Consider the following 72,089-nt stretch of genomic DNA (forward strand, 5'->3'; position numbering starts at 1 on the left):
TCTTGCACCATCAACTCAAGATGAAGAGTTAGTGTCGGAGGAGCTGATGATGAGGTTCATTACAAGTCTTGATGATAGATTCCAACAAACAAAGAGGGTACTTGAAAGTCAACAAGCCTTAATTAAGAACATAGAGCATTAAGTAGGCTTGATCTTCAAGTTACTAGCTGAAGAGCAATTGGGAACTCCATCAGACGCTACTGAATCCGAGGAACACTTGAGCGCCATCACTTTACGTTCCGGTGAGAATTTTTCTGGTTTATCTACTATGTTTGACGATGATGCTTCTGTGCAGGACGATTTCTTGAACATGGAGATGGAACCAGAAAAGGAAGAAGCGAACATAATTCCTTTGAAAGACTATCAATAGGAATGTACAATTGATGATGTTGAGTTGTAGTTAGAGGAATTGTTGGTAGATTTTTCACAAGTCCCTTCGATGATGGAAGATGAGCACGAGTTATCCAATGAAGAAGTCTTGGAGGAGCTCGAGTTTCTTCTAGCAAGTGAACCAATCCAAGGACTGAAGAAAACCATCGACACTCCTAAAGAAATTTCCCAACCATCGATCCTTCCAATTGTTGAAACTCCAGCTTTCAAATTGGAAGAGCCCCTACAGCATCATGACTACATTCAATTATATGAGGAGCGAGTTTTGCCCATCATACTGGTAGCTTGTTTGACAGTCCGGAAGAGGAAGTCGACGATTATCCCTTTAAGCGGATACTTGAAGCCATTTGCTTAGAAGAAGGATGGATGGTCGTCAATCCCCACCGTTTGCTTTTCACCATGAGTCCAGCTAAGAAGACTCATCACATCAAAAAGAAGCGCTTTTGGGAGGCACCCCAAACTTTATCTTTAATCTCTAATATTTTAACCTTTTGTTTTGAAACATTTTATTAGTTTTAGTTTTCATATTTTATTTAATTTTTGTTTCAGTTTCGATTTTAATTCCTTATTTTATTATTTGCGACCACTCTTCTACCATGTGACTAGCCATTTCATATCACTAATGATGCACCTCTTTTCACTCCTGGAGCCATAGTTGAAGCAAGATTAGTTCTTTCCTCAGATTTTTATATTTTGTACATCGGGGATAGTGTGTCCTTCATGCTGGTGGGTGAAATTTATCCCATCTTAGTTATTTGTTTATTCTTTATGCAATTTTTTGTAAAATTTTGAAAATTTTTCACTTTGTTTCCATGCTCTTACTGTTGACTTGCTTTTGAAATCCTCGTTTATGTCCATGTGATCTGCAAAACAGATAGTGTTGAGTTTCGCGGAAGAATGTAAGATAATTAGTTTGAGTTTTGCACTAAGTTGCTTTGGTTTATTTAATTCGTTTTGATGATTTTTGTTTGGAACCTACTCAAAAGCGCACTTGTGAGAAATTGAGCCTAAATTGTAAGCATACACTTTATATGCTTGTATTTATTTCTTGGCTGAGAGTGCCAATTCATCGGCTTTTACTTTTAGAACTTGCTCAAGAATACTTATGAGGGCCACAAGGAGAGTTTAACACTTTGGTATGATACAGGCATTTAGGTTTTTCATTCTAGCTAAATAGCCTTCATTCATTTATTGATTCTATAGATAACCCCTTCTTTCACCATTCATATTCCATTACCACTTAGTTTTATTCTACTTTGGGTTATGATTTTGCATATGAGTTATTTTTATTGGGAATTTTTGTCTTGGGAATAGTGTGGAATCTATTAGCAGCTTTCTTCAATCCAAAAGAAATTCACTCTATTATGTGAATGTTCTTCCCTTATTAAAAAAAAGAAAAAAAAAGAAAAAGAAAAAAAATAATAAGAAGAAGAATAAGAGGGAAAGGTGATGAAAAGAAAAAAAGTAAGTGAGCTAAACATTTTGACTTGATTCCTATTTCCCACCTTGGACTACTATCCATTGTTTACCCCTTATGATTATTGTGACTTGTGTGCATGTCATGTATTTCATTGCAGAACACCATAGGTTCAACATCTTACCAAATTTACCTACCCCTACCTAATCCCCATTACAACCCTTATAAAGACCTCTTGACATGGTTGTTGACTCTCTTTAAGTGGTAGGAGTAGGATGTAAGAGCAAGCATATAGTAACTAAGGCAGTAGTTGATGCATTGAGCGATTAAACACTACCCTTTAAACACTTTGAGTGATTTAGAGTGAATCTGGTGAGGAGTTGGTTCTGAATAATTTTGTTGAGACGATTTTTGAATTATTGGCATCTTGGTCATGATACTTGAATTGATTGCTTCGTTTCTTTTTGTTTGACTTATGCTTGTTAAGGATATGTGCGAGCCTCTCACCGTTAGTTTGTGTTGTCCTTATTTTTTTTTTTGATTGCTCGAGGACAAGCAATGAGCTAAGTGTGGGGTTATTTGATGTGCGTAAAATACACACATCTAAATGGGGTTTTTAAGATTGATTTTATGGACATTTGGATGTGAATTGGTCCTAACACTCACCCTATGCGTCTGTTTATGTGCATTAGGTTCAAATGAAGTCAAAGAATGATAAAGGGAAGAATTGGAGCATAATTGACGCCAAAGTCAAACAAGCTAAGCACGAAAGGAAGTGGTATATCGTATCGCTTTCAACATTGGCCGTGTTCCCAACACTAGCACGGCCGTTTTGGGTGCATTAGACATCAAAGAAGAAGAGGCATTAGGGAGCACGACCACAGAGAGTAACACGGCCAGGAACACGGCCGTAGCGGCGACAGGGGGAATTAATTAAAAGAAAGAAGAGAGGAAAGAAAAGGGAGAGCGGGGGAGAACGTCCCAAACCCTAATTTTTCTCTCCCTAAGGGTTTTCTGAGCTGGAACTAAAGGAAAAGGAGACTTAGATCAAGGTTTCAATCGGATTCCCTTCAAAGATTGAAGATTGGGCGAGGTTCGTTGATTGGTTTTCAATCGAGCAAGAGGAACAAGAATCGATTCAATTGGAGCAAAAGGATTTGGGGCTGTTAACTCTCATCCAAGGGTGTAATCGGGTTTTCTCTACCTTTACTCATTGTTGTAATTGAATTCTTGTGTATTTTGATAATGAACATGATCAGCTAGATTGATTAATTCCATTAGGATTTCTTTACTATGTTGGCTTAGTATTATTTTGTTGGATTGTTTGGGTTAGTTTTGTATTCTTCTTGCTTTTAGTATTAATAAGATAATGCATTATTCATGAGACGTTGTGAATTGTGTGTTTAGATTGCTTTGTGTGATTGAGAAGTCCATTTGGCAATTGGAATTTAGAATAGTAAGAACTGGTTAATAATCGCTTAGAAATAAGGATAATTAACTAGCCGGATTAAAAATTAACAAAGCTTAATAGAGGCGGATTAAAGCTTAATGCTAATTTAAGAATCAATCGTTAGGAAGAGATTCCAACTTTAGGTTATTAGATTTAGGAATTCGGTTATCTCGAGAGAGAAACCGAATTCGGTTAAGAATTCATCCACGGGTAGCATAATTAGACTCATCAATCCTTTATCTTTTGTTTGATTGCCAACTAGTTTAGGTTCCCTTTGGGTTTGTGATAAGAATCATACTACACATGTTTTCATGCCCGATTGTTTACATTTTTATGCATGATTATCCCATTTTATGCTAGAATCACCTGTCTTTTGTTTCCTTTCTCGTTTCAGGTCATTTTCGAAGGACACCATCAATAATCGAGGGAAATACGTGTGATTACGGACCAAAATCCATCAAATTGGGTGAGAACTAGCACTCGGTGGTCGAGCACGCCCCGACCAGCGGCTCGAATTACCAAGAGGGTATCCCCAATTGTGCCATTTCAAAGACGACTCAGAGGCCACCACGGCCCCAAGACGGCCTGTGGTGGTTCAAGATCATGGGCATCTACGGAAGGAGTCAAGATATGCACTCCAGCCAATCATCACACCGATCCGCCGCGGTTGAATCATCACACTGACCCTACCATACCGAATCAACTATATAGGCAATTTTGAGTTCTTTTGGAGGGAGACGAATTTTGGACTCAATTCCAAGACACACACTTAATCAATTGTTTCCTATACCTCAATTGTAGACCTTGAGAGATCAAATTCAACAATTGCAGGAGGGATTTCACTTGTTCCAACATCGAATTGAAGATCAAGACAAACTTTGGGAGCATTCAAGAGGCAACTAGGGTTTGAGATTTCGAATTTGCAATTTAGGTTCTCATTCAAATTTGAAGAGAAGGGTGTACATGCCTTTAATTTTCTTTTCCTTATTTTGTTCCCTAATTGTTTTAACCATGAACATGAGTAGCTAGATCTTTTGAACCCATTGGGGTTCACCTTTGTTGATGGATTGTGCTTAATTGTTAGTTTTATAATTGTCATTCTTGTAATCTTCTTGCTATTTAGTAATAAAAGTTTGATTCAGTTAATTTGAGACGTTGAATTAATTGTTTATTAGGCTATTTCTTGACATTGAGAAATGCTTGTTATAACTGGACATTGAATAGTAAGGTCTGGTAGTTAACACTTAGAGATAAGGTTGATTTACTCGCCGGATTAAGAATTAATAACTCTTAATAGTTTTAAATCATACTTAATGCTAATCTGTAGTAATCCGATAGGAAGAGATTGCATTAGGTTAGTGCAGTGTTTAGGAATCCGGTGAAGCTCGAGAGAACCGGATTCAATTCAGGATTTAGGCACGGGTAAGCAAGATCGGCAATCCATAAAATCCATCTTTAGAATTCCATCACTTAGGCTCACTTTTGGGTTTGTTTCTCTCTTTGCAATTGTCTTTTGATTGTTCGTTGTCCTTCATTTACTTAATTGCACTCATAACCATTAACCGGTATGTTAGAACTTTCACACCCTATTTCAAACTAGATAACATAGCAAGCGAGTAACTCTAGGTTCACCCGATCTCCGTGGATACGACCTTGAGCACTACCAGTCAGACGGTAGGTTCACCTTAGTGTAGGTTGCATAAAGAGCACATCGCTTGCTTCCTTGTCTTGGTTATTTTATTATCACACTCGATTCCTTTAGAACTTAGCTTGTATTAGTTAGTTTAGAAATATCCGGCCATTCCTGAAGACGACGTTATTGATCGCACGATCGACATCGCTTGATTGTAGCCAACACAAACAGCACACATCAAACAACCTAGTATAATATTTTACCGATGGGTGCTATCCGTGTTAGCTACAATCCAAGGCAAGGTACCCATCGATGCGCCTAGCACTAATGGCAGTATCAAGGTCGATTCTCGGAAAGTGAAACCCCGAGTTACTCCTTGTTCTTTGTTATATTAACCTAAAATGAGTGATGAATACTTTCTAAACTAACTAATAGCTACAAACTAAGCTCTAAGGGAGATGCAAGAGTAATTGATAACTAAAATAACTAAGGTAAGAGAGCAAACCCAAAGGGAACCTAAACTAGTTGGCAATCAAACAAAAGATAAAGGACTGTTGAGTCTAATTATGCTACCCGTGGACGAATTCTTAACCGAATTCGGTTTCTCTCTCTTGATAACCGAATTCCTAAATCTAATAACCTAAAGTTGGAATCTTTTCCTAACGATTGATTCTTAAATTAGCATTAAGCTTTAATCCGCCTCTATTAAGCTTTGTTAATTCTTAATCCGGCTAGTTAATTATCCTTATCTCTAAGCGATTATTAACCAGTTCTTGCTATTCAAAATTCCAATTGCCAAATGGACTTCTCAATCACACAAAGCAATCTAAACACACAATTCACAACGTCTTATGAATGATGCATTATCTTATTAATATTGAAAGCAAAAAGAATACAAAACTAACCCAAACAATCCAACAATATAATACTAAGCCAACATAGTAAAGAAATCCCAATGGATTTATTCAATCTAGCTAATCATGTTCATTATCAAAATACACAAGAATTTAATTACAACAATGAGTAGAGGTAGAGAAAACCCGATTACACCCTTGGATGAGAGTAAACAGCCCCAATTCCTCTTGCTCAATCTTGAATCAATCCTTGTTCGTCTTACTCGATTTGAAAACCAATCAACGAACCTTGCCCAATCTTCAATCTTCGAAGGGAATCCGATTGAAACCTTGATCCAAGTCTCCTTTTCTCTTGGTTTCAGCTCAGAAAACCCTTAGAGAGAGAAATATTAGGGTTTGGGATGTTCTAACCGTAGCCGCCTTCTCCTTTTCCTCTTTTCGTTCTTTTAATTAATACCCCTTGTCGCCTCCAACACGGCCATGTCCCTGGCCGTGTTGGGGACACGGGCTGGTGTTCCTGGCCATGTTACTCTCTGTGGTTGTGCTCCTCAAAAGCTTCTTTTTCTTTCATGTTTGACGCATCCAACACGGCCGTTGGTGGTCAGTGGTAACACTCATGTTGTGAATCCAACACGGCCGTGTTAACCTTCTGCATGGGCATAGTTAGCTCGTTTCGGCAGCTTTGACGTCCAATTATGCTCCAATTCTTTCCTTTATCATCATTTGGCCTCTTTTGGACCTAATGCACACAAACATACGTGTAGGGTGAGTGTTGAGACCAATTCACATCCAAATGTCCATAAAATCAATCTTAAAAACCCCATTTAGATGTGTGTATTTTACGCACATCATTTACCAAGAGGAATTTTAAGGTTTAAGCACTTTGTTGGCTATAATCTTCATTTATAAAGGTTTTAAAGGTTTATTTGATAAGTATTTTAAGAGTTTTGATTAATTTGAGTTAGGATTGGTGAGCTGGATTCTCGAGTTGGATTTTCTTATTTTTCAGTCTCTATATTTATTTCATATCTTAAGCTAGAAGACTTTAAATTAGACGTGGTTTGATGCGTAGGAAACTTTAGGCAGTCCTCTATAACTTTTTAGTTTTAAGTTTTCGCTAGTTCTTTCACTAGCTTTGTAGAACTAGACCAAATATTTTACTACTTATTATATCAAGATAGTTTGAGCTCGTCATGTTAAAGTATGCTTAACTCCTTTTATAGTTTTCTAATTGAAGTGAGACTTTTTTCTAGGTCTTATACACTTGAATACCTAGAAGTACACAAAAGATGAGCCTCAAATACCTCATATGTAATTCCCAATAAGTTTTCAAATTTGGCCCTAAAATCTACCTTATCATGGTTGTTGAGATAAGAATGTAAGATTGTATTTAAAAGCATAATTTGCATATCATTTTGGAGTTGTATGATAGGAGAAAATAGAGGCTTATTATTTTTTTGAATTATAAGTGGAATTTAGGAATTAGGTGTTGCAAAAGGCAAGAAGAGTGCAAGTGCAAGGTAGATATTTTATGGAGCTGGTTGGATATAACTAAAGGCCACTTTCAGTGAGTAGATATCAAGCCCTTGCAAAGTTAAATTCTTTGATTTGAAATCTGAATATTGAACTTGAAAAAAGAAAACTTAAAGTTGTTATTTTGAGCTTATTAAATTTCATATTGGAACTAATTTCAAAATATATTCAAGTGGTTTTACAAATTTGAAGTATAATTATCAAAAGTAGGTTGTTTGTGTTGGATTTTACAATTCAGATACAAGAATATTTCATTTTACTTAGCCCGATTAATCAATTCATAAAGTTAATTAAAGATCTTGACTTTTCCTTGATGAGCGCAAACATTCATAGCCTTAATCTTTACGATTACTGATAGGCTGTTCATGCAGCTACAATCTAAGGCAGTGAACCTATCGATGCAGTCTAGCACTCATGGCGAGTATCAAGGTCGTATTCCTCGGGAAAGTGAAAGCCTAGAGTTACTTTTTTGTTCTATGTTATATTAGCCTAAAATGAATGATGAATAATTTCTAAATTAACTAATAACTTCGAGCTGAGTTGTAAGTGAGATGCAGGAATGAATGGATAAATGAAACAACCAAGATAAGAAAGCAACCCAAAGGGAACCTAAACTAGTTGGCAATCAAACAAAAGATAAAAGATTGATGAGTCCAATTATGCTACCCATGGAAGAAATCTTAATTGAGTTCGGTTTCTCTCTCGAGATAACCGAATTCCTAAACCCAAGAATCTAATGTTGGAATCTCTTCCTAACGATTGATTCTTAAATTAGCATTAAGCTTTAATCCACCTCTATTAAGCTTTGTTAACTCTTAATTCGGCTAGTTAATTATCCTTATCTCTAAGTGATTATTAACTAGTTCTTGCTATTCAAAATTCTAATTGCCAAATGGACTTCTCAATCATATAAAGCAATCTAAACATCACAATTCACAACGTCTCATGAATAATGCATCATCTTATTAATACTGAAAGCAAGAAGGATACAAAACTAAACTCAAACAATCCAACAATTTATTACTAAGCCAACACAGTACAGAAATCCCAATGGATTTAATCAATCTAGCTAAACATGTTCATCTTTAAAACAATTAGGAAATCAATTACAATGAAAGAATAATGAAAATGAAACATGTAGACCCCTTTCTCTCGAATTGGGTGAACAGCTCCAAATATGAATCTGCATTACGATTGATCTCCCCAATTGCCTCTCGATTTGCTCCACTACTATTTTGCACTCGGAGTCTTGTGATTCCAGGATTCTTACTCATTGTAACTCTCTCCCGAGCTCAGCACTATGCAAAAACCGAACCAGCCGCCGGGGCTCTCTTCTTACTTCTTGCCTAGCCAACCCTAAAAAAAAATAGTTTTCTTTATATATTTATCTTAGCACGGCCGTGGGTCAAGGTTGCACGGTCAAAGACGGCCGAGTACAGCCGCGGTCAAGCCCTGATCTCACCAATTAGGGTTTGTTCATGGTCGTGTCCTCGCCGGTGCTGAGCACCACGGGCCGTGCTGGAGGCCGTGGTGGCTACGGAAACTGTGCCTAAAATGCCATGTTTTGAAGACTAAAAGCTCATGGTTGGTCACGATCGGAGTCCAGGCCGTGCTGATCAGCACGGCCTTGACCTAGGGCGTGCTCAATGTATGCACTGCAAGCTCTTGTTCAATCTTGATGAATTCCCGTCCGTTTTCGCATGTATTGATATATAATTGCTCAAGTACTGATGATAGTCCCATAAATTCTCCTGAAATACAAAAGAACATAAAACATAGATGATCTCGTAATAAAAGCACAATAATTGCTAAGAAAATATACAATAATATGCAAGCAAATATTTGTAAAACTATGCACATCAATTGCACATTAGTTATATTTCACAATTACGGGACAACCTGATATAATTTTGTCTTAATATTAAAAGAGCATTCATCTAATGCCTTCGAGCAAGTGAAAGTGTACTTTTTTTTTTAAGAAATGCCTCCTCACAGTGATGTGTTTGAAATGTGTAGAGATTGATATATGCACATGTGATTTGTTTATGGTTGTTAATGCGCATTAGACAACAGGGCACTTGATTGCAGGCCGGTAATGGGAGAAGGGCCGGACCAATGCTAATGTAGAGGAAGGGTTAACCATCAAGTGTGCCTAGAGTAGATTTTTGAATGATGGTTGGTTGGTGATAATTGTCGTGAGGATGGTTAAAATCTATGTGACTTTTTATACCATTTAAAGTATATGATGTTGATAATTAGTATTGCTATTTTATATAAATGTTAAAGAAATTTATGTAGTAGGGTTTTCTTGCTTAACAAAGATTAATTGCCTCAAGAATTTGATTCACAACGTTATATATTTCGTATAATTATATCGTTTTCTTCTGCTTGTATATCTATTCACTGAGTATTTTTATACTCATTCTACCCTTTTCATAAATTTTATTCAGGAAGCAAGGCTTGATAGTGGGTGGTTGAGCTAGTAAGTGTGATTAAAGGCAAGAGTAAGGTTAGTCAGTATTTCTTGTCTGAGGAGTCCTATACACACTCATTGTAACTTGTACATATATATTTATCCTCGTTTCATACCATGGTGGTTATGTACATGTAAAAGGCTATGTTAGAAAGTTAATGTTCATAAGGCAAACTTTATATATTAACTTATTTAATAATGTTTAATAAAGGTCATTCTAGTTATTATCGTTGAATTGAGACATCACATCCATTAAAATAAATTATTTATTTTTCATAATTATTTCAAATACATTATTAAATATATATTTAAGTATGTTATACTTCAGCTAAACTAAAAGGTTTTAGCAAGTGCTCGGTTCTAAATGTCCATCTCGAATTACGTGAGACGAGGTGTGACAGAGCCAATCGGCTCTAGGGCATCCAATCTAGTTTCTTCGATTTTCTCCACAATCCTCACTTTCTAAAGTCGATTTTAACATGCACAGACTGTAAAAATCAATTAGAATATGAAAGAAATAAAATAAAAAATAAATAACAATTGATTGAGCTAGAAACCTTTAGCCTTAAGCTTTAATCCACCTTTATTAAGCTTTGTTAATTCTTAATTCGGCAAATTAATTGACCTTCTCTCTAAGTGAAAATTAACTTGTATTTACAATAAAACTTCTAAATTCAATTAGAATCTCTCAATTACTAAAAGAATTCTATGAACAATAATCAACACATTCAATGTAAAGAAAACTGGATTTTTATTATTAATTGCAAAAAGAATATAAGAAAAGAAAGCTCAAACAATCTTAACAATTCAGTATAAAAGCCAACATAGCAAGGAACTCTAATGGGTTCAATCAATCCAGCTACAAATGTTCATGTCTAAAACAAATAAAAACTCAATTACAATGAAAAAATAAAGAAATTGAAACATGTACACCCTTTTCCTTAGGATTGGATGAACAGCTCAAAGCCTTAATCTACACTGCAAATGATCTCCAAAATGCTTTTGAATTTCTCCAAAACTCCCCCTCAATCTTCAATTGAATCCCAAGAGTCACGAAACCGACGTCAAAAGGTGGAATCAGTTTCCTGAAAGCCGCCTCGGGATGTCTAAAATGCATCTAGAGAAATTATAGAGCCAGATAAAGACTCAAAATCGCAAAACCTTTTCTTTTTTTGGCTCGTTCAATTTTATATTGCGCGCTAACACGGGCCGTGTTAGTCTCTAAATGACGAAGTGAACTGAATCGAGCAAGGGCGTATTCTGGCCCGTGTTAGCCAATACGGGCCGTGCTCCGGGGTGTGTTTTCCTCATGAACCGTGTTGCTTCAAAGTGCTTAAGCTACACGGGCTGTATTGACTTCCTAAAAGTCAACCCAAAGTCAAACGCTTCTGATTATGTATGTTTTCACCCGGAATTATCTAAAATTGCTTAAACACTGATGATGGACTAATAATATCTCTTGGAATACAAAAGGACATAAAACACGGGTGATCTTGGAATAAAAACACAATAAATGCTAAGAAAATGCATAATAATATGCAAGCAAACATGTGTAAAATTATGCACATCAAATCACCCCACACTCAAGCAATTAACAACTCAACTAACACAAATGCAGTAAGCAAGTCCTCAAAGTTCATGCCCCTAGGCCACAACAAATAGCATTCAACACATCTCAAATGAAACTGAATCGTAAGTCAGGTTGCAAATTATTAACAGAGAATGGCAATAATATCAATGCATGAATAACTTAAACAACAACTCAATAACAAACATAAAAAACGAATTCCTCATAGGGATCATTCAAGTCACTTAAAGTTTGTATAAGGTGAAAAACAAATCCCTCAAAGTAAATGCACAAAACCCACTTACCATAAGCTTGCTCATAAATCCTATCTCCGCTACTGCGAACAGATGAATACCAAAATCAAAGGGTCTTTACAAGGGTTATAATGGGGCTAAGGTAAAGGTATGGAAATTTGGGAAAGAAGTGTGAAAATGCTAGAAATCCCTGTAATAAACAACAATGTATGCTCAAAAGGATTAAATGCCCAAAAATATAAAAGATATTCACTAAATCCTCAATTTGCAGAATAATGCTAAAAAATACTATAAATCCAATAAAGAGATAAAGAAATAAAGAAATAAATAATTTTATTTTATTTTTATTTTTATATTTAATTTTATTTAATTTTATATTTCTTTTAGAGAAAACTGAACTAACAGCTTATAGGAGAACTGCTGTATACAATTAAATAAAGTAAAGAGCAAAAATATAGTTTGGACTGAAGGGAGCATTTAAAATATCAAAAGGACTTACTGAATTTACCAACATAGCAAATGGTATTTTAATCCCAAATAAGAGTGAGCAAATCACAAAAATTCCAGCATAAAGGTAAAAGAAAGATGAAATGAAAAGGCTAAAATGTAAAGTGTGAAATGGTGTAAAAATGAAAAAAGGGGTAAAGGCTCAAACATGGCTAACTATTGGAAATACAAAAGGTAGGCTTTTGGCCAAGTATGGTGAATCCTAATTTGCCCAGATCATCTCATGGTATTCATAAATTCATGTAACCTCAACAAGCATTGCAGAGCAAGTTCTAGATGCAAAGCCAAGTACAATGCACACTCAAATAAGAAATATAAAGAGCATATGTATAATGAATGCTCAAAATGGCTTAAAATCTCACACTTGAGGTGTGGCTGATAGGCTATTTATGCAGCTACAATCTAAGACAGTGAATCTATCGATGCAATCTAGCACTAATGACGAGAATCAAGGTCGTATTCTCGGGAAAGTCAAAACCCAGAGTTACTACTTCGTTCTTTGTTATCTAACCTAAAATATATGATTGATGAGTTCTAAATTTACTAATAACTGGAAACTGAGTTTTAACTAAGATGCAAGAATGAATAAATAAATGAAACAATCAAGACAAGAAATGCAAACCCGAAGAGAACCTAAACTAATTGGCAATCAAACAAAAGATAACAGATTGATGAATCTAATTATACTACCTATGGACGAATTCTTAATTGCATTCGGTCTCCCTCTTGAGATAACCGAATTCCCAAACCTAAAAAAAATAAAAAAATAAAATTTGGGGTGCCTCCCAAAAGCGCTTCTTTTTGTCTCGAGTCATTTAGCTGGACTCGATAACCCCTCCTTTCGTGTGTGGGTTTAGCTTGCTCTACGGTCCAATTACCAGGTTATTGATGTCGTTTATAAGAATGTGGGTTGAGCAATAACTGAGGCTAATCCTTGGAATGTCAGCATTTTTCCAAGCGAAAACCCCTGTAGGTACTCCCTTAGAAAGGGTAAAGGCATCTCCTTCTCCTCAAGTGTCAAATCCGCTGTTAGACTGACAGGCAACCTGATATCCTCATCCAAATATGCATAGTTGAGATGCTTTTGAACATCTTTCAGCTCGAGGACTGGTGGTTCCTCAAGTGATGGTCTCAATTGATGCACACCTACCTTGTCAATCTCACAAAACTCCCTAGTATTGTCGCTTGGCTCGTGTGCTAACCAAAATTCAAGCTGCTCTAACACCTCCTCATTTGATAGCTCATTCCCATCTTCCATTGGCGAAGCAACTTCTAAAAGGTCTACTCGATCAGAATTGGACCTCCTGGTCAAACACTACCTGTAATGAATAAGGTAGTAACAACCCAAACAAATAAATAAATAAATAAAATAATGACAAAAACATAAAAGAAATAGAAAAAAAATATGGCTAAAGTAACAAATAACAAATTTCACTCTAGTTTTCAAACATTCCCCTGCAACGGCGCCAAACACTTGATAGGCTATTTATGCAGCTACAATCTAAGGCAGTGAATCTATCGATGGAATCTAGCACTAGTGGCGAGTATCAAGGTCGTATTCTTGAGAATGTGAAAACCTAGAGTTATGACTTCTTTCTTTATTATCTAACCTAAGATATATGATGGATGAATTCTAAATTTACTAATAACTGGAAACTGAGTTCTAAATGAGATGCAAGAATGAATGAATAAATGAAACTGATAGGCTATTTGTGTAGCTACAATCTAAGGCAGTGAACCTATCAATGCAGTCTAGCACTAATGGCGAGTATCAAGGTCGTATTCTCGGGAAAGTGAAAACCCAGAGTTACTACTTCGTTCTCTGTTATTTAGCCTAAAATGAATGATGAATGATTTCTAAATTTATGAATAACTACAAGCTGAGTTCTAAGTGAGATGCAGGAATGAATGGATAAATGAAACAACCAAGACAAGAAAGCAAACCCAAAGGGAACCTAAACTAGTTGGCACTTAAACAAAAGATAACAGATTGATGAGTCCAATTACACTACTCGTGGATGAATTCTTAACTAAATTCGGTTTCTCTTTCGAGATAACCGAATTTCTAAACTCAAGAACCTAAAGTTGGAATCTCTTCCTAACGATCGATCCTTAAATTAGCATTAATCTTTAATCCGCCTCTATTAAGCTTTGTTAATTCTTAATCTGGCTAGTTAATTATCCTTATCTCTAAGTGATAATTAACCAGTTCTTGCTATTCAAATTTCCAACTGCCAATTGAACTTCTCAATCACATAAAGCAATCTAAACACCACAATTCATAACGTCTCATGAATAATGCATTATCTTATTAATACTGAAAGCAAGAAGGATACAAAACTAAACTCAAACAATCCAACAATTAAATACTAAGCCAACATAGTAAAGAAATCCCAATGGATCTAATCAATCTAGCTACTCATGTTCATGTTTAAAACAACTAGGAAATCAATTATAATGTAAGAATAACAAAAATGAAACATATACACCCTTTTCTCTCGAATTGCATGAACAACTCCAAATCTGAATCAGTACTATGATTGATCTTTCCAATTGCCTCTCGATTTGCTCCACTACTGTTCTGCACTCGGAACCTTGCGATTCTAGGATTCTCCCTCTTTGCAACTGATATGCATAGTTTCACATATTTACTTGCATATTATTGTGTATTTTCTTAGCAATTATTGTGCTTTTATTCCAAGATCACCCGTGTTTTGTGTTCTTTTGCATTTCAGGAGAATTTATAGGACCATCATCAGTATTTGAGCAATTATAGATCAATACATGTGAAAACGGACAGGAATTCATCAAGATCGGATAAGAGCTCGCAGTGCATACATTGAGCACGGCCTAGGTCAAGGCCGTGCTGACCACCACGGCCTAGACTCTGGCCGTGACCAACCATGAGCTTTTAGTCTTCAAAAATGGCATTTTAGGCACGATTTTCGTAGTCACTACGGCCTCCAGCATGGCCCGTGGTGGCTCAGCACCGGTGGGGCACAGCCATGAGGAAACATGAATTGGTGAGATCCGAATGTTCAGCACGGCAGCACGGCCTTGACCACGGCTGTGCTGAAACAAATATATAAGGAAAACTAATTTTTTTTAGGGTTAGCTAAGCAAGGAGTGAGAGAGAGCCTTGGCGGCTGGTTCAGTTTTTGCATAGTGCTGAGTTTGGGAGAGAGTTGCAGAGAGAAAGAACCCCGAAATCACAAGGTTCCGAGTGTAAAACAATAGTAGAGCAATTCAAGATGCAATTTGGGAGATTAATCGTAGTGCAGATCCAGATTTCGAGCTGTTCATCCAATTCAAGAGAAAAGGGTGTACCTGTTTCATTTTCATTATTCTTCCATTGTAATTGATTTCCTAGATTATTTTAAACATGAACATGTTTAGCTAGATTGATAAAATCCATTGAGATTTCTTTACTATGTTGGCTTAATATTACATTGTTGTATTGTTTGCGTTAGTTTTATATTCTTCTTGCTTTCAATATTAATAAGATAATGCATTATTCATGAGACGTTGTGAATTGTGGTGTTTAGATTGCTTTATAAGATTGAGAAGTCCATTTGGCAATTGGAATTTTGAATAACAAGAACTGGCTAATAATCACTTAGACATAAGGATAATTAACTAGTCAGATTAAGAATTAACAAAGCTTAATAGAGGCGGATTAAAGCTTAATGCTAATTTAAGAATTAATCGTTAGGAAGAGATTCCAACTTTAGGTTATTAGGTTTAGGAATTTGGTTATCTCGAGAGAGAAACCGAATTCGGTTAAGAATTCGTCCACGGGTAGCATAATTGGACTCATCAATCCTTTATCTTTTGTTTGATTGCCAATTAGTTTAGGTTCCCTTTGGGTTTGCTTTCTTGTCTTGGTTTTTTCATTTATCCATTTATTCCTGCATCTCCCTTAGAACTTAGCTTGTAGTTATTAGGAAATTTAGAAATTATTCATCATTCATTTTAGGCTAATATAACATAGAACAAAGTAGTAACTCTGGGCTTTCACTTTCCCGAGGGATACGACCTTGATACACGCCATTAATGCTAGACTGCATCGATAGGTTCATTGCCTTAGATTGTAGCTAACACAAATAGCCCATCAACAACTCTCTCCCGAACTCAGTACTCTGCAAAAACTGAACCAGCCGCCAAATCTCTCTCTCTGCTCCTTGCTCACCCTAGCTCAAGAAATTGTTTTCCTTATATAATTGTCCTAGCACGGCCGGAGTCCAAGCCGTGCTGAACCTTCGAATCTTCACAAATTAGGTCTTTTTCCTAGACGTGCTCTCGCCAGTGCTGAGCCACCACGGGCCATGCTAGAGGCCGTGATAGCCTCATAAACTGTGCCAAAACACCACATTTGAGGATCAAAGTTTAATGGGTTGAGCACGGCCTTGACCTAGGACGTGCTCAATGTTTGAAATGAGAGCCCTTGTCCAATTTTGATAAATTCTCTTCCCTTTATCACTCTTTGGCTTCTTTTGGACCTAATGCACACAAACAGATGCATAGGGTGAGTGTTGGGACCAATTCACATCCAAATGTACATAAAATCAGCCTTAAAAACCCCATTTAGATGTGTGTATTTTACGCACATCAATGGACCTATAAATTGTCTTAAAATGCAAAAGAACACAAAACATAGGTGATCTTGGAATAAAAGCATAATAATTGCTAAGAAAATACACAATAATATGCAAGCAAATATGTGTAAAACTATGCACATCAGAAACAATCAAGACAAGAAATTGAAACCCAAAGGGAACATAAACTAGTTGGCAATCAAACAAAAGATAACAGATTGATGAATCCAATTATGCTACCCGTCGACGAATTCTTAACTGAATTCGGTCTCCCTCTCGAGATAACCGAATTCCAAAACCTAAGAACCTAAAGTTGGAATCTATTCCTAACGAACGATTATTAAGTTAGCATTAAGCTTTAATCTGCCTCTATTAAGCTTTGTTAATTCTTAATCCGGCCAGTCAATTACCATTATCTCTAAGTGATCATTAACCAGTTCTTGCTATTCAAAATTCCAATTACTTAATGAATTTCTCAATTACAGAAAGCAATCTAAGGAACACAATTCACAACATCTCATGAATAATGCGATATCTTATTAATATTGAAAGCAAAAAAATACGAAAAGAAACTCAAACAATCCAACAATTTAGTACTAAGCCAACATAGTAAGGAAATCCCAATAGGTTTAATCGATCTAGCTATATATGTTCATGTCTAAAACAACTAGGAATTCAATAACAATAAAAGAATAAAGAAAATGAAATAGATACACCCTTTTCCTTTGAATTGGATGAATAGCTCAAAATCTAAGTCTACACTGCGGTTGATCTCCTAAATTGCCTCTTGATTTGCCTCAATACCCACTCTTGATCTTTAATGTGATGCTTGAACCACTGAAATTCGTCCTTCAATATGCGAAATATGGTCTCCCAAAGTCGAATATCATAGTCTAAAAAGGGGTGGCTCACGCGTGTATGTGAGATATAGAGTTAGAAAATCGAACACTAGCAAAATAATTCGCATTTGCCTATATAAATGTCTCAGCACAGGCGGAGTCCAAGCCGTGTTGGACCTCCGAGTCCCATAAATTAGTGCTTCTTCTTGACCATGCTCTCGCCGGTGCTGATCCACCACGGGCCGTGATGGAGGCCGTGATGGCCTCGGAAATTGTGCCAAAATGGCACTCTTGAGGGTCAAGTGTTGATGGTTCAGCGCGGCCAGAGTCCAGGCCATGCTCAACCTTGAAATGGTAGCCATTTCTCGATTTTGATGGATTTTGGTCCGTTTGCACATATTCCCCTCGACTATTGATAAACCCCATCAATAATCACTTGAAACATAAAAGGAACCAAAACACTGGTGATTCTGGCATAAAACAAGATAACTATGCACAAAAATTAAAGTAATTGGGCATATAAATATGTATAAAATGATGCACATTAGTGGCATTAATTGTAATTAGTTCTCAACATCATTAATTTAGTCATCACTTAAGAGACACATGCGTATGACATAATCAAAATTTTAAGTTAAAATTTGACAACTCGAGAAATAATTAAGTAACACTAGTTTAACCCAGTAAAGTTAATGTATTAAGCACCATTAATTGTTTTCCAAGGACAAGGAACAACAAGGAAAAGTAACTGCAATTCTATAAATCAAATTGTCAATCAACTCAAAAATAGCATAACTCAAGTGCATAAAAACATAGTATCCTAACATCCTAACAATATACATCATTAGCGATAGCCATCTCAAACACATCCAAAAGTCACAAGAAAGAGAAAATAAAATACGGTTTACCCACCCTACACTTGAAGAACACATTGTCCTCAGTGTAAAACGAAGTGGGTACCCCGCATGGGAAGTACAAATAAAAGAAGCAAAAGCAATAATATCCAAGTACATAAAATGTATGAAAAATAAAGTAAATAAACATAGAAAATGAAAGAAAGTCTAGTGGAGACTGCCCTGATCATTCGCCGAGGCTCGTGGAGTGAAAATTGGTGCGTCCTCGGTAGGAGTTGTGCTAGTAGTTGGTGGAGGGTGCTGAGTGGCAGCTGCAGCTGGTGGGGTGAAAATCAGTGCGTCCTCAGTAGGAGCTATGCTAGTAGTCGGTGGAGGGTCCTAAGTGGCAACTGAAGCTGGTGGGGGTTGGGTCGCATCTGGGAAAAAATCGTTGAGGTCCAAGTCGATATTACCTATGTCATCAAAGAACCACTACACTTCATCATCCTTGCTGAAATCAGCCATCCACTGGAGCTGAGCTGCCATCTGATCAGCCTATGTAACCTGTCTCTCGAGGTTCTCCAAAAGCTACTATAGTACCTCGTTAAAACCCTAGAGCTACACTATGGTCTCCGCCTGAATCCGCCTCGAACTCAAGAAAGTGCTACCGTCAAGGTCCAACTCGCCTAAGTAATTTGCAAGACTTATCTCGAGCACCGAAGTGCTGGCAAAGCAATGAAGATGAAGCACCAAGAGAGGGGGCGAAAACACGAGCCGAGTCAGGTATGTTTCGTGGTCTGAGCTATGGTACATCTACAGTGGGGTCCTATGGTGCTCTAGCTCTAGCCTCCCTAGCCTTTTGCAGGATCCGGCTAACCAATCTGTACTCTATGCCTTGGGGCCCCTGAAAAGCTGTCACCATTCACATGTTAATCATCTGGCGAAATCCCACTAGTAACATGTCCTATATCTAGGTCAGCTCACCTAAACAGCCATCCAGAACATCCAACCTCTTAGCTAACCGTGTGATGTAGGGGCCAAAATAGAGATGACAAAGGTCCTAACCTGACTAGCTAGGAGATAGCCCAAATCCAGCTTCCCGCGCTAGTGTAGTGCTTAAAGGATGAAGACATCGGCCTTTGTCACTACCTTAAAGCTCTCCTTTCTACTTGTAATGGTGTATACCATAAATGAATGTAGATATCAGAGCCGATCTGGAATGCTGGACGCCTTCGAGCAGCTCAGATAATAATGCTCTAGGCTAGTCACAATCGCATTCCACATCCTCTCATAAGGGATGGGGTCAATATATAAGCATCCTTGGTAAGCCTCTCTGGTGATCTCCTACTGAGTCCATAGCCCCAAGTGCATCCTAAACTGAGGCACCGTCATAGAAAACTGTCTGCTCCCCGGCCTGAAAGAAATGGCATTTAGCGGATGCCAATCAATGATCTGCTGCTGGAGAAAAAAACTGCTGCAGAACTCTATAATGAGCTCCCGGTAGGTAGGCTCAATGATGTCGAAGAAGCGAGCATAGGGCAGGGTCTCAAAGAGCTCTGTGACCTCCAGGGCTAGTCCGACCCTCTCTAGTGCGATGAAGTCAATACACTGTCCAGTCCCTACTTGCTTCTATTGAAGAGACTGGAAGTGCTGCTCTTGGTCTGCGGACTGAAAAGTTAGAAGTCGCACACGCAGGAGTCGTGGTGTGCAAGCGGTCTCGAGGTCCGCCGGTTGCCGCCGCTATGCTGGTGCCGACCCCGCCGGAAGAAGAGGCATTTGTATTTGTGCAACGTCTCTTGTACTGGGCCTATCGTGGAGGCTACTGTCTGGTACGCTCTGACATTGTACCTGAAAAGGTATTAGTCAGTGACAAAAGAATAGAAAAGAACGCATACATAGCAGCTAAATAATTCAAACAGCATAAAAATAGCCGAAATTTCGGCAGTATAACGGCTGAAAATGGAAAAACAGAAAATTTGAGGAAATAGAAAATGCCTCAAACCTCAAATTCCTGCAAAGAAACAATGCCTAATGGCATTGCAGCACGAAATAGAAAACAACTGAAGATCATAGTCTCAAAATTCAGCAAAACAATGCCTAATGGCAATCCAACATAAATTAATAAGCAACAGTAACCAAAGTTCCACAATTCAACAACGTAGGGCAGATTAAAAAGAATCGGCATAATTAAACAATGGAAATTAAATAACTAAGCTAAAGAATGAAAAGTAAAATTAAACGAAAATGAAGCAACTATTTAAATGCAATTAAATTATGAAAATTGTAATGATAATAACAGTAGCAAAAATTGAAAAATAGAACAGCAAAATTTACATAAAAGATAATGAGAATGGACTAACAATATCAAATAGACAAGCAGAAAAATAAAAACTAAAAAATGAAAATTAAAAGAAATTGGAAAATGAAGAAGAAAACTTACTTGGTTGATGACAAAATGTGAGAAAGATGCACAAGAAGTAAAGAATTATAAAAGAATACCAGAAACGCCCGAAAAAATTGGAAATTTTTTTGAAATGGTCCCGATACACCTGTGTTGTGATTATGCGTATTTATAGTCATTCTCCGCTGACATGCTCGTGTTGTGGACCCTGTTCGAGACACGGGCCGTGTTCAAGCCGTGCTTGCTGTCTAGACCGTGTCCGTGAACGCCTTCTAATCAACATGGTTTTAACATGGGCCGTATTGACCACCACGAGCCATGTTGGAAATCGTGTAACTCTTGGGAACCGTGTAACTCCATTTTCCACATCCAACATGCCCTGGCCAATCAAACATAAGTTGTGTTAACCACCACGGGTCGTGTTGGAAATAGTGCCACGCCCATGTTGATGCCTAGAAAAATGTGCTTTCACTTCATTTTCTACACTAACACCCAGATAGACCAATAATCTACACAACCAAGTAATTTTCAACCAATAATAAAATAATAAAAAATGCTCAAAAGTATAGAAATGCAAAGGATAAGCTCAGGAATGCCTTCCGAGAGCACTTCTTTTGACTGAGTCGTGTAGCTAGACTCATACAAAAGGTCACTATCGCTGGAACAAAACCATAATGACCCGCTCCTCAACCTCAAACGAGTCTCCATGATGATGCTTCAAGCCATGGACATTCACCTTGAAATTTCCCTTCTTGGGGTGATGCAATCAACCGTGCCATATGGGAACACCTGCTGGATCACGAACGGTCCTGACCAACGACTCTTGAGCTTCCTTGGGAAAAAATGGAGACGTGAATTGTAGAGCAAAACTCAATCTCCAACTTGAAACTCCTTGGAGCCCTTCAACCGCTTGTCGTGCCACTTCTTAGTCCACTCCTTGTAGATGAATGAGTTGCCATAAGCTTTCTCGCGCCACTCATCCAACTCATTGAGCTGCCACTGTCTCTGTTTACCTGCAGAATCAACATCAAATTTGCAAGTTCTTAAGGCCCAAAGGGCTCTATGCTCTAATTCAACCGGTAAATGGCAAGCTTTCCCATACACAAGCCTATAAGGTGTAAACCCTATAGAAGTACGGTAGATCTCCTAAATGCCCAAAGTGCATCATCTAACTTATTCGCCCAATCCTTCCTACTCACTCCCACGGTTTTCTCTAAGATGCAAACCCCTATTGGTAATCTCTACTTGCTCACTAGTTTGCAGGTGAAAAGGTGTAGGAAATCTATGGGTCACTCCATATCGATTAAGTACTCTCTCTAGTTGAGCATTATAAAAATGAGTCCCTCTATCACTAATTAGTGCCTTAGGTGTGGCAAACCTAGCAAACAATTGCTTAAGGAACTTAGTAACGACTCTAGCATCATCAGTAGGGAAAGCTTGCGCTTCCGACCACTTAGAGAAATGCTCAACAACAACAATGATATATTTATTGCTAAAAGAAGAAGGAAAGGGCCCCATGAAGTAAATGCCCCAAACATAAAACATCTCAACCGCTTGAATGCTCCTTTGGGGCATCTTATCACGAGCAGAGATGTTACCTGACCTCTGGCATGCATCACAAACCTGCACGAATGCTCTAGCATCTTAAAAGATGGTCAGCCAATAGAATCCAACATCAAGAACCTTCCTACAAGTATGGTTAGCTACTTGATGACCTCCCATCGGTCCCTCATGAAAATGCCTCAAAAGCTGGAGGATCTCCTCCCCATACACGCATCGCTGAATCACTTGGTCTGCACAAACTCAAAACAAAAAAGGGTCTTCCCAAATGTAATACTTTAAATCAGCAAAGAATTTCTTCTTTTGCTGAAATGTCATACCCTTTGGTAGGACCTTTGCAACCAAGTGATTCTCAAAATTAGAAAGCCAAGGGATATTCGAAGATACCTGAATAGAGCACAAGTACTCATCAGGAAAACTGTCATCAATAGCCCTCTCATCAAGTGCATCTAGGCTCGGGTTCTCCAATCTCGAAAGGTGATCTGCGGCCAAGTTCTCTGCACCCTTCTTATCCTGGATCTCAATATCGAACTCCTGTAAAAGCAAAATCCAACAAATGAGTCTCGACTTAATATCATGCTTTCCAAACAAGTACCTCAACGCCGAATGATCCATGTAGACCACGGTCTTGGATAGCACCAAATATGAGCGAAACTTCTCGAAAGCGTATACGATAGTAAGCAACTCCTTCTCAGTAGTGGAATAGTGCTCCTAGACATCTATCAATGTCTTGCTAGCATAATAGATTGGTTGGAACTTCTTATCAAGTCTTTGTCTTAAAACAGCTCCAACTGCAAAATCACTAGCATTACACATTAGCTCGAAAGGCAGCCCCCAATTAGGCGAAACCATAATAGGGGTTGTAGTTAGCTTCTGCTTAAGTAACTCAAAAGCCTGTAAATAGTCATCAGAAAATACAAATGGAACATATTTTACAAGCAACTAAGTCAAAAGTTCTACCAATGTTAGAAAAGTCCTTAATGAACCTTTTATAAAAATCTGCATGACCAAGGAAATTCCTAACAGCATTAACCGAGCTAGGGGGTGGTGACTTAGCAATGGTCTCTAACTTAGCTCTATCTACCTCCATCCCTGCATGTGAAATCTTATGCCCTAGCATAATACCCTCTCTCACGATCAAATGACACTTTTTCCAATTCAGCACAAGATTAGCTTCTACCCAGCGGGCAAGCATATGCTCTAAGTTAACCAAACAATGGGAGAAAAAGTTACCACATACCGAGAAGTCGTCCATTAACACCTCCATAGACTCTTTAATGATATCATGGAAGATCGCCATCATACACCTCTGAAAAGTAGCAGGTGCATTGCACAAACCAAATGGCATCCTCCTATATGCAAACGTACTATAGGGCCAAGTGAAAGTGGTTTTCTCTTGGTTCTCAAGTGCAATGGGAATCTGAAAATAACCTGAAAAATCATCAAGAAAGCAATAAAACATATGCCTTGATAAGCACTCTAACATCTGGTCAATAAAAGGAAGGGGAAAATGGTCCTTCCGAGTTGCATCATTGAGCCTCTTGTAATCAATGCAAACTCGGAAACCAGTTACCGTTCTAGTCGGTATCAGCTCATCCTTCTCATTCTTGACCACCGTTATACCTCCCTTCTTGGGCACAATCTACAGAGGACTAACCCAAGAGCTGTCAGAAATAGGGTAAATCAAAACTACATCCAGAAGTTTAATTACCTCATTTTTTACTACTTCTTTCATATTTGGGTTCAAACATCGATGTGGCTGTACCATTGGCTTGTAATTTTCCTCCATCAGGATCTTATGCGAATAATAGCTGGGGTTGATTCCAGGAATGTTTGCAATCTTGTATGCAAAGGCCTTGGGATACTTCCTAAGGAAAGCCAAAGTCATCTCCCTCTCCTCAGGAGTCAAATCAGCTGCAATGATCACCGGCAGCTTCTCCGCCTCATCCAGATAGGCATAGGTCAAGTGCTTAGGCAACTCCTTCAACTTTAGGGCTAGTGGCTCCTTAAATGAAGGTCACGATTTCTGCACCACTGACCTATCAATATCAACCAAATGGTCAGTAGACTTGCTAGGTTCACTAGCTAATGAACAAGCAAGTTGCTCCAACACACATCCTCGTTGGACAACTCCTCCTCATCATCAGCCTGTAATGCTACCTGCAAAGACATTGAAGATCACTACATACATTATTTCTATCCCTTTTTCTCCTTTTCTTTTACTTGTTTTGATGTTTAGTGTAGTAATTTTTATTTTATTGGTTTTATCCAAGATGTATCAAGGCTAACTTCCTCGTTTATTAGAATTGCAAGGATGAATTGATCTTGTAAACCACTTTTATTTTATTAGTAATGCATGATTGATTTGTGTTCAATTGAGTGCCTAATTGTATTATGTATGCTTGATCACCATATATAATATGTTAATCAAAGATTCACAATAAGAGTTGGGAATTTTTGGTGGAAATGCAATTGAATTCACTTAAAGGTTAGGAAAGTACCTAGAGATAAGAAATCTGCTTCGAGGGGTAAAAGAATTGGCATGGTTCTTAATGGTTTTTGTTTATCTCTACAATGACATGAGAGTGCTTGTAGACTCTAGATGGAAATTCCCTTAATTGATAATGAGAGTTGCTTTTAAGGATTTTAGGTCACATTCTCCAATCAATACATGTGTTGACAATAATTCTTAGTTTCTTGATCATTTCTGAATTGTGGTTCTAGTAAACATATCTTGAAATTTTTGTTAGATTAATTAATTAGTTTTATTAGTAGTTATTAGTTATTGATTAATGTTAGTTTAGTTTTAGAATAATTAAATTAAACTTTACATTAATATTTTGCTTATCCATCTTAGTATCTTTATTAACTAATACAAAATTACTCCAAGTTCCCCAGAGTTTGACACCCTGCTCACTCTATATTTAGTTTGAAAACTAGGGTACAATTCCACCCACATCATTGTAAGATGCGGAGGTCTAGCACGGCCTGGAGCACAGGCTTGACCACGACCGTGCTGAGAGATTTATATAGGCAAATGCGATTTATTGAGTTAGGGTTCGATTTTCTGACTTGAATGTACATATACATGCTTAAGCCATCTTATCCCGGACTTCAATACTCGACTTTAGGAGACTATTTCATCTATTGAAGGAAGGATCACATTTGTTTTAACATCCAATTGAAGATCAATAGGAGATTTGGAGGCATTCAAGAGGCAATTTAGGGTTCATCATTCGGAATTGGGAATTTAGGGTTTTTCATCCATCTTGAAGAAGAAGGGTGCACATGCTTTCAATTTACTTTTCTGAATTTGTTCTTTACTTTGTGTTGCTTATTAGTATGAGTAACTAAATTTGTTAAACCCATTAGGGTTCATATGTTGTTGGATTGTTTTTAATGTTTATGAGACTTTTATTATCAATGCTTGTCTCTTCTTGCTTTCATTATTAATGAGAAATCACATTATTCATAAGACGTTGTGAGTTGTGCTGTTTAGATTGTTTTATGCAATTGAGAAATTCATTTAGTAAGGTTAATGATCACTTAGAGATAAGGGTAATTGACTAGCCAGATTAAGAATTAACAAAGCTTAATAGAGGCGGATTAAAGCTTAATGCCAATTTAATAATCGATCATTAAGAAGAGATTCCAACTTTAGGTTCTTAGGTTTAGGAATTCAGTTATCTCGAGAGGGAAACCGAATTCAGTTAAGAATTCGTCCACCGGTAGTTGCAATTGGTAATTAATATAATCTCTATCTTCACTAAAATCCAACTAGCTTAGGTCCCCTTGGGTTTGCTTTTTCCTTTGATTGTTTCACTAAATCCTTTCAGTCTGTTTGACACTTAGTTAACCACTTGTTTACATGTAATCATAGAATAGCAACTTCATTGATTTTATTAGGGTTAGTTATCATAAGATGCTGTAGTAGTTCTAGGATCATCCTTACCCGAGAATACGATCTTAATACTCACTGTTAGTGCTAGTCTGCATCGATAGGTTCACTGCCTTAGATTGTAGCTACACAACTAGCCTATCAAGTTTTTAGTGCCGTTGCCGAGGACTCTTTTGTGTGAACTAGAGTGAATTTGTGTTTGTGTTAATCTAGCCATTTTTATTTTTTTTCTTTTCATTTTTTTCTTTATTATTGTATTTATTCCTGTGTTCTTTGGTTGCTGCTTTTCCATTTTAGGTAGTTTATGACCAGGAGCTCTAATCCTACTCCTGTAGACCCTCTTGCTGAACTAGAGCGATCCCTCCATTTGCTGAGGAAGCTTATGCAAGAAGAAGAGGAGGGGCAGATAGAGTTTGAAGCCCCAGTGAATAGACCAGCAGGGATGGGAGACAACAACCGGGCTGCGGATGAAGCTAGGGCAATGTATGAGTTTGCTAGATCTTCTCTTGAGGGGACACAGACGAGTATATTGTGACCACCTATGGTGACCAACAACTTCAAAATAAAGCCAAACGTGATACAGATGGTCCAAAATAGTGTACAATTTATGGGACTACCGAGCAAGGACCCAAACGCTCACATCGCCAACTTTTTGGAGATCTGTGACACCTTCAAGATAAATGGAATAACTAATGATGCCATTCGGTTGAGGCAGTTTCCTTTTGAGGGACCGAGCGAAAAGATGGTTGCAGTCGCTCCCAATGAACACTATTATGACATGGAGATCGTTGGCTGAATTTTTTTTATATAAGTACTTTCCTCCTGCTAAAACTGCTAAATTGAGAAATTACATATCTTCTTTTGTGCAGTTCGATGACGAGAGCATGTACGATGCTTGGGAGAGGTACAAAGATCTACTCTGGTGTTGTCCGCACCATAGACTACCACTGTGGATGCAGGTCCAGACCTTCTACAGCGGTTTGAACCTTGCTACTAGGTAGATGGTAGACGTTGCAGCAGGTGGGGCCCTGAATAGTAAGACGTCGGAGCAGGCATAAAATTTGATAGAGGAGATGGCCATGAATAACTACGAGTGACAATCCTCTAGGAGTCGGCCAGTCAAGCAGGGAGTAGTTAACTAGCTAGACTCCACAGTAGCCTTGGCAGCTTAAGTGGAGCTTCTGACTAAGAAGTTAGACTAGCTTCATATGTTGGTTCATGCAGCCCAGATAAGCTGCGAGTTTTGCAATGGCCCGCAGTACGGTGCAAACTGTAATGTGGGAGGTATGTTTTTTTCAACTTCTAATTCTCCATCTTCTATTGTTTCTACTGACCTTGAACATGTAGACTACATGGGTAATGCACCTAGATAGCAAAACAACCCATACAGCAATACATACAATCCCAGTTAGCGTAATCATCCAAACTTCGGTTGGAGAAACAACAACGCCCAAGGTCCACAGGCTTTCAGAGACTACAGCAGTAGTAGGCTGGACCATCATAGCTTCCTCCACCAGCCGAGAAGAAATCTAACTTGGAGGAGCTGATGATGAAGTTTGTCACGTCAACTAAGATGGGGTTCTAGCAGACCGACAGTGCTCTTAGAAATCAGCAGGCGTCCATTCAAAACTTGGAGAGTCAGATTGGGCAGAGTTCTAAGATGCTGTTTGAGAGGCAACAAGGATCGCTCCCCATCACTACAGAGTCAAACCCAAGGGAGCATTGCAAGGCTATCACCTTGCGATCAAGTAAGCAGTTATATAGCTCTTTACCATTAGCTGATGATGATGATATTTCCATGCAAGATAAGCCAGCTAGGAAGGAGCTAGAGCCGGAGACGATAGAAACAGAGAAGGTAGAAGACAAGTAGAAGAGCCCTGTGAGAGAGTACCAGCCACCAGTCCCCTACCTTGCTCGACTTAAGCAGGAGAAGGTTGATAAGCAGTTTGGTAAGTTTCTTGACTTGTTTAAACAACTGTGTATTAACCTACCTTTTGTTGAACCTATTTCGCAGATGCCGAAGCATGCCAAGTTCTTAAAGGAAATTTTGAGTAACAAAGGAAGCTATAGGATTTAGGACTAGTAACTCTAAATGAGGAGTGTTCAGCTATTGTTCAGAATAAGCTGCCACTCAAAAGGAGAGATCTAGGGAGTCTTACTATTCCCTGCATTATTGGCGAATTATCTATTAGTGGTGCATTAGCTGATTTAGGAGCTAGTATTAATTTGATGCCCACTAGTTTGTTTGATAAGTTAGGTTTAAGTGAACCTAAGCCCATTAGGATGAGCATTCAGTTAGCTGATAGGACTGTTAAGATTCCTGGGGGTATTATTGAAGATGTGCTTGTTAAGGCAGACAAGTTTATTTTTCCTCTTGATTTTGTAGTTATGGACATGGAAGGTGAGAGTACTATGCCTTTGATCCTAGGTAGACCTTTTCTTGCAACATCTAAGGCTGTTATAGATGTTTGTGATGGAAAGCTTCAGCTTCGGATAGATGATGAGACCATTACCTTTGACTTAGCTACTACTATGAGACATTCTTTAGACCATGATGATGTTGTGTTTTTTATTGATATTGTAGATGATATGGTTGAGTCTCATTTATAGGAAATATTGCTTGATGATCCTTTGTAGGTAGCATTGCAAGGAGATGAGGAGGAGCTGTCCAACGAGCAAGTGTTGGAGCAGCTCCCTAGTTTGTTGGCTACTGAGCCTAGCTGTTCTACTGACCCTTTTCTTTCTCTTGATAGGTCAGAAGTGTAGAAAGTAAAGTCTTATTTCGAGGATCCCCTGGCCTTAGAACTGAAGGAGTTACCTAAGCACTTGAGCTATGGATTCTTGGATGAGGAAGAAAAGTTGCATGTGATTATTGTAGCAGATTTGACACCTGAGGAGCGAGCAAAGACTCTAGACTCGCTCAAGAGGTATAAAAAGGCCTTTGCCTACAAGATTGCTGATATTCCCGGGATTAACCCTAGTTTCTATTCTCATAAGATTCTTATGGAGGATAGCTATAGACCAGTAGTTCAGCCATAGAGGCGGCTTAACCCGAACATGAAGGAAGTAGTGAAAAATGAGGTAATTAAGCTCCTTGATGCAGGTTTGATTTATCCTATTTCTGACAGTTCTTGGGTGAGCCCTGTTGATGGGCTCTTTATACAACCTACACCTAAGGTAGTGAACCTACCGATGCAGCCTAGTACTAGTGAGTATCAAGGTCGTATCCCTGGAGATCGGGTGAACCTAGAGTTACTACTGTTTGCTATGTTATCTAGTCTGAAATAGGGTGTGAAAGTTCTAACGTACCAGCTAATGGTTATGAGTGCAAATAAGTAAATGAAGAACAACGGACAATCAAAAGACAATTGCAAAGAGAGAAACAAACCCAAAAGGGAGCCTAAGTGATGGAATTCTAAAGATGGATTTTATGGATTGCCGATCTTGCTTACCCGTGCCTAAATCCTGAATTGAATCCCGGTTCCTCTCTCGAGCTTACCGGATTCCTAAACCTGCACTAACCTAATGGAATCTCTTCCTATCGAATTACTACAGATTAGAATTAAGTATCAATTAAAACTATTAAGAGTTATTAGTTCTTAATCCGACGAGTAAATCAACCTTATCTCTAAGTGTTAACTACCAGTTCTTACTATTCAATGTCCAGTTGTAACAAGCATTTCTCAATGTCAAGAAACAACCTAATAAATAATTAATCCAATGTCTCAAATTAATTGAATCAAACTTTTATTACTGAATAGCAAGAAGATTGCAAGAATGACAATTATAAAAACTAACAATTAAGCATAATCCATCAACAAAGGTGAACCCTAATGGATTCAAAAAATCTAGCTACTCATGTTCATGGTTAAAGCAATTAGGGAACAAAATAAGGAAAAACAAATTAAAGGCATGTACACCCTTCTCTTTCAAGCTGAATGAGTGATGGGCTCTTTATGCAACCTACACCTAAGGCAGTGAACCTACCGATGCAGCCTAGCACTAGTGAGTATCAAGGTCGTATCCCTAGAGATCGGGTGAACCTAGAGTTACTACCGCTATGTTATCTAGTCCGAAATAGGGTGTGAAAGTTCTAACATACCAGCTAATGGTTATGAGTGCAATTAAGTAAATGAAGGACAACAATGGACAATTAAAAGACAATTGTAAAGAGAGAAATAAATCCAAAAGGGAGCCTAAGTGATGGAATTCTAAAGATGAATTTTATGGATTGCCGATCTTGCTTACCCGTGCCTAAATCCTCGAATTGAATCCCTGCCTCTCTCGAGCTTATCGGATTCCTAAACTTGCACTAACCTAATGGAATATCTTCCTATCGGATTACTACAAATTAGCATTAAGTATGATTTAAGACTATTAAGAGTTGTTAGTTCTTAATCCGTGAGTAAATCAACCTCATCTCTAAGTGTTAACTACCAGTCCTTACTATTCAAAATCCAGTTGTAACAAGCATTTCTCAATGTCAAGAAACAACCTAATAAACAATTAATCCAACGTCTCAAATTAACCGCATCAAACTTTTATTACCGAATAGCAAGAAGATTGCAAGAATGACAATTATAAAAACTAACAATTAAGCATAATCCATCAACAAAGGTGAACCCTAATGGATTCAAAAGATCTAGCTGCTCATGTTCATAGTCAAAGCAATTAATGAACAAAATAAGGAAAAACAAATTAAAGGTATGTACACCCTTCTCTTTCAAGCTGAATGAGAAACCCTAAATTTGCAAATTCAAAATCTCAAACCCTAGTTGCCTCTTGAATGCTCCCAAAGTTTGTCTTGATCTTCAATTCGATGTTGGAATAAGTGGAATCCCCCCTTCAATTGATGAAAATTGATCTCTCTAGGTCTACAATTGAGGTATAGGAAATATTTGATTAAGTGTGTGTCTTGGAATTGAGTCCAAAAATCATCCTCTTCAATTAGAATTCAAAATCGCCTATATAGTTGATTCAGACGGCCGAGTCGAGTCCGTGATGATTCAAGACTCACGAGTCCAGCCGTCAACTGCGGAGTCCGTCAGGCCGAGCCACCACAGGCCGTGCCGATCCACCACAGTCAGGCCGGAGGCCGTAGTGGCTACGGAAGTCGTGGTGAAATGGCACAATTGGGGATAGCCTCTTGATAATTCAGCACGGCCGGAGTCCAGGCCGTGCTCAACCCTCGGGGTGCTTGTTCTCGCCCAATTTGATGGATTTTGCTCCGTAATCACACGTGATTTCCCTCGACATCGATGGTGTCCTTCAAAATGACTCAAACGAAAAGGGAAACAAAAGACAGGTGATTCAATCATAAAACGGGATAATCATGCATAAAAATGTGAACAATCGGGCATGAAAACATGTGTAGTTTGATGCTTATCAAATTACGCCATGCTTAAACTTTTGCTTGTCCTCAAGCAATTTACAACTCGCTCCTCAAAAGATATCAAATAACTCAATCAACTGCATTGCAGGAGGTTAGCTCAAAATAAATTTCAAAACTCCGTAATGATTTTTCCCAAAATCCCCAAATCACTAAATCCTTAAGAGAAAGAGCAAACTTAATAAAGTTGCTAAAGTTAAAATGATAAACCATCTAAATTAAGAAATTGAGAATCATGCCTCACAAGATATCACTCAAAACACACAAGTGTATATAGGTGAAAAAAGATCGCCAAGCTCTCAACGCAAAAATACAGAAAAAGTGCTTACCATAGGCTTGCTTATGGATTCAATCTCCACTACTACGAAATAATCAATAATCATGATCAAAGGGTCTTGAGCCAGGTTGTAATGGGGTTAAGGTAAGGTACGTATAAATATGGAAAGTAGGCTACAAGTTGCTCGGAAGTTAAGCAAGTAATGCAAGAAAGTAATGAAGGATCAAGTGTCGTACCAAAATGAACACTAAGTTGCTCTAAAAATAAGATGATGCTCGAAATGAACTAAATTAATACTTTTTACTTTTTTGTTTTTTTTATTTTTTTTATATATATAAATATATATACTATGTATATATATTACAACAAATTATGTAGGAGGTGTTGGTTATTGACACATATAATAATTCAAGGGAGCATCTATGAAAAATCTAGCAACTTAGTGAAATATATGAATGCGGATTGATCCAAAGTAAAATGCGTATAACTTATATAATTTCCAAAGCAACAATGGTAGAAAGAATGGTCAAATGAATAGAAGTGATAAGATGAGTGTCAACGTATTATTGTCACGAAAGGAATGGCTAAGGCTTAAAATTGGTTCACTAAGGGAAAAATAGGGTTAGGCTTTTTGGCCAAATTGTGTAAATCCTAAGTGCCCAAATCATCTCACAATCATTGACAATTCATGTAATTTCAACAGATATCGTAAAGCAAGTTCTAGAAACAGAGATTCCGAAATGCTCACTAATGAAAGAAAAGGGAGCATAATAGTGTGATGCACCAATTGGCTCAAAATCTCACCATTTGAGTGATTTAAAATTGCATGAATTCTCAACCCAAAGTTTAAACAGTCAATCACAATAATAAGCAGCAATATTAACAGTGTTCTATATCTACGATAAAGTAATATGGAAGAATTAAGGAAAAATACCGGTTTACACCGGGCCGGATTGTAGTTGAGAGATTTATTCATTGCCTTCTTCCGAACAAGGTTCGATAAAAGCTATAAGGGAATCCATTCAAAGGAGAAAAAAAAAGTCATCAACTACTTAATTAAAACAAAACTCAAGATAGGCACAACATCGGTAGGTCCCTACCCCACATTTTAGTATAACACTGTCCACAGTGTTAGAGAGATTTAGACTGAGGAAGCATATGATTCACACATTATGGTTATGGAAGATCATGCTGATTTTTTTTTTTTTTTTTTAATTAAAAAGGCATAGTGTTCTACTTAACATAAACAAATAAGTGCAAGGAAATAACATAAAAGTAAACAAGCTACAAGCAAGAAAGTAAAAGGAGATAACAAATTGAAAGAAAATAAATAAAAAAAATAAAAAATAAATAAAATAAAATAAAAAAAATAAAATAAAGAAAAGGATGGAGGAAAATATCACAAATTTTTTCTTTCCGCTAGAGTCTCACTGACGGTGTATCCTCACCGTTGGATCTGGCCGGAAGTGGGGCGGTGGAAGTTTCATTGAGGTGGTCAGGTGGTGGATCGTGGTCTCGAGAAGCATGTCGCCAAATCGAACTCCATATCATCAATGAGCCGTTGATTTTGTGCTCCGTACTTGCATCTTTTGAATCGCACTACTATGAAGTCTCGTCTGGTTGGCCTGTCTTTCTAAACCACTCAGAACTGTTGAAGTGTACTGTTCAAACCGCCTAACCGGCCTTCGTTTCTTCTTGAAACCGCACAAACTCGCAGTATCACGTCAGAGATCGCAGACTGATCTAGACGGCCGCCAAAGCACCGATCCGATGCTCGATGGCTCTACCGAATGAGAGGATGAGGCTCCGGATGAAGGCATAAACACTCTAGTCGGGTTAGGAATCCTAACATCCGGAATCCCACCGACGGATGTTGGGCTCCTCTACCACGCCTCTAGCTTCCCCGACTATTGTGCTCACGAGCCTATATTCAATACCATGTGGATGTCTAGTGGCCGTGATCATCCGCATGTTGATCATTTGTCCGATCCGTAGTGGTGTCATGTCACCAATATTTGAAAGCTCCGACATACAGTCATCCAATACATCTAGTCTCTTAGCTAACCTAGTCACATACGGACCGAAACAACAATGCATCTTCTTCTGGGCATCTACTATAAATGAACGGACTTGGCGAGCCAATAAATATCCCAAGTCTAGCTTCTTCCGATGTTGCATAGCCCAGAGAATAAAGACATCGGGCCTCAGGATCGCCCCAAACTGCCCCTCACCAGAATGGTGTAAGCTAGTAGGGTATGAATGTAGCGGAGATGGTTCGGTAGGCTAGATGCCTTAGACCTACTTGGGTAGTATGTTTCCGGCCTCATTACCAATGAATCCCACATGGCGTCATATGAAATTGGGTGGATGTAGAGATAACCCTGATACTCCTCCCCTGAGATTTCTTGTTCAGTCCATAATCCCAAATGCATTCCAAATTGTGGGACCGACATCGAGAACTCCCTTCCCCAAGCCTAAAATAAATTGCATCAGCCGATGCCAGCCAGGATCCGCTACGCAGGAAGAAGGTGCTGAGGAACTCAATCATAAGCTCACTAGTAGGTTGGCTCAATGATGTCAAAGAATCTCGCATATGGCAGAGTCTCGATCAGTGTGTGCACATCTTGAGCTAATCCCACTCTCTCTAGGGATGTGAAGTCTATGCAACGGCCCGCCATCACTTGCTTCCATCTCATGACTTGGAATCTACTTTCATTGTCCGCATTAGGGAATGTCCGAATGGATGACGGCCAGTGTGGATGGATTCACGCAGTGCTCTCCGAGGCCTGACTATTTTGTGGTAGTGGAGGTGGAAGTGCCAGCCGGTTCGCGCCGTGGAGGAAGACGTTCCTTCACCACGCCGATCGCCACGGTAGCGACGCTTTCAGCTTGCTTTCACGAGATTTATCGCGTCCATCATATCACCTAATGCAACGAATTATTAGTTTTTGTAAAAATTCAAGTTAATGAAAGAAATAATCTACCGAATCAACAGATAATGATTATACTTGACTAACCAAAACTTGTATAAACTAATAAACCGATATATATCAATCTAATTTATCATGAACCAAAGAATTGCAATTTAAATCTAAACATTATTCATGCTTTGCATGTCAGAGGCACATTTTATTTCCACCAAAACCCCACACTTATCAATTTCATAACCAACTACACCACAAACACAACAACTAATGTAGATTAACCTAACCAAGGTCATATAGTTACAATATAGAGCCACCAAAATATCCTAGCATGTCCTAACAAAAGTATATGTCTAAAATAGAAGTGAAATCATAATAATAAAAAAAATATAATGCAACAAATGAAGGGACTTACCTGAGTTCGCTTAGGAAAGTGAGAAGGGTGAGATAGGGGTATAAGAACAACACCTTTGAGCTAAGAAAAACAAAAAGGGAAGCAAAATTTTTGGAGGCCTCCACTTCTTATAGGCACGGTTTCAGCACGGCTAGGACTCAGCCCGTGCTGATCCTTTAGCCTTCTTTGGATGCTCCTTGGCACGGGCATTAACACGGCCGTGCTTCCCAGCACGGCTAGGGGTTGTGTCCCGTGCTGCCTTCGGAAGCCGTGACAGTTACTCTTTATCCTTCAACACGGTCTTGACTCTGGCCGTGCTCATCAGCACGGCCTGGTGATACAGCCCGTGATGGCCATGGAAACCGTGGTGAAATAGAGTGTTTCTGGGTTTGCCTTTTGCCGACTCGAGTCGCCTTGCCCCCATACCTATAATTAACACATATGCATGTAATTAGATCATTAAACAAGTAGATATGGTCAAACGGAAGAGTTTGTCCTCTTCGATTCTATAAGTCCAAAAAATTAAAATTAACCTAATTATTTTTAAGCAACTATAATAAAGTCAAATGAAAATAATGAAACAATCACAACTAATTAAAAACATGAAAGTATAATCCAAGTCAAATGTACAAAAGTGCTTATTTGCAGAGTCTTAAGCATGAATCATTCGGATCACCCTTTCTGTGCATACAAAGCCAGGTCAACTCGTTGCTCACTATCCAACGAGTTACAATAATATCTCTTTAGCCGATGGCCGTTCACTTTGAAGTTCCCCTTCTCTGGATGATGCAACTCTACCACTCCATATGGAAAGACTTGTCCGATCTGAAATGGTCCAGACCAACGAGTCTGTAGCTTTCCGGGAAACAGACGAAGGCGAGAGTTGTAAAGCAACACTCGATCCCCAACCTGAAATTCCTTAGGCTCACGAATCCTTTGATCATGCCATTTCTTAGTCCTTGCTTTGTAAGTTGAGGAGTTTTACTCATCTAGCTCACTCACCGCCATTGTCGCTCCTTACTTGCAAAATCAATATCAAAGTTACAAGTTCTAAGGGCCCAAAGTGCCCTATGCTCTAACTCAACAGGCAAATGACATGACTTTCCATAAACAAGGCGATAGGGCGTAAAACCTATAGATGTCCTAAAAGCGCCCTAAACGCCCATAATGCATCATCTAACTTAAGAGTCCAGTCCTTCCCACCGGTACTAATCTGCCTCTAAAATACGTTTAATACCCCTATTAGTTACCTCAACCCGCCCCACTAGTCCTGGGGGTGATAGGGAGTAGAGAACCGATGAGTAACTCCGCATCGCTTAAGTACTTTCTCTACTCTGGGTGTTGCGAAATGTGTTCCTCTATCACTAATAAGCACCCTAGGTATGCCAAACCTAGCAAACAATCACTTAAGGAACCTGCAGACAACCCTAGCATCATCACAAGTGGCTACCGAGCTTCAAGCCACTTAGAGAAATATTCAACAAAGAACTGTGAATGTACTTATTACCATACGAAGAGGGAAAGGGTCCCATGAAGTCGATGCCCCAGACATCAAAAATCTCAATGACTTGCACACTGGTTTGGGGCATCTCATCACGAGAAGAGATATTACCTGCCACAACCGGCAAGGGTCACAAACCTTAACAAATTTCCGTGCATCTTGGAAGAGCGTCGGCCAATAGAATCCTCGCCTCTAAGCACCTTCCTCGCAGATGGTTTGTCGCTTGATGACCTCCAAAGGTCCTTCATGGCATTGCTTCAATATTTGGAGAGTCTCCTCGCCATATACACAACGGCAAATCACCCGATCTACACATACTTTAAACAAAAGGGATCTTCCCAAATATAGTATTTCAAATCGTGAAGAATTTCTTCTTTCGTCGACACGTCATACCCTTGGTAGAACCCTAGCAACCAAATAGTTAGCATAATCGGGAAAACCAGGGAGTATCACAGTATACCGAGTGACATACAAATGTTCTTCCGGAAATCGATCATCTATGGTCGTCTCATCAAGTGCATCTAAGTGAGGATTTTCCAATCTTGATAAATGGTCCACGCCGGATTCTCCGCGCCCTTCTTATCCTTGATCTTGACGTCAAATTCCTCAGAATAAAAGAATCCACCGAATCAATCTCGGTTTCGCATCATTTTTCGTGAATAAGTACCTCAATGCCGAGTGGTCCGTGAAGACAATGGTTTTGGAGAGAACGAGGTATGATCTAAACTTGTCGAAGGCGTAAACAACCGCCAATAACTCCTTCTCTGTGGTGGTGTAGTGTTCTGGGCTCCGCCAAGGTCTTGCTAGCGTAGTAAATGGGTTGAAACTTCTTTTCAATCCTCCGTCCAAGCACAGCCCAATCAGATAATCACTAGCATCGCACATCGCTCAAAAGCGACTTCAATCAGACAAACCATGATCGAGGTCAGTAGTTAGAAGTTTCTTAAGTAACTCAAAAGTCGCCACGCATGCATCATCAAAAATAAAAGGTACATCCTTAACTAACAATTGAGTGAGGGCCTAGCAATCTTAGAAAAATCTCTAATAAATCTCCTATAAAACCCTGCATGGCCCAAAAACTCCTAACAAATTTTAATGTAATCCAAGAGGAGGTAGCTTAGATATTACTTCTACCTTAGCTCTATCCACCTCCATCCCGTACCGAGAGATCTTATGCCCTAAAACAATCCCCTCTCACCATGAAATGACATTTTTCCCAGTTTAGTACCAAGTTAGCCTCAATACATCTAGCTAACATGCGCTCAAGGTTTGCCAAACAAAGAGAGAAAGAATTACCAAAAATAGAGAAGTCATCCATAAATACCTCCATAGACTCCTCAATCATGTCCTCAAAATAGCCATCATGCACCACGAAATGTAGCCTTGCATTGCACAGTCCGAATGGCATCCGCCTATAAGCAAACGTCCCATAAGGGCGGTGAAGGTAGTCTTCTCTTGGTCCTCGTGCAATAGGAATCGAAAGTAACTGAAAAGCCATCAAGAAAACAATAAAACATGTGACTGCTAAACGTTCAATCATCCCGATCAATGAAAGGAAGAGGAAAGTGGTCCTTCCGAGTTGCCTCATTAAGCCTACGGTAATCAATGCAAACTCGGAAGCCTGTTACCGTCCGAGTCGGGATCAGCTCATCCTTCTCATTCCTTACCACTGTGATGCCTCCTTTCTTGGGTACAACCCGCATGGGACTAACCCACGAATCGCCGGAAATGGGATATATCAAACCTGCATCAAGAAGTTTAATTACCTCCTTCTTTACCACTTCTTTCATGTTCGGATTGAGTCGTCTTTGAGGCTGAACGACCAGCCTGAAACTGTCCCCCAATGAAATCTTATGAGAGCAGAAACTTGGATTTATGCCCGGGATATCGGCTATATTGAAAGCAAACGCCTTCTTGTACTTCCTTAGAACTTCCAACAAAGCATGGCTTGTTCTTCGGAGTTAGATCTACCGCTATGATTACCGGTAAGCGCTTCTCTTCATCTAGGAAGGCATAAACCAAGTGGCTCAGAACTCCTTCCGCCTAAACCGGTGGGTCCTCGAATGAAGTCTTTACTTTCCGCACCCCGGACTGGCCAAGAAAAGATAGGGATCAGTTGACAAGCTCGGCTCGGGCTTAATAAAACAAATGAGTTGCTCCAACACTTGCTCGTTGGACAACTCCTCCTCATCCTCGGCCTAATGCTACTTGCAAAGGGTCGAACATAAAATTTCTTGTAAATGGGACTCAACCACATCATCAATCACATCAATAGAACATACGATTATCATAGTCCAAAGGATCGCCCCATGGAAGTGGCCAGTCAAAGGTAATGGTCTCATCATTAACTCTAAGCTTAAGCTTTCCATCGCTTACATCGATAACAAATTTCGATGTAGCTAGGAAAGGCCTACCCAGGATAAGAGGCACAGTGCTATCACCCTCCATATCCATTACCACAAAATCTACAGGAAAGATAAATTTATCTACCTTTACAAGTACATCTTCAACAATACCTCTAGGAATTTTAACAAATTCTATCCGCTAATTGAACACTCATCCTAGTAGGCTTTGGCTCATGCAACCCTAATTTGGCAAATAAACTAGTGGGCATTAAGTTAATACCGGCTCCTAAATCAGCCCAATGCACCACTAATTGATAAATCACCAATCATACAAGGGATAGTAAAACTCCCTAGATCTCGCCGCTTGAGTGGCGTTTGTTCGGAGAATAGCCGAACACTCCTCATTAAGCACCACCCCGACCAAGATCCTCCAACTTCCTCTTGTTGCTCAAAATCTCCTTTAAGAACTTGGCGTATTTGGGCATCTGTGAAATTGCCTCAACAAAAGGTAAGTTAATTTTCAGCTGCTTAAATAAGTCAAGAAACTTACTGTATTGCTTGTCCACCATATCCTGTCTCAACCTTGCAGGTAGTGATCGTCTGTTGTGGAAGAGATTGCAGCCATCTCTTTGCTCTGTCCCTCAAGGAAAATGGAAACAATCTCAGCCGAATGGCATCATCGGTTGTTCCATTTATTTTGAATGTGTCACAAATATCGAAAAAGTTGGAGATATGTGCATTGGGATCCTCGCTGGGCAATCCTCCAAACTGCATGCTTTGTTGGATCATCTGGATAACATTGGCCTTTATCTCAAAATTGTTGGCCGCTACAGCAGGTCTGACTGTACTAGTTTTCGTCCCATCCAAAGATGGTCGAGCAAACTCGTGCATCGTCCTCTTATCCTCATCGGCGTGGGGGTCATGGTTTTCCATCGTGTCTAGTCTATCCACAGGTACCTCAACCTCAATCTCCTCCTCTTCTAATTGCAACCTCTTCCTTAAGAGTCCGAGGGATCGCTCGATCGATAGAGGCTCTATAAGATTCGAGTTTGAGCTCCCGGTCATAAACTACCTCAAACCGAAAGTCCACACAACCACCGATCAACAAAAATAATATAATAATAAATAATAATAAAATTAAAGAATAAATGAATAAAACAAATAATGACTAAATTAACACAAAACAATTCACTCTAGTTCACCGTTATACCAAGAACGCCAAAAACTTGATGGGCTCTTTATGCAACCTACACCTAAGGCAAGAACCTACCGATGCAGCCCTAGCACTAGTGAGTATCAAGGTCGTATCCCTAGAGATCGGGTGAACCTAGAGTTACTACCGCTACATATGTTATCTAGTCCGAAATAGGGTGTGAAAGTTCTAACATACCGGTAATGGTTATGAGTGCAATAAGTAAATGAAGGACAACAATGGATCATTAAAAGACAATTGTAAAGAGAGAAATAAATCCAAAAGGGAGCCTAAGTGATGGAATTCTAAAGATGAATTTTATGGATTGCCGATCTTGCTTACCCGTGCCTAAATCCTGGACTGAATCCTTGCCTCTCTCGAGCTTACCGGATTCCTAAACCTACACTAACCTAATGGAATCTCTTCCTATCAGATTACTACAAATTAGCATTAAGTATGATTTAAGACTATTAACAGTTGTTAGTTCTTAATCCGGCGAGTAAATCAACCTCATCTCTAAGTGTTAACTACCAGTCCTTACTATTCAAAATCCAGTTGTAACAAGCATTTCTCAATGTCAAGAAACAACCTAATAAACAATTAATCCAACGTCTCAAATTAACTGCATCAAACTTTTATTACTAAACAATTAATCCAACGTCTCAAGAAGATTGCAAGAATGACAATTATAAAAAACTAACAATTAAGCATAATCCATCAACAAAGGTGAACCCTAATGGATTCAAAAGATCTAGCTGCTCATGTTCATAGTCAAAGCAATTAATGAACAAAATAAGGAAAAACAAATTAAAGGTATGTACACCCTTCTCTTTCAAGCTGAATGAGAAACCCTAAATTTGCAAATTCAAAATCTCAAACCCTAGTTGCCTCTTGAATGCTCCCAAAGTTTGTCTTGATCTTCAATTCGATGTTGGAATAAGTGGAATCCCCCTTCAATTGATGAAAATTGATCTCCAGTCTACAATTGAGGTATAGGAAATATTTGATTAAGTGTGTGTCTTGGAATTGAGTCCAAAAATCGTCCTCTTCAATTAGAATTCAAAATCGCCTATATAGTTGATTCAAAGACGGCCTGAGTCCAGTCAGTGATGATTCAAGACTCACGAGTCCAGCCGTGATGAACTGCTGGAGTCTCAGGCCGAGCCACCACAGTCGTGCCTAAGTCGGTACGATCCACCACAAAGTCCGTATAGAGGCCGTGGTGGCTACCAAGTCGTAATAAATGGCACAATTGGGGATAGCCTCTTGATAATTCAGCACGAGTCCAGGCCGTGCTCAACCCTCGGGGTGCTTGTTCTCGCCCAATTTGATGGATTTTGGTCCGTAATCACATGTATTTCCCTCGACACCGATGGTGTCCTTCGAAATGACTCAAACGAAAAGGGAAACAAAAGACAGGTGATTCTAGCATAAAACGGGATAATCATGCATAAAAATGTGAACAATCGGGCATGAAAACATGTGTAGTATGATGCTTATCAATGAGAAACCCAAAAATTGCAAAATTCGAATCTCAAACCCTAGTTGCCTCTTCAATGCTCCCAAAGTTTGTCTTGATCTTCAATTCGATGTTGGAACAAGTGAAATCCCCCCTTCAATTGATGAATTTTGATCTCTCAAGGTCTACAATTGAGGTATAGGAAATATTTGATTAAGTGTGTGTCTTGGAATTGAGTCCAAAAATCGTCCCCTCTCCAAAAGAACTCAAAATTGCCTATATAGTTGATTCAAGATGGTCGAGTCCAGTTGTGATGATTCAAAGACGGCCGAGTCCGTGCAAGGTCAACTGTGGAGTCCGTTAGCCGACTCCTTCCAAGCCGTGCCCAAGCCGGTGCTGACCCACCACAGCCGCGGCCGGAGGCCGGTGGCTACGTAAGTCATGCCGAAATGGCACAATTGGGGATAGCCTCTTAGAACTCAAAGACGGCCGAGTCCAGCCGTGCTCAACCCTCAGGGTGCTAGTTCTCACCCAATTTGATGGATTTTGGTCCGTAATCACACGTATTTCCCTCGATTATTGATGGTGTCCTTTGAAAATGACCTGAAACGAGAAAGGAAACAAAAGATAGGTCATTCTTGCATAAAACGGGATAATCATGCATAAAAATGTAAACAATCGGGCATGAAAACATGTGTAGTATGATGCTTATCAAATTACCCCACACTTAAACTTTTGCTTGTCCTCAAGCAATCAACAACTCACTCCTCAAACAGATACCAAATAACTCAATCCAATGTATTGCAGGAGGTTAGCTCAAAACAAATTTCAAAACTCCATAATGATTTTTCCCAAAATCCCCAAATCACTAAATCCTTAAGAGAGAGAACAAACTTAATAAAGTTGCTAAAGTTAAAATGATAAACCATCTAAATTGAGAAATTGAGAACCATGCCTCACAAGATGTCACTCAAAACACACAAGTGTATATAGGTGAAAGAAGATCGCCAAGCTCTCAACGTAAAAATACAGAAAAAGTGCTTACCATAGGCTTGCTTATAGATCCAATCTCCACTACTACGAAATAATCAATAATCATGATCAAAGGGTCTTGAGCCAGGTTGAAATGGGGTTAAGGTAGGGTACGTATAAATATGGAAAGTAGGCTACAAGTTGCTGGAAGTTAAGCAAGTAATGCAAGAAAGTAACGAAGGATCAAGTGTTGTACCAAAATGAACACTAAGTTGCTCTAAAAATAAGATGATGCTCAAAATGAACTAAATTAATACTCTTTTTTTTTATTGAATATATATATACTATGTATATATATTACAACAGCTTATGTAGTGGTTGTTGGTTATTGACATATACAATAAGACTGAAATTTTTATTTTATTTTATTTTATTTTTAATTGAAGGGAGCATCTATGAAAAATCTAGCAACTTAGTGAAATATATGATTGCAGATTGATCCAAAATAAAATGCAGTATAAACTTACATAATTTCCAGCAACAATGGTAGAAAGAGTGGTCAAATGAATAGAAGTGATAAAATGAGTGTCACTGTTATTATTATCACGAAAGGAAAGGCTAAGGCTCAAAATTGGTTCACTAAGGGAAAAACAGGGTTAGGCTTTTTGGCCAAATTGTGTAAATCCTAAGTGCCCAAATCATCTCACGATTATTGATAATTCATGTAATCTCAAAAGATATTGTAAAGCAAGTTCTAGAAACAGAGATTCTGTACAATGCTCACTAATGAAAGAAAAGGGAGCATAATAGTGATGCACCAATTGGCTCAAAATCTCACCATTTGAGTGGGTTAAAATTGCATGAATTCTCAAACTAAAGTTTAAACAAATAATCACAATAATAAGCAACAATATTAATAAAGTGTTCTATATCTAAGATAAAGTAAAATGGAAGAATTTAAGGAAAAATACCAGTTTTACCTGGCTGGATTGTAATTAAGAGATTCGTTCATTGCCTTCTTCCAATAAGGTTCGATAAAAGCTATAAGGGAATCCATTCAAAGGAGAAAATCATTAACTACTCAATTAAAACAAAACTCAAGATAAGGACAGTAATAATGAATGGACTCAATCAATAAGGGATATTAAAACAAGATAAAAATAGCAAAGATAAAATTGGTACCTCAGACAAATCTATTTGCACTACCCCACACTTGTGAAAAACACTGTCCTCAGTGTGAACAAGGTAGGCACTCCAAAATAAAAGGAATAAAATACGTAAAATGAAGCTAATTATGGGAGTCCATAAAAGAAATTAGAAAACTAAGAGAAAAACAAGACGACAAAAAGAGATAAAAACTAGAAAGTCTACTAGATACTGCCCTTGATGTGTACTTTAACACTTCAAAATATGTTAGTCCTCAAAATTACGTACGAGCATCAAGTAGGCTAACTCCTGCAAAGTTCAAGAATAAACACATTCCAAGCAACATCTAGTAAAAGGTTCAATAAGATAGCATAACTAGCACATAACCACAAAGTCCACAGGAAATATGAACTTATCTACCTTAACTAGCACATTTTCCACAATTCCCCTAGGAAGCTTAATGTAATCTGGCCACCTAATTGAATGCACATCCTAGTGGATTTTTCCTCCCCCAAACCTAGCTTATTGAACAAACTAGTGGGCATGACATTTATGCTAGCCCCCAAATCAGCTAATGCATCATCAACACATAAATTACCTAAAGTGCACGGAATAGTGAAACTCCCCGGATCGTGACGTTTCTCGGCAACTTGCTCAAACACCGAGCACTCCTCATTGTCGAACATAGGCGACCTCCTCCAACTTCCTTTTCCCGCTAAGTATGTCCTTTAAGAACTTAGCATACTTCAAACATCCGCTCCAATGCATCAATAAAAGGCAAGTTAATATGCAGTTGTCTAAAATATCTAAAACTTACCGAATCGCTCTTTTGCCTCTCGCTTGTTTAGCTCTAGTAGGATAAGGAATCTTAGGTTGATATTCCCTGACCGGAATTGATTTCACCTTTTGTCCTCGTGTTCCTAACCTTACCGCTTGCCTTAACCTCGCACATCAATAGTGGCGTCATAAAAAACAGGGCTTAGAAGGAGGCCGAACTAACTTACCTGAACGCGAAAGTGATAGCGTTCACGTGCTCCCTCAAGTTAGACTCGCGGTGCTTGGGAGCGCCCGCCGCCTTCGGACAACATCTTAGAGATTTGGCCAATCTGGGTCTCCAAGTTCTGAATTGAGGCCTGCTGGTTCCTAAGTGCACTATCAGTTTGCTAGAACCTCATCTCCGTAGACGTCACAAACTTCATCATAAGCTCCTCTAAATTTCACTTCTTTTTTGGTAGAGGAGGAGCTTGTGCAGACCTAGCTGAATGTTGTTGCGGTTGCTGATGAAGTCTTTGAAAACCAGGTGGACCCTGTGCGTTATTGTTCCTCCAACTGAAATTGGGATGATTGCGCCATCCAGGGTTGTATGTATTGCTGTAAGGGTTATTCTGCTGCCTTGGGGCATTCCCCATATAATCAACCTGTTCAACATCAGAAGACATAACAGAATTAGATGGAAAACTAGTAGAAGATGAAGCAAACATACCTCCCGCAGTACAATTCGCACTGTAATGCGGGCCACCACAAAACTCGCAGCCCAACGCTCACCGCATGAACTCAAGCATCTGGAGTTGGTCGATCTTCTTGGCTAGAAGCTCCACTTGAGCTGCCAAGGCTGCTGTAGAGTCCACTTGGTTAACCACTCCCTGTCTTCCTGGTCGGCTCCTAGAGGATTGCCACTGATAGTTGTTCATGGCCATTTCCTCTATCAAGTTCTGAGCCTACTCGGGCGTCTTATTGTTTAGCGCCCCTCCTGCTGCAGCATCCACCATCTACCTCGTTGCAAGGTTCAACTCGCTGTAGAAGGTCTGAACCTGCATCCACACTAGCAATCCATGATGTGGGCAACATCTCAAAAGATCTTTAAATCTCTCCCATGCATCGTACATGCTTTCATCATCAAACTGCACAAAAGAAGATATGTCATTTCTAAGTTTAGCAGTTTTAGCGGGAGGAAAATACTTATATAAAAATTTTTCGGCCAACGCCTTCCAGGTAGTGATCGTCTGTTGTGGAAGAGATTGCAGCCATCTCTTTGCTCTGTCCCTCAAGGAAAATGGAAACAATCTCAGCCGAATGGCATCATCGGTTGTTCCATTTATTTTGAATGTGTCACAAATCTCTAAAAAGTTGGAGATATGTGCATTGGGATCCTCGCTGGGCAATCCTCCAAACTGCACGCTTTGTTGTATCATCTAGATAACATTGGCCTTTATCTCAAAATTGTTGGCCGCTATAGCAGGTCTGACTATACTCGTTTTCGTCCCATCTAAAGAGGGTCGAGCAAACTCGTACATAGTCCTTTGATCATCATCGGCCTGGGGGTTGAGGTTCTCCATCGCTGGCCGGCCTTGAACTGAACTGTAACTCGCTCCTCCTCCTCAATCACCGCAAACGCCGTCTCAATAATTTGAGAGAGCTCTCCGGGTCAGATAAGGGTGCTATTGGATCAGGGTTAGAGCTCCTAGTCATATACTACCTGAAACCGACAACCAAACAACCACCAATCAATCAAAAAAAAAAATATAACAATAAATGATAATAAAAATAAAGAATAAATGAATAAACAAATAATGACTAAATTAACACAAAAACAATTCACTCTAGTTCACCGTTATCGCTCCCCAAGAACGCGCCAAAACTTGATGGGCTCTTTATGCAACCTACACCTAAGGCAGTGAACCTACCGATGCAGCCTAGCACTAGTGAGTATCAAGGTCGTATCCCTGGAGATCGGGTGAACCTAGAGTTACTACTGTTTGCTATGTTATCTAGTCTGAAATAGATAGTGTGAAAGTTCTAACGTACCAGCTAATGGTTATGAGTGCAAATAAGTAAATGAAGAACAACGGACAATCAAAAGACAATTGCAAAGAGAGAAACAAACCCAAAAGGGAGCCTAAGTGATGGAATTCTAAAGATGGATTTTATGGATTGCCGATCTTGCTTACCCGTGCCTAAATCCTGAATTGAATCCCGATTCCTCTCTCGAGCTTACCGGATTCCTAAACCTGCACTAACCTAATGGAATCTCTTCCTATCGGATTACTACAGATTAGCATTAAGTATGAATTAAAACTATTAAGAGTTATTAGTTCTTAATCCGGCGAGTAAATCAACCTTATCTCTAAGTGTTAACTACCAATTTTTACTATTCAATGTCCAGTTGTAACAAGCATTTCTTAATGTCAAGAAACAACCTAATAAATCATTAATCCAACGTCTCAAATTAACTGAATCAAACTTTTATTACTAAATAGCAAGAAGATTGCAAGAATGACAATTATAAAAACTAACAATTAAGCATAATCCATCAACAAAGGTGAACCCTAATGGATTCAAAAAATCTAGCTACTCATGTTCATGGTTAAAGCAATTAGGGAACAAAATAAGGAAAAACAAATTAAAGGCATGTACACCCTTCTCTTTCAAGCTGAATGAGAAACCCTAAAATTGCAAAATTCAAAATCTCAAACCCTAGTTGCCTCTTCAATGCTCCCAAAGTTTGTCTTGATCTTCAATTCGATGTTGGAACAAGTGAAATCCCCCCTTCAATTGATGAATTTTGATCTCTCAAGGTCTACAATTGAGGTATAGGAAATAATTGATTAAGTGTGTGTCTTGGAATTGAGTCCAAAAATCGTCCCCTCTCCGAAAGAACTCAAAATTGCCTATATAGTTGATTCAGCATGGCCGGAGTCCAGGCTGTGATGATTCAATACCACGGAGTCCAGCCGTGATGATTCAAAGACGAGTCCAGATGTGATGATTCAAAGACCACGGAGTCCAAACAAGGCTGAATCTATGGAGTCTGTTAGCCGACTCCTTCCAAGCCGTGCTCTAAGCCGGTGCCGAGCCACCACAGGCCGTGGTGGCTACCAAGTCGTGGCCGAAATGGCACAATTGGGGATAACCTCAGAATTCAAGACCACGAGTCCAAAGCCGTGCTCAACCCTCGGGGTGCTAGTTCTCACCCATTTTAATGGATTTTGGTCCGTAATCACACGTATTTCCCTCAATTATTGATGGTGTCCTTCGAAAATGACCTGAAACAAGAAAGGAAACAAAAGACAGGTGATTCTAGCATAAAACGGGATAATCATGCATAAAAATGTAAACAATCGGGCATGAAAACATGTGTAGTATGATGCTTATCACCTGTGCAGGTTGTGCCAAAGAAAGGAGGCATGACAGTAATTCGTAATGAGAAGGATGAGTTGATACCCATACGGACAGTTACGGGATTCTGAGTTTACATTGATTACAGGAGGCTTAATGATACAACTCGGAAGGATCACTTCCCTCTTGCTTTCATTAATAAGATGTTAGAAAGATTAGTAGGACATATGTTTTACTGTTTCCTTGATGGTTTTTCAGGATATTTTCAGATTCCAATTGCACCTGAAGACTAAGAGAAGACGACTTTCACCTGCCTCTACGGGACCTTTTCTTATAGACGGATGCCTTTTGGTCTATGATGGCCACTTTTGATGATATGATTGAGGAGTCGATGGAGATATTTATGGATGACTTCTCTATTTTCAATAATTCATTTTCTCACTATTTGGCAAATTTAGAACGCATGTTAGCTAGGTGCATTGAGGCTAACTTGGTGCTAAATTGGGAAAAGTGTCATTTTATAGTGAGAGAGGGAATTGTTATACGGCATAAGATTTCACATGCAAGGATGGAAGTTGATAGAGCTAAAATAGAAAAAATATCTAAGCTCCACCCCCTAGTTCTGTTAGGGTTGTTACGAGTTTCTTAGGCCATGCTGGGTTCTACAAAAGGTTTATTAGAAATTTCTCTGTGACTACTAGGCCTCTTACTCAATTACTAGTTAAGGATGCACTTTTCATTTTTGATGATGCATGTTTATCTTCTTTTGAGCTATTGAGGAAACTATTGACCACAACCCCTATCATGGCTTCACCTGATTAGGGACTACCCTTTGAACTAATGTGCGATGCTAGTGACTATGCAGTTGGAGCTGTACTTGGACAGAGGTTTGATAAAAAGTTCCAACCCATTTACTATGCTAGCAAGACTTTGACAGGAGCCCAAGAGCATTACACTACTACAGAGAAGGAGTTGTTGGTTGTTGTTTATGCTTTCGACAAATTCATATCATACCTCATCTTATTAAAGACCATCATCTTCATTGACCATTCAGCTTTGAGGCATTTGTTTAATAAGCATGATTCTAAGTCGAGATTGATCAAATGGATTTTATTATTGCAGGAGTTCGACATTGAGATCAGGGATAAGAAGGGCATAGAAAATTTGGCAACGGATCACCTATCCAGACTAGAGAATTCGAGCTTGGAAGCACTTGATGAGAGCACAATAGATGATCGATTTCCAGAGGAACACTTGTATTCATTGAAGGTATATTCTGATTCTCCTTGGTTTTCTAATTATGCTAACTACCTTGTGGTTAGGGTCTTACCAAAGGGTATGACTTATCAGCAAAAGAAGAAATTCTTTGCTGATTTGAAATACTACATTTGGGAAGATCCCTTCCTATATCGAGTGTGTGCAGATCAGGTCATTCCCCGATGTGTTTATGGTGAAGAAAGTCTCTAGATTTTGAGGCACTTTCATGAGGGACCCGCAAGAGGCCATCAAGCGGCGAATCATACTGCTAGGAAGGTGTTGGATGCAGGCTTTTATTAGCCAACTATCTTCTAGGATGCTAGGACATTCGTTCAGGTTTGCAACGCTTGTCAGGCTCAATTCACATCTCTGCCCGCGATGAAATGCCCCATACTAGTATGCAAACTGTTGAGATATTTGATGTTTGGGATATTGACTTCATGGGACCCTTCCCTTCTTCAAATGGAAATAAATATATCCTTGTGGCTGTTGAGTATTTCTCCAAGTGGCTTGAGGCATAGGCCTTACCTACTGATGATGTCATAGTTGTTTGCAGGTTCCTTAAGAGGTTATTTTCTAGGTTTGGCACACCTAGAGCATTAATTAGTGATAGGGGAACACACTTCTGGAACGCTTAATTGGAGAAGGCACTTAGGCGCTATGGTGTAATGCATTGGTTCTCTACTCCCTATCGCCCACAGACCAGTGGGCAAGTTGAGGTTACTAATAGGGGTTTAAAACGCATTTTAGAGAGAACTGTAGGTGTAAGAAGGAAGGATTGGTCTTCAAAACTAGATGATGCATTATGGGCATTTAGAACTGCATATAGGACCTCCATAGGTTTTACGCCCTATAGGCTTATGTATGGAAAGTCTTGTCATTTACTTGTTGAATTAGAACATAGGGCTCGTTGAGCCCTTAAAACTTGCAATTTTGATGTTGATTCTGCAGGTAAGGAGAGATAGTGGCAGCTGAGTGAATTGGAGGAGTGGTGTTAACAGGCGTATGAAAACTCTTCAATTTACAAGGCCAAGACAAAGAAGTGGCATGATCAGAGGCTCAAAGGTTCCAAGGAGTTTCAAATTGAACATATAGTATTGCTATATAACTCACGCCTTCATTTGTTTCCAGGGATGCTTAGGAGTCGATGGTCGGGGCGATTCGTGGTTAACCAAGTTTTCCCATATGGCACAGTCGAGCTTCATCATCCCTAGAAGGGTGATTTGAAGGTTAATGGGTGTATCATAGAAACTCATTGGAGATTGAGCAGCGGGTTAACATGATTCTGTATCTGCAAGGATGATCCATGTCGAGTCCAACTAAATGACTCAAGAACCAAAAAGAAGCGCCCTTGGGAGGCATTCCCATTTTAGCTTTATGTTTTTCGGTTTATTTTTATGTTATCAGTCGTTTGCATGCTTGATGGTATTTAGAACACTTACTTTATATACTAAATGTAGTTATATGAATCTAAGGTTTGAGTAACTTAAGTCAGATTTTTGGTAATTGGTGAAAATGAACTTCCCTGTTTGATACATTTTTACTTGAATTATAGCCTAAATGTGTGCGTATATGTGTCGAATGTAGGTAGGGAGTTTGGTGACTCGAGATGGCAAAGAAAAGCTTGGACTTCACCCGTCCACCACGGTTTCCGTGGGCATCAAGGGTGAAGTCATACCCGTGATGAATATGCACATGAAAAGATTGGGAAATTAGCCATCCACCATGATTTCTGAGGCCACCACAGGCTGCAACACCAGGTCGTGCCGGTCACCATGTCTGCGCCCCAGCCCGTGATGGACATGTACATAAAGCAAAAAATAAAATCAACTGTCCACCACAACTTTCGAAGGTACCACGGGTAGCAACACCAGGCCGTGCTGACCAGCACGACCATGCCCTTGCCCATGGTGGATTGGCACGAGGATAAAGCTTCAAGGTTAAACACGAGCCGAGTCCTGGCCGTGCTAACACGGCCTTGCCCTCGCCCGTGCTGACCCCCGTGACTATATAAGCATGCCATTTCAAAAAATTTCCAACTTTCCCCCTCTAAGCTCTAAGGTGCTGTTTCTCCTTTTTCTTAATTTTTCTTACCTATCATGGCAATTTCAAGTAAGTCTCTTCGCCTTTTGCTTTTATTTGGTTAAATTTGATTTTTCTTTTATGTAATTTTTATTAGTTAGGACATTTTGATATGCTCTAGTAGTTGTCAATATTTATTGCTTTGGTTGGGTTATTGTTTTATTTTTTTTACACTGCTTAAGTTTGATTTAGATTAGATTTAGTTTAGATTAGTTGTTATGTTTGTGTGATTTTTAATAATGAAATGTTAAGTGTGGGGTTCGGTAGTAATAAAGTTTATTTATGGCATTTTATATTATAAAAAATTAATAGCATAAATTTTCTTTATTTGGTACGCAATAATGTGGGCTGGAATGCCATTGTGAATTGGTTTTCTGCAAGAAATTGAGGCTTTAGTCTTAGCTTTAAGTCTAAAGTTTTCTGTTAGTCAAATTATAGCCGTCATACTGCTAAATTTTCGGTATAATTTATGTTAACTTGATTTCTTGTTCGAATACTAATGATTGACTGTATTAGGCAATATGAGGGACCGCGATCAATCCCGTTGAAAGTAACCGCAATGCACCGCTACCAGCAAGCGCCCGCGTGGCGAAGGAACCTCTTCCTCCACTTCACCTTCATCAGTACCAGCACCAGCACCCCCATAACAACAGCAACTAGTTTGAGCACGAAGAACACCAGTTGCAAATCCACCCGCACTTGGTCGACATCCCTTATGGACATTTTAGAATGCTGATAACGAGAGCCGCTTCTAAGTCATGAGATGGAAGCAAGTAATGGCTAGATGTTGCATCGACTTTGTATCCCTAGAGAGAGTGGGATTGGCTCAGGATGTGCGTGCACTATTCGACACTATGCCATACGCACGGCTCTTCGACATCATTAAGCCAACCTACCGCGAGCTCATAATTGAAATCCTCAGCACCTGCTTTGTGCAGCAACACATCACAAACTAGCATCGGCCTGATGCAGTTTACTTCAAACTTGGAGGAAAGGAGTTCTCAGTGTCAGTTCCACAATTTGGCATGCATTTGGGTTTATGGACTGAACAGGAGACCTCAGGCGAGGAGTATCAGGGATGCATCTACATCAACCAAATCTCGTACAACACCATGTGGGATTCATTAGTACTCAGGCTAGAATCATACTACCCCAGCAGGTCTAAGGCGTCTAGCCTTTCGGATCAGCTCCGATATCTCCATACTTTGTTAGCTTACACGATTACAGGCAGGGGAGATAGTTTTGGAGCGGTCACACAGACTGATGTATTCATCCTCTAGGCTATGCAACATCATAAGAAGCTTGACTTGGGATATCTGTTGGCTCGTCAAGTCCGTTCATTCATAGTCGACGCCCAGAAGAAGATACACTGTTATTTTGGCCTGTATGTGACTAGATTGGCCAAGAGACTGGATGTATTGGATTACTGTCTGTTCGAGCTTTCTGAGACTGGTGATATGACACCACTAGGGATCAGACATATGATCAACATGCAGATGATCACGGCTACTCGACACCCACATGGCATAGAGTACAGGCTCGTCAATGCAATAATAAGGGAGGCTAGAGAGGCAGCAGCTAGAGAAGCCCAAGACTCTATGGCTGAGATTCCAGATGCTAGGATTCCTAACCCAGACAGAGTGATTATGCCTATATTTGGAGCCTCCTCTTCTTATTCTGTAGGGACATCGAGTGCTCAGATTAGTGCTTTGGCTGACTAACTATATCGAGTTTGTGCAGCACAGAAAGGAGTTTGGGCAGTTTCAAGAGGAGACTAGGGCACAGTTTCAGGGTTTAAACGATATGCTCCAACAGCTTATGCATGGGCTGGATAGGCAGGCTGCCCAAACAGACCTAATGGCGGAGCAGATACAAAAGATGGCAGAGACCGGAGCACAAAATCAGCGATTCATCAATGATATGGAGTTCGATCTAGCAGGTTGCTTCACGGACCCTGTGCCACCACCACTGCTCCCTCCTTCAGTGCCTTCCCCTACTTCTCACCCTCCAATCGATCCAGCCAGTGAGGATGCGCCTTCGGCAGACTACCAGCAGTGACAAAAATTTGTGCTCTATTTCTTTTTCCTTTTCCTTTTTATTTTCTTTCTTTATTTTTATTTTACTTTATTTTCGTTTCGTTTTGCATTTTCATTTTATGTTATTTTCTTTCATTTTGCTTTCATGTTATGTTATTTTAGTGGAACACTTTCCTTTGCCTTCTTGATATATACATTTAATATGATATTCATTTTTCTGATGTGCTAGTTATGTACTATACCCGATTTAATTATTCTAACACTGTGGACAGTGTTATACTTAAGCGTGGGGTAGGTATCTGTGGCTCTATCCCTTGATTGTTTAGGCAATGATAATGGACTATTCTTAGGATGTTGGGACCTAGGTTTTTCATGACATATAAGCTTAGTTTATTCTTTCGTAATTAATGACTTAATTCACACACTAGTAATTGATTGTCCCTCTCGATTTTTTGTTCTTAGAAGCAATTTCACTATATTCAATATGTCAATTTGGTCGGATCAAACCGGTGTTACTTGAGTTCCTTGCAAATTTACAACCTTTAACTTTGAACTTTGATTATGCCAATCTCTTATACAATTTATGTGATGATTCACTTGATAAGTCTAGGAACCAATTACAAATTTTAGCCACTTCAAACATGAGTTTTTGAACCAAAATTTGAGCATCCATTGCACATTATGCTCATAATTTTTCTTGTTTGAGTGTGCACGGTACTTAATTTTGTTTCTAGAACTTCCTTTGTAATGCTTGTTGAGGTTACATGGATTTCTGAATACCATTAGATGATTTGGGCAACTTAGGAATTCACCACATCTGGCCAAAAGTCTACCCTTTGCTTCCATTAGTCAGCCAGTTTTGAGCCTTAACCTTTTCTTCATGATTTACACCTATACACTACACATACACCATTCTATACATCTATCTTTCCTTTCACCTTGTATACTGAATAATTATGTGTTATGCTTCTTCATTTATGGAATCATAGTGCCTAACTTTGTTATAATTTCACTTAGTCTTTTTAGTCATTCTTTGATGCTCTCTTCAATCAAAATGGGATAACTATTCTCATTGTTTATGTCACTAATCATGCAGCCCCTATATAAGTGACTCTAATATATATACACATTGTTCATAAAAAAAAGAAGAAGAAAAAGAAAAAGAAAAAAAATTTCTGACTTATTTCTTAGCTCTTAGCTCTTCTGAATTTAATTCTTGTGAGCATCCTTTACTTCAAATAAGGCTTAGTGAGTATTTTTGTTGTTTTGGCATTCAGCTCCTGAAGCATTCATTTTAAATAATTGCATGACTTTTCAGTATACTTTACACTTCTATCCAAATATTCTTACCTTTACCTTAGCCACATTTCAACCCTTATAAAGACAGTTTGATTTTGGTATTCATTTATTCGTGGTAGCAAAGATGAGATTGATGAGCAAGCTTATGGTAAACAAGTTGTGTGTAACTGCATTGAGGGAATTTTCTTGTTTACTTGTAAACACTGTGAGTGATTTGAGAGATTCCTATGAGGCAATGGTTCCTAGTCTTTAATGTTGAATTGTTATACAAGTTGTACTTCGATATTGGTATTATTATAGTTTTTCTTTGAAAGTGTATAATTTGTTTATTACTTGAGTTTCATTTTTATATGTTGAATAAGGTTGAGTTGTGAACTTTAGCATGGATTTTGAAGGGTGATTGTTGCTTGCGTATGTATTGAGTTACTGATTGCTTGAGGATAAGCAAAAGCTTAAGTATGGGGTGATTTGATGTGCATCATTTTATACATGTTTATATGCCCAATTGTTTACATTTTTGTGCATATTTATCTTGTTTTATGCCAGAATCACCTGTATTTTGGTTCCTTTCATGTTTCAAGTCATTATCGATAGACATTATCAGTAATCGAGAGAAATACGCAATTACGGACCAGAATCCATCAAAATTAAGCAAAGACTAGTATTCCAAGGTTGAGCACGGCCTGGACTCTGGCCATGCTGAACCATCAACACTTGACCCTCAAGAGTGCCATATTGGCATGGTTTCCGAAGCCACTACGGCCCATGGTGGCTCAAAGACCGAGGCACGCACCAGAATGAGCCTTAAGTCATGGACGGAGGTCCAAAGACACTGAGTTCACCTGATCAAGACGGCTCGACCATGGCCGTGCTAAGAGATTTATATAGGCAAACGTGATTTATTGAGTTAGGGTTCAATTTTTTGACTTGAATTTACATATACATGCATAAGCCATCTTATCCCGGACTTCAATACTCGACTTTAGGAGACTATCTCATCTATTGAAGAAAGGATTACACTGGTTTTAACATCCAATTGAAGATCAAGAGGAGATTTGGAGGCATTCAAGAGGCAATTTAGGGTTCATCATTCAGAATTAGGAATTTAGGGTTTTTCATCCATCTTGAAGAAGAAGGGTGTACATGCTTTCAATTTACTTTTCTGAATTTGTTCTTTATGTTGTGTTGCTTATTAGTATGAGTAACTAAATTTGTTAAACCCATTGGGGTTCCTATGTTGTTGGATTGTTTTTAATGTTTATGAGACTTTGATTATCAATGCTTGTCTCTTCTTGCTTTCATTATTAATGAGAAATCACATTATTCATGAGACGTTATGAGTTGTGGTGTTTAAAGTGCTTTATGTATGAGAAATTCATTTAGTAATTGGAAATTTGAATAGCAAGAATTGGTTAATGATCACTTAGAGATAAGGGTAATTAACTAGCCGGATTAAGAATTAACAAAGCTTAATAGAGGTGGATTAAAGCTTAATGCCAATTTAAGATTCCAACTTTAGGTTTTTAGGTTTAGGAATTCAGTTATCTTGAAAGGAACCGAATTCAGTTAAGAACTCGTCCACGGATAATTGAAATTGGTAATCAATATAATCTCTATCTTCACTAAAATCCAACAAGCTTAGGTCCCCTTAGGTTTGCTTTTTCCTTTGATTGTTTCACTAAATCCTTTCAGTCTATTTGACACTTAGTTAACCACTTGTTTACATTTAATTATAGAATAACAACTTCATTGATTTTGTTAGGGTTAGATATCATAAGACGCTGTAGTTGTTCTAGGATCACCCTTACCCGAGAATATGACCTTGATACTCACCGTTAGTGCTAGTCTGCATCCATAGGTTCACTGCCTTAGATTGTAGCTACACAACTAGCCTATCAATTCTTCTTCTTGTCCTCAGTTCGCACAGGCTCTATCACCTCAGGCTCTGGCTCCTCCCTGGCTAGTTCATCCTGCAAAATAACATCATTATCAGCCATAGGTAAAGAACTAGATAACTGTTTACTTGATCTCAATGTGATAGCCTTGACATGCTCCCTCGAGTTTGACTCTGTGGTACTAGGGAGCGCCCCTGGCTGTCTCTCAGCAAGCATCCTAGAAATCTGGCCGATCTGATTCTCCAAATTCTATATGGAGGCTTGCTGATTTCTAACAGCTGTGTCTGTCTGTTGAAACCTTTTCTCAGAAGTGGACATGAACTTCATTATCAACTCCTCTAAATTGGGCTTCTTCTCCTAGTTCTGAGGGAGTTGAGGGAGAATAGTATGTTGTTGGGGCTACTGCTAGTGCAACCTCTGAAATCCTGTTGGACACTAGGTGTTGTTATTTCGCCACCCGAAGTTATGATGGTTTCTCCACCCTAGGTTGCTGTATGGGTTGTTATGCTGCCTGGGAGCATTTTCTATATAATCAACCTGTTGATGGTCAGTAGAAGAAGATGAAGAAGAAGCAAACATATCTCCTGCATTACAGTTTTCACTGTAGTGCGGGCCACCATAAAACTACCAGCTAAGCTGTGCTGCATGGACTGGCATTTGGAGCTAGTCAATTTTCTTGGCCAAAAGCTCCACCTGAGTTGCCAAGGCTGATGTAGAATTTACCTGGTTTACCATTCCTTGCTATCCTGGCCTACTCCTAGAAAACTGCCACTGATATGTGTTCATGGCCATCTCCTCAATTAAGTTATGGGCCTGCTCTGGCATCTTACTAAACTTAAGAACCTAAAGTTGGAATCTCTTCTTAACGATTGATTATTAAATTAGCCTTAAGCTTTCATCCACCTCTATTAAGCTTTGTTAATTCTTAATCTGGCAAATTAATTGACCTTGTCTCTAAGTGAAAATTAATTTGTTTTTACAATTAAATTTTCAAATTCAATTAGAATTTCTCAATTACTAAAAGAATTCTATGAACAGTAATCAACACATTCAATGTAAAGAAAACTGGATTTTTATTATTAATTGCAAAAAGAATACAAGAAAAGAAAGCTCAAACAATCTTAACAACTTAGTACAAAAGCCAGCATAGCAAGGAACCCCAATAGGTTCAATCAATCTGGCTACACTTTTTCATATCTAAAAGCAAATAAAAACTCAATTACAATGAAAGAATAAAGAAATCGAAACATGTACACCATTTTCCCTAGGATTGGATGAACAACTCAAAGCCTTGATCTACACTACAAATGATCTCCAAAATGCTTCTTGAATTGCTCCAAAACACCTATTCAACCTTCAATTGAATCCCAAAAGTCACGAATCTGATGTCAAAAGGTGGAATCAGTCACCTGAAAGCTGCCCCGGGATGTCTAAAACGCATCTAGAGAAATTACAAAGCAAAATGAAAGAGTCAAAATGGTGGAAACTTTTCTCTTTTTGGCCCGTTCAATTTTATACTATGCGCCAACACGAGCGTGTTCACAGCCTGTGCTCCTCGACACAGGCCGTGTCTAGGCCATGTTGGTCTCTGAATGACGAAGTGAACTGAATCGAGCAAGGGTGTGTTCTGGACCGTGTTGTGTGCTCTGGGGCGTGTTTTCCTCGAGAACCGTGTTGCTTCAAAGTGCTTAAGCTACACAGCCTGTGAGTTTCTACACGGGCTCAAACACGGGCCGTGTTGACTTCTCAAAAGTCAACCAAAAGCCAAATGCTTCTGATTATGTCCGTTTTCGCCAAGAATTGATATAAAATTGCCCGAACACTGATGATGGACCTATAAAATCTCCTGGAATATAAAAGGACACAAAACACGAGTGATTTTGGAATAAAAACACAATAAATGTTAAGAAAATGTACAATAATATGCAAGCAAACATGTGTAAAACTATGCACTTCAAAACTCTTGTCTATTGAATCTGAAGACATTGTCCCTTGGACACTAAAAGTTGATAGTAGAATGGAGAAACCCATAATAAAGTTTGATGTGCTGCATGGCTTTAAAGGATGACAAATGGCTTTTTCCAAGTTTAATCCAATGTAAAATCGCATGTGAAGAAGTGAGTAGGCGCACAGGTATATATAGGCCTCGAATTAGTGTCCAATTCGGACTCTACAATCTATAGAGCCAATCAACATAGTACACTGATCGGCTGTGTGCATAGCCAAATTGGTTGAGCATACAGCCGATTGGCTGTGTGGCCTCCCGATGTAAATTTTGGCCAATTTTATCAGTTTTTTGGAGGTGCCTGGGAGGCAGCACTAATACAGGAGCCTGTAATATAGGAAGGCTTAGAATGTCGGGCGGAATGCCCCTTTATTGACTCACGAGTAGTAGGGGCCTGGTGGAGGAACTATAAATAAAATGGTTAGAAAAGTAGAATATAAAAAGAATAAGGAATTCCGAGTAAGTTAGAAAAAGATACCTGAGCCATGACATCATCATCTAAAGGCACAGCCCCCAGCAACTGAAGGATGAAGAAAGTGGAATCCGTCCTCCGAGACCGAATGGTAAGATCCTCAGGCTCGTCGTACCTTACTAAACACTCTACTATCTCCTCTCCAGCGAGGTCCATCATCCAAAACATAAAGAGAGGAGGAGATAAGGGAACTCGGCGTCTGCTAGGGCCTCGCTCCAACCCATAGATTCTCTTGCCTAGGTACTACGCCCGATAGGCAGTTCAGGCTAGTAGAATCCTCCTTTGCTCAAGGTCAGCTGCAGAAAGCATGTAGGGGTCCCATTGACAGCGCTTCAGCCAATTACCTCGAATCTATAAATCGAAAAGGTAAGTAACTATATAAGTAAATCACGAGTATGATTAATAAATTTTGGTTACCTTATCCCAGGTCAAGGCGTTGATCCATATTTAGTGCACATGAATCTGGGCCCACTCCAATGGGATGCTCTTGCTCGAGCCCCAGCAACTCAATCGAGGGAAAGCCCGCAAGGTGCAGATGGGCTGTGAACCCACCAAAAGGCCGATCTCGAGGGCCCAAACCTGCAAAACAATAATCAACATTCTAATACAAATAAAAGAAACCAGAAAAGGGAGTCATAGCATAACTTACATGGATCGCGTGCTAGAAACTGTAGATCCTTTTACTACCCTAAATAGTAATATCCATTTGATGATACAAGTAAGCGAAAGCTGCAGATCCCTAACTGTAGGGGGATACCTGATCTAAATCCTGTAGCGGGCCTAAAGAGTAGAAGTTTAGTGAATTTCATGAGTCACTGAACAAAGTCGTACTAAAGAGGTACACTAGAAAGGCACATGCCATCTGATCTACCTCCCAAGCATTCTAAGGAACAAAGCCCCGGTAGTGGAAGGGTATGCTCTAGTAAGCGATCGAGCGTGTATTCTTGCATGCTGGTAAGAACTTGAGTAAATTAGTGATGAAGCGCTCCCGAACATCGGAGCACTAATTGTGAATCGCATCATCAAATGGCACGGGTGTGACGGTGAAATGAATCCCCGTGATGACAATAAATGAGAGAGGGGAGAGTGTCAGCTCACCGACCGGAGTGTGGAAGGTGTGGGTAGTATCCATCGACCTCTAAAGTAAGGCATAGACGGAGGTGTGGTTTGTCCTCCTGGTGACTAACAAAAGTGTAGCTACAAACCAAAGGAATTCGGTATCGTCAATCCTAGCCTAGATAGAGCTAGGGAGCTGATCAAACCACTCACGAGCTCCGTAAAAGTGTCCAGTAAACCGGATCGATGCAACATCACCCTGAAAAGCCATATACACATGTATTAAACATAATTTACGCACGAAGAAACTCTAAATAAGTAAGTATATGTCTATTTGATGGTATTTTATGCAAAAATACCCTCAACACGCTATTTCGGCCTATGCACGGTCGATACAGACTTTGTAGAGCCGAATCAGCACTGCATGGAGCTGATGGACTGTGCGCGCAACAGCTCGGCTCTACAGGCTACGGCCCATAATTTTTTGACATTCTTTTGCAACTTCTCATGAATTTTGAGCAAATAATATGTGTATCTAGTATATAAGTGATAGGTAACAAACTTTAAAGCTAGAAAATACCTCTCTAATGGAAAAATTGCCTAGTGGGTGTTCAATTTCATGAAAAGGGGGACTTCCTCTCCTTTCACAAGTCCTAAGTTGTTTTAGCAAGAAACTGGAGGAGAAAACTCCTAATTTGGTATGGTTGGGGTGCGTCTAGCAAATTTAGAGGAAGAGCCCACCATTTCAAGACTGATTTTCTGGAATTTGGTTAAGAAATGAGAGAGAAATCAAAAAAAGGGCGGAAAAGAATTTGAGAGAAAAGTGAAGGAGTAAATAAAGTGGATAATAAATGGATATGAGGATGTATGTATGTGCTAAAGAAGGCCAAAATGTCATTTTAGTCCATGACCTACCGAAATGACATTTTGGTCCTTAAATGGGCCAAGTATTGATACAAGTCCCCAGAAGACATAAAGAAGGTCAGTTAGCGCCCCGAAGTGAAAGTTTCCTGAAAATTACAAGTTTAGTCCTTAACCAATTAAAATTACACTTTAGTCCTTGAGCGGGCCAAGTACCACTATGGCTTCTAGAAAAAGTCAAAATAAATTAGATCACACCGCGAGGCGGGAAATTCTAATCAAAAGTATTCGGAAGTGAAAAATTACCAAATTGACCCAAAGTGGTGAATTGTTTCCTGAAATGGAAAACAACCATAGGATAGAAATTATGAAAACTCCATTGGACTTAACCAAATATCTTACTTTTTATATTTAAATATTTCTTAAAATATTATTTTATTATAGAACTCATTGGGATTGGGATGTTCTAAATACAGAGCAAACCATTCTAAATGTTCTTGTCTTGAATATGTTGCTTTGAATATTATATGTTATCCATTCTCTTCCTTCCAAATTCGATTTGATCTATATTGCCAATTGAAATCGTTTAAATGACTCTAAGGTCATTTGCTACATTAGGATCTAAATGATATGAGAAAGATGGACCTGCCAATTCTTGATCGAAAATTTGAGACAAGTTAATCCAACGATGGCATGCTTTTATTGTTTCTTATATATCTGCTTTTGATATTGTATTTTACAATTGCAAACAGGCAAAACCCATCATTTGGTCTCTATACTATTTAATTTTGGTTCATTTTATCCTTACTCTTTGATTTGGTTTTATACAGTCCCTATACTATTACTTTTTATTTTAATCTATTTTTCTTTGATGGAGCATCAAAAGTGTGGTTGTAGTTACTTGTATGAGCGCATATGACATCTAATAATTGCCAAGCGTGATACCGAGGTGGCTTAACAGTTAGATTAATAAAGCAGTGCGTTTTGTGCATAAAACAGTGTAGTATTTATTAAAATAAATTGAAACCTTTTGTTTTTTATACACCATTCTAGTGTTAGGGAAAATTCTTGAGGTATTCATTTGTTTACCTTAAATCCTCTTTTTCATTTTACGACCTTTCTCTCGCTATCGTTGGAAATCCTAAAGGATTTATTGACCGACATTGCATGTGGTGGGCCTTGAGAAGCTTCGTTTGATCTAAAGTAGCAATAGTGAGATGTTCTATTCTAGGACCACTTTCTCCTATTGTTTTCATAGAAAGAAAAGAGTTGTGGGGTCGAGTTTGCCTGGCGTAGTGAGTTACATTTTGGAGATTAGAGAAAAGCTTATTATTTTATTGTTGTGGACCACTAGAGTGCTTCCGATTTATGAGTTTTTACCAACTTTATCATAGATTATTTAATAGGTGTTGCTGTTGTTATTCGAATCTTTGTTGTTTTTAATAAATGTTAGGGTTTTATGGTCCTTTATTTTGACTGTTGATTAATTAATACAAATAAAAATGATATTTTTTGTTGTGCTCACAATATATGCTGTCTTTTTTTAATGTTGTTGTTTACTATGTTTTGAAAGCAAATGATTAAGAAGTATGAGTTGTTTTATTTGTTTTTGTGCTTTAGGCTTTTGTATATTAGAAATGCATTACATGTCATGCATATCACACACTCTCATTTACACTTGTATATGTACCACTAACCTGTAACAGGAAAGTGAAGAAAAGTTAAATGAATCTAGCTGCAAAAAGTGTTGGTCTACATTTAGTTTAATTTCTAAAGTGAAAGCTCACAAGTTTACATCACAAAGTGGAAGATGATTAGCTCATTTCCTGAAGTAGAAAATCAGCTTACTTCCCGAAGCAGAATGTCATCATACATCCCGGAGTGGAAAATCACAAGCCTATTTCCCAAAGTGGAGAACTAGTTCAAGTTCTAAAGAGCAAGTGTAGTTCTTAAAGCAGAAGATCTCGAAGTGTATAACCAATTCTCTCCTCAAAGTATAAGATCACAAAGTGGAAATTCACTATCCTTCATCCCAAAGCGGAAGTTATCAGTTTGACACTAGAAAGTGGAAAAATTTACCAAATCACAACCTGAAGCGGAAATTACAACATAATTGCATCTCGAAGCTAAAAGAGATCAATAAGCTAGAGGGAAGTCTCTGCAAGTACAGATTAAAGGGGCATGGCTACCAAATCATCGGGCGTGGTCCCCAAAATCAACGGGCATTGTCCCTAAATCATCAGGCGTGGTTCCAAAATCAACGGGCGTGGTCCCTAAATCATCGGGCGTGGTTCCCAAATCAACGGGCGTGGTTTCGAAATCAACGGGCGTGGCCCCTAAATCATCAAGCGTGGTACCCAAATCAACGGACGTGGTCCTTAAATCATCGGGCGTGGTTCCGAAATCAACGGGGGTGTCCCTTAAATCATCGGGCGTGGTACCCAAATCAACGGATGTGGTCCCTAAATCATCGGGCATGGTAGCCAAATCAACGGGCGTGGTACCCAAATCAACGGGCGTCGTTCCCAAATCGAACAGGCGTAGTCCTTCAATCAAGCAAGTGTGGACCTTTAGTAAAATAAGCATGTTCTTTCAATCAATATGGGTGTGATCCTTAAAATTCAACTGATGTGGACCCTAAATCAATGTCAGAAATTCTATACCAACTCAGGTTTATGAAGCGTGGCTTCTACAACTCATATTCATATCCTTTAACCATATCATTGATATTTATGCTTTGTCTTGATTTATTTAAAGTTCATCTACATAAATCTCGACAAACTAGGAGCAGCTGTCAACACCCATTTTTCAGATCTAGATATCGAGAAATTATGGAAAACCCAATGATGAAAGTTACTGCTTTTCTGGTCTTAGGAGATAGAGGACAGGTGAATCCAAGTTAGGCTTGAGAATAATTAAATCAAAATTAGTTTTCTAAAGTCAATTTGGACTCAATTATTAGAAAAATTAATTTTGAGGATAAAACGATAGTTTAGCAAGTTTAGGGACTAAATTGATAAAATTTCCTAAACGTTTTGCTCACAAAGCCAATTGGCTGTGCATATAGCCGATCGGCCTAGTATAGAGCTGAGTCGGCTTAGCATAGAGCTGAATCGACATTTTATAGAGCTGGTCGGCTCTATACAGTGCCAATTGGCTATTTTTCAAGATTCAACGGTTCTTTTTGCATATGTTTTTATTAAAACTCTAAAATTGATGAAAAGAAGTTTCTAGATTGACTTGTGATTTTATTTTATTTTATTAGATATTAATTTGATAAAAAAGGAAAGACAATCGATGATTTTTATTTTAAATAATTAACACTTATCTAATACATCTAGGGTTTTCTAACCTTACTACTATAAATAGAATATGATATCTTAGGTTTAGGGGGAGCTACATTCATTAAGAAACTAGACCTCCATTAATTTGGACGTTCATCCGTTCGTCAATTCAACCGCCTTATTATCGCCAGAGACTCGCAGATCAATAATCTACGATGACAACCTGAGGGTTTCCTAAAATCCAGCATCATCAACATCTTTTTCCCCTTTACTAGTTCTTTTGTTTTTATGATTCTAGAATCTTGTTAGGATTGATTTCAAATGCTTTATATCCCTTTATGTTATTAAATCTAGGGTATTTAATAGTTTTATATGTCCTTGTGATGTTTATACATGTTGGGTTTTGAATATAATAATATGAATATTCTAGGTTTTGAATATGATAACATGAATGTATTGGATTTTGAATCTTGATGTGCGTAAAATACACAAATCTAAATGGGGCTTTTAAGATTGATTTTATGGACATTTGGATGTGAATTGGTCCCAACACTCACCCTATGCGTCTGTTTGTGTGCATTAGGTCCAAAAGAAGTCAAAAGATGATAAAGGGAAGAATTGGAGCATAATTGGACGTCAAAACTGCCGAAACAAGCTAAGTACGAGCATGAGAAAGCTGAACATGGCCGTGTTGGTTTCAACACTGGCCGAGTTCCCAACATGGGAACCAACACGGCCGTGTTGGACATCAAAGAAGAAGTAGATCTTATGGAGCACGGCCACAGAGAGTAACACGGCCAGGAACCCCAGACCGTGTTTCCAACACGGCCAAGAACACGGACGTGTTGGCAGCGACAGGGTGAATTAGTTAAAAGAAAGAAGAGAGGAAGAAAAGAGGTGGCTAGGGTTAGAACGTCCCAAACCCTAATTTTTCTTTCCCTAAGGGTTTTCTGAGCTGAAACCAAGAGAAAATGAGACTTGGATCAAGATTTCAATCAGATTCCCTTCAAAGATTGAAGATTGGGCGAGGTTCGTCGATTGATTTTCAAATCGAGCAAGAGGAACAAGAATCGATTCAATTGGAGCAAAAGGATTTAGGGCAATTTACTCTCATCCAAGGGTGTAATCGGGTTTTCTCTACCTTTGCTTATTGTTGTAATTGAATTCTTGTGTATTTTGATAATGAACATGATTAGATAGATTGATTAAATCCATTGGGATTTCTTTACTATGTTGGCTTAGTATTATATTGTTGGATTAGTTTTGTATTCTTCTTGCTTTCAGTATTAAGAAGATAATGCATTATTCATGAGAAGTTATGAATTGTGTGTTTAGATTGCTTTGTGTGATTGAGAAGTCCATTTGGCAATTGGAATTTTGAATAGCAAGAACTGGTTAATAATCGCTTAGAGATAAGAATAATTAACTAGTCGGATTAAGAATTAACAAAGCTTAATAGAGGCGGATTAAAGCTTAATGCTAATTTAAGAATTAATCGTTAGGAAGAGATTCCAACTTTAGGTTATTAGATTTAGGAGTTCGGTTATCTCGAGACAGAAACCGAACTCGGTTAAGAATTCATCCAGGGGTAGCATAATTAGACTCACCAATCCTTTATCTTTTGTTTGATTGCCAACTAGTTTAGATTCCCTTTGGGTTTGTCTTCTTGCCTTAGTTATTTCGTTTATCAACCACTATTTCATCTCCCTTAGGACTTAGCTTGTAGCTATTAGTTAGTTTAGAAATTATTTATCGCTAATTTTAGGTTAATATAACAAAGAACAAAGGAGTAACTCTGGGCTTTCACTTTCCCGAGGAATACGACCTTGATACTCGCCATTAGTGCTAGACTGCATTGATAGGTACACTGCCTTAGATTGTAGCTAACACGAGTAGCACCCATCAACTCTCATAATTAGAATAGTTAGAGTAGCATGATAGATCTATCACTTTTTTGAATAATTATATGATTGCAACAAGTTTTTAGGGCTGCAAGATTAAAATCTAGAATCTGCCATTTGAAGTTTTATTTACCTTCTGTCAGTTTTTGCTTTCTAGGGTTTGTATTATTTTATATTTTTTGGCTTAATTTAATTTTTTTTTATGTTCTTGGCCTTATTTTTTGAGTTTTAATCATGTTTTTATCTCTTATGCATGTCAAAACAGCTTTGGAGCGAGAGGATCAGAGAAAAGATGCAAAATCGGTCTTTACCAAGCTTTAAAGCCAATCGGCACTATGCAGTGGCGATTTGGCTCTGCGCTAAGCCGAATCGGTTATACACCATTTTTTTAGCAATTTTGTACACTATTTTGATTTTAAGTTGTAGGAGAGTTGTAATAGTTAGGTTTAATTTATCTGCACTTTATCTTTTCTTTATTTTGGTTTTATGCAAAATATTTGCTTATTTGATTGCCTAATAAAAGTTTGACATATAGACATTATGCCTTAAACTTGGACCTGGCATGAAAATTATAGTCCATTAGGTTAATGAGATGGTATATTAGGCCTAAATTTAAAATTCATATAGACTTAATGGGTTTTTCCATGCTCTAATTAGGTTAAACTGGGCCATAATAGATTTAAGATCACTGAATTGGGCTTTTCATAATAAGTAACTGTGGGCAGTGGTTTCAGGCGCGCATCCAAGTATCTTTAGTGACTACGACACTGCAAGGCTTTTCAACCTAATTAGAAACACGCTAACTAGTCACTTAGACTAGTGTGGAGATGGGAGTCGCCACCCGAGTAATTCACCGAGAAACCTTTACTAATGAGTGACGTTTCTCAGATTCCATAAGGAAGCTTATGCCTCAAATCAAGAAATGGATCCGGAAGCCAACTTCCCTATTTATGTATCTTAGTCTTTAATTATATTGTTTAACAAATCATTCCCTATAAACACAACAGTTCATATACAAGCATACCAAATAACACATAGTTTAGTTAAGTCTAGCCCATTTTTATTAAGCCCAGCCCATGTTAAGATTATTAATAACTTACTAGTTAATTACGTAAAAGGCCCTTTTAGTCTAGCCCAATTATAAGTTATGTTTACCAAGCCTTTAATCCTAGATGGACTACTTATTATGATAAAGGCCAACTATGTGAACCTAAATTTGATATGGCCCAACTAACCTAACTAAAACATGGTAAAGCCCACTGAGTCTACATTGATTTTAGAAATTAAGCCTAATTAATGTATATTAGCCTAATGGATTACAACTTTCATGTAGGATTCAATTTTAACCTAAAGTCTATGTGTCCCATTTTGATTAAGCAGTGATGTTATAGTTATTTGACATACATTAAACAAAAAATAAAGTGTAGAAAGTAAATCTAGCTATTACAACCCGGCTTACAATTAAGAATTGTAAAGAAAAAATCTAAAACTAAGTTACAGTACATAAAATCACCAAGAATACATCACAACCCCGTAAAAATCTAAAAATTAAGGCAAATCAAGGGTAAAATGAGCTAAGCTGATCGGCGCACTAGAGAGCCAATTGGCTCTGCACTGAGCAGATCGGCTATAGGGCTTCTCCAATCTGGTTTCTACAGTTTCTTTGCAATTCTGATGTCCTAGAGCCCATTTCGCATCCACAGTAGGTAAAAAATTAATTCGAACATGAAAGAAACAAGATAAATAGCATCAAATTAAACTAAAAACACTAAAAGTGTCATACAAACCTAAAAGTCTAAACATATAGTGAACAAACATGGCAAATTTCATATTTTGATCATATAATCCTAATAAACTAATTTGATGAAAAAACTATAAAGAAAATGCAAGTCTAATCATAATATCCTAATCATTTCACCTATCAGATTCAAAATCCAATGGCAGATATATTATCAGATTCAAAATCCTAGCATTCTTATTATCAAATTCAAACCCAATAAAAGTAGCAGCATATCAATTCATAAGAAAACCTACTATAATCAAATCAAATATGTAAAAAAACAAAAAACCCTAATCATGTTTCTAAAAATATAAAAGAATAGGAAAACCGGTTTAATATGAGAGTAATGTTGATGATGATAGATGTCGGGGAACCCTTAGGTTGTCACCATAGTTGATTGTTCTGCGAGTCTTAGGAGATGATGACATAGTTGAATTGAAGATCCATTAGTAATCTAGTGCTGGATGAGGTATTGAAAAAGATTTTGTCATTTTAGAAAAGTTTCCAAATCTTGAGTTCTTTCTTAGTGACCCTTGCTCCTTAGTTACCAAAAATACCTTCTTCTTTAAAATCAATGTAGGGTTTTCAATCACAAGCTTCTAGTCCATTATTATTGTTGTTTGACACTATTGTTAGCCCCTAACCCTAGGTCATCACTTTTTATTTGTAGAGGTAGGTTTGTAAGAAAACCCTAGAGTAATAGATAAACTTCAATATTATTTTGAACTCTTTCTTAAAGAATCGATAATTATTTACCAATATCCAATAAATTAAATCTTTAGAATTCAAATAAATATTATTAAAATATATTAGTTATCATCAAATACCTTCTAGAATCTGTATATAGAGATAAAATAATTAAAAAAATGACGTCGAACCAAGAAAACACAAATCGACACTATGTAGAGCCGATCAGCTTTTGCACAAAGCTGATTAGCTCTATGATGAGCTGATTGGCTCTAGGGAGAGCCGATTGGCTATATGATGAGCTGATCGGCTCTAGGAACATCCGATTAGCTCTAAATAGGGGAAGTTTATGAAAAATTTGCAATTTAGTCCCTAAACTTACAAAACTCATCATTTTGACCCTGAAACTTTATTTTTCTTGACAATTAATCTCAATCCTATTCTCAGATTCGCTTGTCCTTCTTACCCTAGAAGGCAGTAATTTTCATCATAGGGTTTTTCGTAATTCCCTTGATATATAGATCTGGGAAATAGATGCTGACAGCTGCCCCCAGTTTGTCAAAATTTATAAGCATGCAATGCGTTTAAATAAATTGAGACAAATCATAACTTCAAGGATACGACAAGAGGATATCTTTATAAGCTGTAGAAGCTATGCTTCATAAGCTCGAAGCTTGATGTAGGGACAATGCCCACTTGAATTTTTGAGAACTTCAGAACCATGTTCATTAATATGGGGACAGCGGCATTTTGGTGCCCATCAACATCAACACTTCGAGAGTTCAATCGCCTACTCTTCGGCACACGGCATGTAACCTAATGGTCAATGTTGTAATTGATTCATATCAAAGATCTAAAAGTCATGGTGATAACAGGATGTGCAAACCTAGAGATAACTTAAGCATGCAAGGACTGAATAACTTTGCCTGGGGCTGAACTGATACTCGTGTAATGACAACAATATCATGCGGATAGCAACCAAATCTCTTTTCTTTTCTTACTTTCTTGCCTTAACTTTTGCCTAAGCTGCCTTTTCAGGTTTTCAACTTAGCAGGCTAATGTAGTTTTGCCTAAGCTGCCCCTTCGGGTTTTCAACTTAGCAGACTCTATTTTTTCCTAAGCCACCCTTTTCAAATTTTTAACTTAGCATTTTATTTTCTTTATACTTTTCTTTATTTTCTCTTTTTTTTTTTCTATTTTTGCAGAGTTGGTTACCCGAGGACTTGTAGTCTCTTTTATTCACCTTGTAGATGATTCCACTAATCCTCAAATGAAAGTTGAAGGACTCTCGTTTTGTCGATTCGTTGTGCATGATGTCAAGATTGATAGAGACTTGAGTGCTACAAATTCTTGGATTTTTCACAAGAAGCACAAGAACAAAAGTTGAAGAAAAAAATGATTTTGCTTTTATTAAGATCTCGTAGATTCTGCTTCTTATTTTGTTTTCTCTTTCTAGTAGTGCGCAAACGATGAAAGTTGATGTGCAAGTTTGACAAGAATTCTAATCAAATTTTGTTCATTTTATAAGCGTACAAATAGGTACATTTTCTATTTCACATAATACTACTCATGGTATCAACCAGCCTTTCAAATTTTCTAGTCGACTATTTTTTCTTCACTTTTCCCTTAAATTTTGCCTGACTAGCTTATAAAGGTTTTCTAATCAGCAGGAAACTTCTTTTTCTCTTTTCTAATTTTTCTATTTTTCTTTTCTCTTCATAGATAGTATCTGAGAAAATCTAGATTGACTTGTAAGCTTATTGCCCTCGAGATTTGAGCATCTTCGAGCATAATCTTTGCTTTTTGCTTCTTCTTTTTTATATGGAAGTTCCTAACTCGATCTAGATTTCTTTTTTTCGGAGTCAAATAGGCCTCGCATATTTCAAGATTTGAGCACTAAACTTTAATCTCTTTTGTCTTTGGAGGTCCATGTTGTAATATGACGAGGGATGAACTTGGCCTTCTTACTTTGCCCCCAGTCTGGTGAATAATTCTATTACCTTGAGTTCAATCGTGCATATTAAATACTATCTCCTTTTCTTTTCTTTTTCCTATCTTTTGATTTTCTCTTTCTTATTCTTTCAATTCTTCCACTCTTCAAGAGTTATATTATATGACATAGAAATGTATCTAGGATTATCATTTATGCCCAGATTAAATAAACCAATTCAAATAGAACTAATGCTAAACATGCTCATGTAGTAAGCATTATAATGCAGAATACCATTAAGATAAACATCAAACAAGTAAAAAATCAGAGTTATTTCATTGATCCTAAAAGCATAATAATGTTTTTGTCTTAAAATAAATCAAGAGCCGAATCTTATGAATCTTCATCGTCTTCAGATGGTAGCTTTTCAATCTGTAGCTTCAAAGTTTTCCATGCTGCAACCAGCTTCAACATTTTCAATTTTTTCTACTTGTACGCCATCATCATACAAGCCTGCGAAGGTCTTGGATTCATCATTTGCAGCTTTTCCACCCAAGATGGAAGAACATTTCGTACTATCATCCGAACGTAATCCTTTTAAGAAGGCTTGTTCTTCATTAAAACAGCTTTGTTCCTCCATCGGTCCATCTAGTCTGTTTCCTAAATATCTCAGCCAAAGCTTGCTGGAGTTCCTCTCGGATCATAATCCTTCAGTCAGCCATGATTGCAGCCTTGATATAGCATCAATGTCTTGCTCGTGGACCATCTTTGAAAGTAATGAGCTTCTTGGACTCTTATCTAGTGTTGCCTCGATTACTGGTGAAATAGGTCCTCTTGACACCCTTCTTGTCTTATCCAAACTAAGGATGATAATTTAAAATGGCTTTAAAACAAGGAGTTAGTATGATGCATGCAATGCATGGTATGCATGATGCACGTGTAATGCATAAAGACAAAGAAAAGGGTTAGTAAACACATAAACGTTTACAAGTTACTACACAAAACATCCTCCCAACCTTTTTTCTCCGGTTCATGGTTCATGGTGAGTCTCTCTTTTCTAGGATTTTTAGTCTGGGCTTACTACCAACAGGGGATAATAAGTACCAATGCGCATATGCCAATAGTTCTCAAAGCAATTAAAACAGACAAGGTGATATTTTCCAATATAAGGGTAAAGCCTCCATATCTTCAGGCTTAAGGCCTGATTCCACGTGTTTTGGGCCAGGGCCTTTCAATATATGAGCTTAAGACACTTATATAGGAAATATCTCATGTAGCAAGCAATAGGATTCCTAGGAGAGATTGCTACTGTCATTACCATGAACTGAGTCTTAGGTAAGGATAAAATAACTACTAAGCAACGCCATTAGGGCTATAGGGACCAAAATGCACAACATGTGAAAGTATAGTAATGCAAGAATCACTCGTTAAATAATAAAATTAAAGAGAATCATACATTGGAATTAGCTTCTCTTATCCCTAGTGGAGTTGCCACTATCGGTGGTGGTTTTGAGTGTGCACCAAATTTCTTTAGCGACTACAACACTTTAAGACTTTTCAACCTAATTAGGAACACACAAACTAGTGTCACAGCCCGTAAGTTTCCCCTCCTCGCATGAAGGTTC

General features: G+C 38.5%; 2 non-coding genes across 2 annotated transcripts; one reads left to right on the forward strand and one right to left on the reverse strand.

Moving 5' to 3' along the window:
• Positions 1–27,040: 27,040 nt before the first annotated feature.
• On the reverse strand, positions 27,041–27,147 carry LOC112534403. Its single transcript, XR_003078693.1, has one exon. It is a non-coding gene; the product is annotated as a small nucleolar RNA R71 (small nucleolar RNA).
• An 18,483-nt stretch (positions 27,148–45,630) lies between these two features.
• Positions 45,631–45,737, forward strand: LOC112534393. The gene has a single exon (XR_003078683.1). It is a non-coding gene; the product is annotated as a small nucleolar RNA R71 (small nucleolar RNA).
• The last annotated feature ends 26,352 nt before the right edge of the window (positions 45,738–72,089 follow it).

Source organism: Ricinus communis, chromosome 2 (genome assembly GCF_019578655.1).
Source record: "Ricinus communis isolate WT05 ecotype wild-type chromosome 2, ASM1957865v1, whole genome shotgun sequence".
Taxonomy (NCBI): Eukaryota; Viridiplantae; Streptophyta; class Magnoliopsida; order Malpighiales; family Euphorbiaceae; genus Ricinus; species Ricinus communis.